Here is a 72,089-nt window from a genome sequence, read left to right on the forward strand (position 1 = left end):
GTGAGCAAATATGAGTAAGAATTTATTTCTTAAGCGTAACAAATAAGGATAAGGATAATAAAGATAAATTTTATTTGCTTATAAGATAAGAATATGTTTGTTTCCATTACTCTATAGAATAATTGATGGTGTCACATGACACTAACTTCAAAATAGATTGCATAGATTTCAAAAGACTAATTCCAACCGTTCAAACTAATTCATTTTATGAGTAATGCATTTACATGCAAATTTTTTATATTTTCGAGTTATTTTAGTATCAAATCAAGCGGTATTAATGTTGAAAAATAAATGTATTAAAATTAACTTAAAATCTCACACATTTGACCGCTTGACTTGATACCAAATAAATTCAAAATGTTATAAATTTTACATGTAAACACACAACTAATCGGTTTGAATGGTTTAGATTCACTGTTTGAAGTTGGTGTTATATAGACTGAAATAACACTGATGTTATACTAGCCAGACTCTACAAAAATATATGATACTTTTGTCTCATACATTTAACTATACATTATATTATTATTATTATTATTATTATTATTATTATTATTATTATTATTAGATTGAATTATACAAATATTTCATATAGTATTATTTGATTAGTTATTTATGACGAGATTGATTAATATAATAGTTTATATATTTAATAAGTAATTTACATTTTTTAAAATAATAAATTAATTAATCATTATAAGTTTTTTATATGTTATTTAATTATTATGTATGTTGGTTCTTTAAACAAAAAGAAGAAGGTCATTAATGTTAATACTTTACAACAAAAGTCTCTTCAATCTATACACCCATCAACTCGAAGCGTACCTCTTCTAGATTATCATATCGAGATAGATTACAGTATTTTGAGCCAAACGCCTCAAGTTTCTCAATTATGTGGATTTAAGCTCCTGAAGTGGAAATAATAAGATTTAAATTTCTAACAGACAAGAATCTCTCTTATAATATAAAATCTAAATTTTAAGTGTTTTCAGTATTCCAACGGTCGAATTTATAAGAAAAATGACATGCTGGCAAAGCGGTTAGGACCATAACTCCATGCATCCACATCTGCACGGTATCCAAAGCGTGATCCGCTCTGCCCGCATTCTCCAACGAGTGCGTATCCTCTGAGATATCTCAACTTTTGCGTGACCTACGTGTCCGGTTCCTATTCGGAGGTGATGTAGGGGGTCAGAATTATGTGTGTTTTGTGATTCGCGCAAACTTATTTAAACGGTTGGGATTTTTCATAAAGTCACGCAAAGTTTGAGATATCTCAGATGATACGAATTCATTCTCCAACTCACCAGCACACAAAAGTTAGGGCGCGTATAGATCCGGTACAACTCGGAAGAACACTCACACATCCTCCCCTGTTCTCTGCTTCTTCGATTCGTTTTAGAGTCATTTTTTTGTCTATTTTGTGTCGGATTTAACATGTTCTCAACCCGTATCAATCCATTCTCTATGTAGATGATCGAGATGCAATCAATTACTGAAAAAATGTCATTTTTATATATTTTAATTGGACAATGTATATGTGTTCAAAGTATAATATATATTTTTTGTTATATTTTAAATTAAAGAGAAATTTAGATATATACCCATCATAACTTCTTAAATTAGATATTTCCCCATCCAAACTTGAAAATTAGTTATTTCCCCACCTAAACCCATTGAATTTATTAATATGCCCATTTCTGAATTTTTGTACTTAAATTACAGATTAATAATAATTAAAAGTTAAACTGACGATTTTACCCTTTTAAAATTTTGTATCGTCAAGTCCTCCGTCTCTCCTCTCTGTTTCTCTTCTCTCCTCTCTCTCCTCTCCTCTCCTCTCCTAATTAATGACAAGCAAGCAACAAACCTTGCCTTGCTGAATATTCTTTATAGCATTTAGTATAGAAGAGAAATCCTTAATCGGGTTATCCAAGTCCATCTTGTTATCTTATTCAAAAACATGGGAGTGACAAATGTTTCCTGACCAATGCAATAGATGCTTGTATTGGTCAATTTTTATATTGTTCATTTTTTGGTTTCAGTGATGAAAAAATAGCAATAGACGCTTCCTTGGTTCGGCAATAATTGGCTGTGTTGCCTCTAAAGATTTGGCTTTTGCACAAACATAACTAAATGATAGTAATCTGAACTTCTCTGTCCAAAATTAATGGACCAAGACCTTTTAGCTGCAAATAAAAAATTTGCCATAGAAATATATTCAGTATGACGATTTTTGTAAGAGAATTGGTAACAACTCAAGTTTGGATTGAATGTGTTCTGGATTGAGGCCAGGGTTTGTCAATAATCACTGACAAGGGATTGAGTTTTGCTAAGAGATTGGAATTGAGTAACAAATTTTTCTAGCCACTGGTACCGATTAGTACCAGTGCTTTGTGTGCATTCTCATATGGATGTTTCATTTTCTGGTAAATCAAAGTATGTTTAGTCATTATTGAGTGTTGGATATTTTCTTGATTATCCTTCATATGTATGTTGAATGAATGTCTTCTTAATTTGGTGATTATTATTTGCTTTATTTTCAACCTTTTTAGGATGGGTTATTTTTTTGTTCTCTTTTGTTAATTGGCTCAATGAGGCCAGAACATATTCATGACTGGAGCCAGGGAGGCCGGAAAATATTCATCTCCTAAAAAAAGTACAAAAAATATATACATTGAAAATTATTTGTATCTTGCAAGAAAAAAAATAACCCCGGAATAATTCTTAAATAACTGTAATTCTGTAACCGTCAGTTACTCAGTTCTGATACCAGCACTATAACAGTAGTGTACCGGACAAACAAAAACACAGAGAATTGGAGTACCAGTAAGGTTTTCTGAACAAAAAAAAATACTTGGGATCTCAATTTTTTTGTTAAATGTAATTTTTCTGAAGACTGTTGCGAGGCTTTAATGAAAACATTTTATGCACAATGTGAAATGGTGCTTTATCTCTAGCTGATGAGCTTTGTTGATCTTCCTAGTAAATGGGGAGCATTGTAACAGATTCAAATTCTTGAGGAATTTGTTCGTTTTGGCAATGCATACCCTTTGAAATAAAAAGAAACGCCAAGAATTGATGGTGTTTGTTGTTTTGATCCTCCCACTGACGGGCCCAGTCAAAGACTGCAGACCTGATGACATCACGCTCGAAGAGAAACGGAGAGAAGAGGGCAAAAATAAAATTTTAGAAGGGGTAAAATAGTCATTTAACTTTTCATTATTATTGATATGTAATTTTTGTAGAAAATAATCAGAAATGGGCATATTAATAAAATCAATGAGTTTAGATGGGTAAATAACTAATTTTTAAGTTTGGATGGGGAAATATCTAATTAAAGAAGTTTTGATGGGCATATATCTAAATTTCTCTAAATTAAATTATATACATATTAATTTATTAAATAACTATCCGTTATTCTAAGATAATAATATAATATGGTAGGGATGAATGAATATTCCCTTCGATTCTCAATTCTAGACTTCTAGATCGGATAGAAAAAAGGCATAATCTACGATTCCCCTCATTTTCAAATGAATATTTAACTTCCATAACAAGCAAACATACAAATTAACCGATCTGTACATTTCCTTCTTCTCCCATTTTTTTTTTCACTAAAATAAAACGTGGTCAAAGGAATATCATGACCCACACTTGCGTTATATAAAAAAATAAAAGAGGGAGATTATTTAGATTATACTCAAAGTCTTGCAAAAGTTGAAGCTTCAAACAGATCATAGAGAGAAAGAGAGAGAACGTAGCAAACGCTAAGGTCTTGAAAGAGAGAAAGAAAGCATTTGGCAAACGCTGCTAATAAGGTTTTGAAAAAGAGAGAGAAGAAAGAGATGGAGGCCTCAGATTTTCTTCATGGAATATTAGAGGTGACGGTTTTTGAAGCGCAGCACCTCCATCATGCTCTCACTGGACATATATTTCAGGTTCTATATTCAATTTCTTTTAGTTTTCCTCACCAGCTTTGATTGTTTTGAAATTTAAAATTATTGATAAAGAACTAGGCGTAAGCTTAGACAAAGAGGAGAAAATCTAATGAAAAAATTGGATATTGTCATATTTTTTTTTTTTTTTTGTTGAGTAGGTGGTGAGCATGAATGTCTTCTAAGATATGTTGAAATATTAAATGAAACATATTAGGAAGAGAAGATCATCAGTAGCTTCCTGGAATTATACCCATTTTAATACTTGGCTGTGACTTTTTCACAAAAGCAACCTTAATTAATTTATTTATTTCACACGTTCTTAAGGATTCTATGTCTCCACGTTATGATAATAAAAGTGAATTAAATAAGAAGTAAATTGATCAAACTATGCAATGTACTGACATTTTGTCCATTTATTTATTTTTTTATGGTTGGCGGCGAAGTGCTGCCTACAAATTGATTGTGATTGATATATATAAAAAAGAGTTATTTACAAAAAAGTTCAGAAGGACTGTAGGAAGAATCCTACGTCAGTAGATAAAAAGTAAAACTAACTCGCCTCTATTGCCTTTAGGTTGTCCATTTATTTCACAGGCACATATCTCTCAATTTCAACAAATTTAAATAACCAATAAGGAAATTGTATATGTACAATCTTTGAAACTATTACATAAAAAAATATACACTATAAAGTCATAAACTGATTCTCCGAATTCAAATTGCGCAGCTTGTCGAGAAATTACAAGAAAAAATATGTTTGCACCACCTTCCGCACAGCAAGTTATATGCCACGGTGGATATCGGTGTGGCCCGTGTGGCCCGCACGAGAGAGATAGAGTTCAACCCACAGAACCCGGTATGGAATGAGTCATTTCGGGTGTACGTGGCGCATGCCTCTCCCAACATCACGCTCTCAGTAAAGAACCAGCTTCTGGTTGGTGCCGAGGTGCTTGGTTGTGCCACCATTGCTACTTCCCGGCTCTTGTCCGGTGAATCCATCAAGGAGCGATTTAGGTTTCACAGTAAGCATGGCCACAGGTATGTTTTGTGATTGTTCATTGTATACTGTCTTTTGCTGTCTGTACTCTGTACCAGTACCAACAATTTTTCTTTTCCTTTTTTTCATAAAAGTAGAAAAAACACAACTTACCAGAAAAGATGACCCATGGATTTATGACCCAATGACCAAACTAGGCCCAAGCTGGGTACGCCTTCTAATTTAACAAAATCCAAAAGTGACTATAAGGGCTTGAATAGAATCCAAATAAGAAAGAAGCAAATTTCAGAAACAGGCTAGGCCCATAAAACAAATCATGGTTTACTTTGAGATTACACAAACAGGATTTTTTTAAATATTACTTTTCAAAAGTTTTAAAAAATTGTCTGGCTAGCTTTCAGACATATGTATTCAGTAATTTTAACTAGTTCAAAAATTGAAAAAAAAATGCTCGTATTGAACTAACAAAGGTTGAATGGTGAATGTATATATACTTACCTAGTAATATAAACAAACAAAAGAAAAGAAAATTTATAAGGAACCCTATATGTATATGTGCAAAGAGGAGGGTTCTGATGCCTCATTTTTTTCATACCTCATCATACCTCATATTTTATATTTTTGTTTTCGAAGTTCAAATTGTCGATCCGAATCGTTCAACAAAATATTTATACTAAAATATGCATGGAGATGAAATTTTATATTTTTTGAAATTTTTTTGCTATTTTTTAAGATAGGTACAAAATCACTGTTTTTGAACCGTTCAAAAAACAATGATTTTCTATCCATCTTAAAAAATAGTAAAAAAATTTCAAAAATTATAAAATTTTATCCCTAACCATATTTTAGTATGGATATTATGTTGAACGGTTCGGATCGACAATTTAGACTTTGAATATGAAGAAAATGAAGATATAAAATATGAGGTATAAAAAAATTGAGGCATTGGAACCCTCCTCATGTGCAAAAACATGTAATCCAACAATTTAACATGCAACCATCAAAAAACAATTTAACATACATGAATGCATACTTGCACACTAGCTAAGCTATGGCTGATTTCATATCAACAGGGCAAGCATTCTTGCACAGTTGCGGTACTTTGCTGTGCGTGCCGATCCCTACTGGGATACCGGCATCCAGCTGCCGCACTTCAAAGGCGTCCGCCATTCCTACTTCCCGCAGCGCACCACATGCAATGTCACTCTCTATCAGAACTCCCATCTCTCCTCCCAATTCCATCCTGACATCCGTCTTACCGATGGCAGCCGCTACGTCCCGCCCAGGCTATGGGAGGATCTCTACGCCTCCATCAACGATGCCCGGCATTTTGTCTATGTCGCCGGGTGGTCCTTCAACACTCAGATAACCTTGGTAAATCACCAAAAGAAACTATTTTATTTTATGCTGGTTGTTTTGCTCAGGTTTGATATCTGTTTCTGGTTTGTTTACTGCTGACTACCTGTTCGATGAAATACCTCATGAGTGACAAAATGTGTCTATAATTAGTGTTTTGTTTCTAATTTTTATAAAATAAAAAGGGCATCGATTATCGGATCTCACCATAAAATTATTATGTGTATTGGCAGGTGCGTGATCCCGAGCGAATGATTCATGGAGCCGAAGGCGTCACAGTGGGAGAGCTCTTGAAAAGGAAGGCCGAGGAAGGGGTGAGAGTGCTGGTCATGGTGTGGCAGGATCTTACCTCAATTTCCTTCCTTGGAAATGCGGGGCTGATGAACACGCACGACGAAGAGACATTCAAGTTTTTCAAGGGGAGTAAGGTGAGGTGCTTTCTGTGCCCTAGGCACGCCGACATGTCTTTGACCGCTGTGCAACAGGTGGAGCTCACCACAGAGTTCACTCACCACCAAAAGGCGGTTACGCTTGACGTTGCTACGGCTGATGGGGCAGGTAGGCATGTTGTTAGCTTCATCGGTGGAATCGACATATGTGATGGAAGGTGAGTTTTATATAGATTTTAGGTAAAAGCAAGGTGTGAATTGAATAAAGTTAAGTCTGGATTCCTCTGCACAATTGGAAACAAACACATATATTTACACAACTTTGTAACATGTACAACAGGTATGATGATGAGAAGCACACTTTGTTCCATGAACTGGACACAACGTACCGGCACGATTTCATGCAGAACAACTTCTCCAACTCAAACATCAAACACGGAGGCCCACGGGAGCCGTGGCACGATACACACTCTCGTCTCGAGGGCCAAGCGGCATGGGACGTGCTCACCAACTTTGAACAGCGCTGGAAGAAGCAGGCTCCTCAGGATCTTCACAACAGTTTGTTTGATGTTACGCCTGAGAAGTTTCCGAATCCAAAGTGGCACAATGCACAACAATCGTGGAATGTGCAGGTTATCTCTCTCTCTCTCTACAAATGTAAGACTACTATTCATTAAATAATGTTTCAATTAACATATTTGCCTATATGTAGGTTTTTCGATCAATAGATGATGCATCAGTGGTCGATTTCCCTTCTAACCCAGATCAGGCATCAGAAATGGGGCTTGTGTGTGGGAAGGACGTGACAATTGATCAGAGCATTCATGCAGCATACATTGAGGCAATCCGACGGGCCCGGCGGTTCGTCTACATCGAAAACCAGTATTTTCTCGGGAGTTGTGCCGCTTGGAAGGAGGACCGGGACAGCGGGTGCCTCAACCTTGTACCGATTGAGATTGCCTTAAAAATTGCGAGTAAGATTAGGAAAGGCGAGAGATTCGCTGCATATATAGTCACACCAATGTGGCCCGAAGGGGAACCCGAGGGCGACACAGTTCAAGCCATACTCCAATGGAATAGGTACTACAATAACTTCAAATATAAAACTTAAATTTTAAAATAAAATTATTAGATATTATCTATATATTTTCTCTATACACATGTAAAAAATAATTATATTTTGATTTTGTTTTAATTAGTATCAAGAGCTTGCAAAAATATACCAATGTGGTAAATTTGAACGTTGATTTTTCAATTTATTGATTCATATAAAACCAAATTGAGAAGTGATATTTTTTTTTTGTGCGCATGTTAGTATGTACAAAAATTAATATAAATCATATTTGATAGCTTTATTTTGACATATAAATTTTAAAAAATTTATTATTAAAAAAATTAAAAAATGAAGGTACTATCGAGATAAAGATATAAAAAATGAAGGCATTTTAACCCTCCTCTTTTAAGTTATTGAAGTCACTTTCCATTTTCTAAATTGAAGCATGTGATCAACTAATTTGATAGGTTGACCATGGAGATGATGTATGGAATAGTAGCAAAGGCAATAGAGGAGGCCGGCCTGATAGGGAAGGCGCACCCGCGCGATTACTTGAACTTCTTTTGCCTCGGTAACAGGGAGGCTCTGGTGCACGGGGATTACGTGCCTCCGGAGAAGCCACAGGAGGGGACCGATTACTCGAGGGCACAGATTAACCGTCGGTTTATGATTTATGTTCATTCCAAGCTCATGATAGGTTAGTATCTTTCCAAAAAATTTACTAAATATATCATATGAATTTCCTTGCTATCTCATAAACCAGAGCGCACTTGATAAAGTTTGATGGTGAATCCTTTAATTTGATTTACAAATCAAGTAGCCTTTTGCCATTTATTATCAGCATTTGATTATGAAGTATAACAAAATGCAACCTTTTGCCATGTGCTGTTTGCCCTGTTTCATTTATTATTATCACTACAAGTCTACAACTATTACTATTACTGCTATTATTACAGTTATTATTAGTTTATTATTACTGTTACTCTTACCATTATTTTGTTCACATTAGTGTGTTAATAATTTCAAATGTATAGTTGACGACGAGTATGTAATAGTTGGATCAGCAAACTTAAACCAGAGATCACTTGCTGGTGACCGAGACACCGAGATTGCACACGGGTCATACCAACCGTCACACCTAAATGGGCCAGACGGTCACGCCCGTGGTCAGGTTTACGCTTACCGCATGGCACTGTGGTATGAGCATTTCATTGGCCAATGCAAGCACCCGAGCAGCATTTTTCTCGAACCGGAGAGCTTGAAGTGCGTCAGGACAGTGCGAGAAGTTGCGGAGACACTATGGGAGATGTTTACTGGAGATTCCATCATTGATTTGCCGGGGCATTTGCTTCCTTTCCCGATAAAGGTCTCTGACAGTGGCGACCTGTCGGATCTACCGGACAATGGATTCTTTCCTGATACAAAGGCAAAGGTGAAAGGGAAGAGATCTCTGGTGTTACCTCCTCTACTTACCACTTAATGCTTGCAATTGTTGTAAATTTGTAATTACCTACTGATTTAAAAAAAAATTCTTTCTATTTTAGTATTAATTTTCTTGTGAAACTGTTCTCTATTTGGGTGCAGATTTGTTGACTTCTTTGTCAAAATTGCTTAGTCTTCAGTCTTTATTTTTTTTTTCCTGATGTATTCAGATGTAAATTATGTGGCAAAGCAACTCTGCTCCTAATAATTTTTTCATCTTTGTATAGTTTTAGCGTACATTTATATCTTCAAAATGTTATTGTTTATATTAGAAAGTTAAAATTACAGATGTGTTTTTGTGTTAAAGATACTCTATAGATAATGGATGTGTTTTATAATTTCAAATCCCTGCTGCTTTGATGTAAACATCCATGTACTGCAATGCAACACCCTGTTTCATATATATATATATATATATATATATATATTGATGAAAAAATTCACAAAAATAAATTTATTATATTGTTCTTGTTGTTTAATTTACTCTGTTCCATGTTCCAACATCTATCAGTTACAAGTTTTACAAGTTCTCCTCAAAATCCTAATAATTTACCTTCTATTACAAGATCCAAGCTTTAATCCAATAGCAAAGATAATACTCTTTGTATGAGCGATCGCATGTTCGAAACCCATAAAAGATAATCCTCTGTGGCCTCCAATCTTTACTAAAAGAAAGGTTTACCTTCTATTACACAATTTTGGCAAGTTGTGAATTTACTAATGCAAAAAAAAAATTGCAAGAGAAACAATTTTGTTTTTCTCCACCATGGAGCATTATCGTCACTATCCATTAATACTACCTGATACATTTTTTACTTCCAAAGATAAATCCCAATTCCTCACCAAAAAAATTTCATTTATACTACAAAATCTCCAAATAAAATCAGATCTGAAATATAAGCTCCTTAAATCTCTCCATGTGGGCTGCTTGTAGTGAGATGGCAACTGAAAGGCTTCCGTCTCCAGTCGGGCTCGGCAAAACAAAGGCCAAACCCTCATATGCAATTCCACCCGGGCCCATGAAAATCGGCCGGCCCCACCCAAAGTCTGCATCGTGTATCGGTAAACGTACCCAGCTCGTCAACCCGATGTTGGGGCATCTGAATGTGTGGGCCCCCCTTACGAGTGCCAACAGGTCCGGCTGCAACTCCAAGTAATCCAATGCTGATCTGTCATTTCATGTAACATCCAATGTATATATCAGTTTTAAGGATATAAAAATTGAATTTTATTTTAGTTTCCATTTTCTTTCTATAATGTAAATACTGCACATTGCTAACAAATTGATTATTTTTTTGAGTCACATTACCTGCAGTACTCGTCGTCCATTCTGGCGAGTGCATCTTGGATCTTCTCAGCACCTCCGGTAAGCACTTCTTCACACGAGGCAATGGGAGTGGCCGTGAAGATGACATTACCAAAATACCCCTCTGGAAGAGGTGGGCTAAGCCGAGCCCTACCATCAGTCGCAATGTACATCTTTGTCATTTGGTCCGGCGAGAGCCCACGTGCCAGACATGCACAACGCCAGACATGAGCGGCAAGTAGTGAATACGTGGACAAGCGTGGGGCCGAAGGAGGAAGTTTTTCTCTTAGTCCGCCGAGTTGTGACCGTGTGAGCCTAAAAATGTTTACAGCTGTTGGTGGTAGAGTTTTGGTTGCGGGTTCGGTAGATGGGGAGGTGGATGCCATTGATGGAGGCGGTTGGTACTCGACATGGGGAAAACAAGGGGAGGGGGGGTCACGTGCCCGAAGCAAAGTTCGGTCGATGAACGGTAGGACAGCAATGTTGGCGCCACGTGCCACATCAGACCAGGAGTTGATGAAATGTAGGCCCGAGAAGCCATCGGCCGCGTGATGTTGCATGCCGACGCCTAATGACACGCCTCCGCATTTAAAATGGGTCACCTGTAATACAACATTTTTTTGGCAATATTAATTTCTGTAACAGACTATATATAGTTCTGGAAAGATGCTTACAATTAATGGGCTCAAACATAGTTTTGTGATTGTAAAACAATAGATATATATATACCTAGCTTGGGACCTACTTAATTGACAATGTATTAATATTTGAATAATTAATGTACACAAAAAACAATAAAATAGGTGAATTTGTGAGTATTTGAAATTTAGAAGGGTAAATATAATATTATGAACTTTAGGGGCAAATATGTAATTTGAAATTTCCCATTTTGAAAAACCTTAATTGACATCTTAAAAATGAAGATGATTAACCCTTTGATTGAATAAGAATTTTTGCATAAAAGTACTATGATTGGTTTTGTCATTGAGTTGCCATTTCACCTACTGATTTAAAAAAAATGATCATCAAGTTAATTAATTGACAGAAAATGACTTATTTCATTATATTCCACAATATATTTATGTTCTTGAAAGAGACAATAACTTTTAAACTATCTCATTTTGAAAATCAGGGGACCTTTCTATATAAATACAGAGATTCAGCTGAGGAATTAATTTCATTTTTTAATTGGTAACTAAATAAAATCTGAAATATCTAACCAGATTTTTCTAAAATAATTTTCTAATGTCAAACCAAACATGACTTTGATGAGAAAAAAATATAATCCGACAATAGTTTACTTTGCATTTGACCCATTAATGACAAGAAAAGTCAATACAATGAATTAGTTGTTGTGACAATGCTATCTAGCTAACTTTGATGTGTCATTTCACCAAATCACGCCTATTTTTGTCGGTGAAACATAGTTTCAACTTTCAACCATATTTTTATTATGAGGAGGGTTCAAATGCCTCCATGTTTTTGTGCCTCCATCATGCCTTCATCTCTCTCTATCATTTTTAAAATTCAAACAGTCGATCCGAACCGCTTAATCTAATCTCTATACTAAAATATGTTTGGAGACCAAATTTTATATTTTTAGAAATTTTTTTACTATTTTTTTAGATATATACAAAATCAGTAAATCTAAACCATCTAAAAATAATATTTTTGTACCTATCTAAAAAAAATAGTAAAAAAATTCTTAAAAATATAAAATTTGGTCTCCAAACATATTTTAGTATGGAGGTTAGGTTGAGCGGTTCGGATCGACTGTTTGAACTTTAAAAATGATAGAGAGAAATGAAGGCATAATGGAGGCACAAAAACATGGAGGCATTTGAATCCTCCTCTTTTATTATATCAATTGTTTTGAAATATAGTACGATTGATAGCAGAGCAAATATTTTTATATAATAAAACGAAGTTGCTCACCGACTCAATCAAGTATTAAAGCAAGTTGGAAGTCTATGTTCTACCAAGTCAATCATGCAATCATATCTTTTCAAGTAAAAACAATATATATAATATAAACAATAGATCATAATTTAATGCCTAATGTCAATAAATAACAATCTTAATTAGTGCACAGAAACTGCATTTACATATTCAAATATTTCAATATGATATGAAACATGTCAATGCATATATATTTTTTGTTGTTGTATATAATTGGCAAACTTCTTTTTTTATTTCTTACATATAAAGTTTTTTTTTTCTCTCTTTTGTTTTTTCTTTACCGCTTGAACATATCTTCTTTTTAACCAAAATTTGATTATAATATACAAAAACATAAGAAACAACCAATGAATACTTATCCATTTAACCAATGAATATCTCCTATTTTTTGTTAGAACTGTCAAAATCTACATGGTTAATGATTTTAAGATATGTTTCCATTTATGGTTATAGTGCATTTAAATTCCATATTGTATCTTTCTTTCTTTTAACTCTCTTTATTATTGTGCATTAAATTGCGTCAATACAAAATTTTCCTGCAAAAGCCAGACTTTTGAAATATAGGAACTTATATATTAAACATATATAGGGTTAATCATATAAAATATAAAAAAATTCTACGGAGAATGGAATTAATTTTATAATATCACAATATTTTACTCTAAATTATATAAAAAAATACATATATACAAATACAATTTATTTATTTTTTGAAAAAATGGGGATCAGAGTCAAGGATAATTTAGACAATAAAAGGAAAAGATTTCTGGCCAATCTTAATATACCAAATTATACTCTCAAACTAACAAATTTTACATATTCCTATATACCATAAAAACCTCAAAAAAATTAAAAAATAATAATTCATCAAATTATTGATACCTGGAGCACCAGCAGAGAAAAGCTCGAGATATCATCCGTATACTCAACAGCCGGAATGAGCCTCTTGAGCTCCATAGTTGGTGCGAAATCCCCGAAATCATCAACCGTCGTATCCGGCGCCTCGGCCTCGACAAACAACACCCCCTCAGCATTGCAGTTAATCTCAATCCTGCCATCCTCGTCACGTGCCAACCGACCCGCCATCGGGTAGAATGGCACCAAGGCCTTCGCGAGTGCCGACTTTAATTTCTCGGCATCGAAGAAATCGGTAGAGGTGAGGCCCGGACGGTAGAAATAGACGCTCGGTGTGTGAAAGCGCGGCACCACTAAATCAAGGTTTGAATTCCATAGCCGGTGCTGTGGGGTCGGGGACGATGGCGACACCATTGCCGATTGCCGTATAGTGATCTTCATGACTAAATCAAGGTTTGAAATTGAATTCTCTAACTGTTGAACTCAAGATCTGAGGAAGCTTCTTAGGGAACTAATAGGATATGGAAAAATTAGGAGGGTAGAAATGCAAAACTTGGTGGGAAGAAAAAGGGATAATGAAAATATGAAAATAGATAGAAAGCTCTTCTGGTGGAGAGCTGGCGAACTAACAAATGGGTTTGGCCTTTTATAGGTGAAGAAAGAGAGCGGTAGCCGGTGGGGTGGTGAGGAGTTGGTGGATAGAGACTTGATGCTTTTGCAATTATAAATAAATATTTAAAAAGAATATATTATACTTTAGGAGGATTTCAATACATTATTTCTTTCATACCTTGTCATATTTTATAGTGTATATTTTTGTTTTCAAAGTTCAAATTAATGATCTGAACGGTTCAATATGATTTTCATACTAAAATATGTTTGAAGATGAAATTTTATAATTTTTGTAATTTTTTTAATATTTTTTTAAGATAGGTACAAAATCACTGTATCTGGACCGTTAAAAAAAAGTGATTTTCTGCCTATCTAAAAAAAATAGTAAAAAAAAATTTCAAAAATAATAAAATTTCATCACTAAACATATTTTATTATGAAAATCATGTTGAACTGTTTGAATCGATAGTTTGAACTTTGAAAATAGAGAAATACAATATAAAGTATGATGAGATATTGGAACTCTCCTCATTAGACTCAGTGTATTTTGTTAGACACGTAGCATGAGATTGAGATTTGCAAGTGCATGTTCAAGATAGAATAAATTAATTAGAGATTAGTTCCATATAAATTAGTATTAATTAGTAGATAAATTAAGTTATGTAATTAAAAGATATTTTAATTTAAATTATGTAGCCTATAAATAAGTATTGTACATGAAATTGAATAATTCAAGTAGGATATGACCAAAATTTACAATTGTGACTCCCACAGATAATCATTTTAGTCCAATTTACAAAAAAAAAAAAAAAAAAAAAAAAAAAAAAAAAAAAAACAGAGAGAGAGTACATTTTCAACTTGAACATGAAGTCTAAATATGTGCCACCTATTATGGCATTGATATTAACGGCTAATTTTGTAATTAACTAGTCATGCACTTGCTTTCATTGCAATGCATTTTTTTTGTTTTATATCATCTTGTTGCAATGCTAGTTGCTTGTAGTTTTATTAGTTAATAATGTAAATATGATGATTATTGTCCAATTTAGAACAAATTTAGGAAATTAATAGTCTTGTTGCTTGACACTCCTCTTGACAGCAATTTGCATAGAACATGCATGCCATATACCAATTTTAATCCTCTCTCAATAATTAATTCTTTTTCTTTTAATTATTCAAGAACATGCATGCCATATACCAATTTTTAATTTAAATTAGTTTATTCAAGATCATGCCATCTTGGCACATGGTTTGCGTGTTGTGCCCTGATCAGATTTTTCACGAGACGTATCGTGTCGCATCAAATTTTTAAAAGTTAGTCACAACATGAGATACGTGAGTCACGACACGCATGCCGTGTCGTTCTGTGTTGTAACTGTACCATTATGTGATGTAACGGGCTCCGTTGTACTATTTTTCCCACTCTACTTCTAGAAAGTCTTTGCATCTCTTTAGAAAAAAAAATTAATCTAGTGATAAAGACAATATAATTAAGAAAACTTTTGTGTAGATATTAACTTATTAGGTGACTTAACCTCTACTTTACTAAAAAAAAAAAAAACCCATCCTTTTCTTTATTTATACCAAAAGTAAGTGTAATAATATTTAATCCAATAATTTTTAAATATTTTGTAGAAGAGTTCCTAAAACAAATTATATTTTTCTTGTAGGGCAGTAGTAGAAAGGTTATTTTCGTTATTTATAAAAATCACCTCATTTGATAAACTTATCACAAGCAATATTACTCCATTTAACAATCTAAGGTGGAGTAATAATTACTCCATGTAACATGTTATCACAAGCAATATTACTCCATTTAACATGATATCTAGCTTTTATCTTTTTGTCTCTACTCTCCCCATTTTTGTGGGGAAATAAATCTGCTGCGATCCTACAGGATCGTACTGTTCATATATTTGAAATCCGTGCATAAAAAATTATTTCTTTTTAAAATTCTTACCTTGTAATAAATAAAATGTTGAAATTGGAATCGCAGCAGATTTGCTTACCTTTTGTGGTGAGTTGGTATCTACTTTGCTTTGCAATTAATCTATAGATTGGCACCTTTATTGTGTTCCTCGTTTTCCCCTTTTCAATTTTTAATTTTTTAATTTTTTTTTTTTGTTTGGATTGGTTGAGTTGTAAGATGAAAAATGTGACCATGTTCTGAGATGCCATTTTGCATTTTTTAAAGCAAATTGATTCATGGAGACAAGATATCAATCTGGGAAAGCTGAATGCCTACCATGTGCTGTCTAAAATATATTCAAAATAAAGAAGTGGTATACAGACTGAAAGTGGGACCGGGTCAAATAAACGCGTTTCTCTTTTCCAGATACAACGGAAACCAGACTTATCCAGAAGTTAGAGAACTAGTTTACTTCGTCTCCAGTTCAAACATCACTGTACAGATTTCTCGTACTTTGTTCAGTGAGAGATACAGTGTTGGACTCACAGGTTTTATAGAAACTGGAGAGGAAAAGGTTCCCAGCTGTGTGCGGCGGCAAGTAGCGGTGTAGGTGAACTACACCTAACAAAATTAATATCTGTTCGGCGGAGCCTTTGAGAAAGGAAAAAGGAATAGAAATTAGATACCAAAAAAAAAAAAAAAAATAGAAATTAAAAGTTTTAAATTGAATTTTACTGTTTATGTGGGAAAAAAAAATTTGAATGAAATTTTTTTTTTCATATAAACAGTAACTTTAACTTTTTTGTCAAACAGGTTCTTAGGTCCTGTTCAGCTATATTACTGTTCTCATGGATAAAAAAAAATTCAGTTGAGTTGAACCAAATTTTTTTTTCTTCACGGAAACAGTACTTTTTAGTTCAATTTCTGTGCTCATGCTCATTTTTAATTGGAGGCCAAACAGGGCCTTATTGTGTTAACACAGGGAATATAAATAATTGTTCAATGTATAAATTGTTCATTTATTATATTTGTACATAATGAAATAAGATTAAGATAAAGATTATAAAAAATAAGACTAAGTTGAGAACCTCGGATACTACATTATTACCCTATATATGATTCTATTGATATAATAAGTATATTCTAGTGGAGTTTAGAATGAGAAAAATGATACAAGAAATCCGACTCTCTTATAGAATCAGGGGTGGAACTAGAAAATCTCGATAGGAGAGGTTAAAAATTAAAATGTGTAAATTGTAGTTAGTAGAAATTGAATTCAAATTTTCACAATAACAACATAAGTTCTTACCACTAAACTAAAAGTAGAGATGTGTTAATTTATGAGGGGATTGAATTATATAAAATATTTCAAAAAAATAAAATTTTATTAAATTTTTGTATATATAACTAAAATTTTAAAATTATAGGGGTGGCTTAGCCACCTTTTCAATAGCTTTAGATCCGTCCCTGTATAGAACAGTACAATTATGGCAAACGATATAGAATATATGTTGATTACATGTGATGTTCTGTGTTGCAATCATTCATGTATCGTGGATATTTTTTAAAAAAACTGTCTGATTTGTTACACGAAATATCTTATCATAACACATGATCACGCAAATAACATGTAATTCCGTTAGATCTTGATCAAATGATGAATTATAAAAAAATTAATCTAAATTATGAAAAAAATAGTTAAACTTGATCAGACGTGACAGAAGTGACAAATAACATTTCGACACGGCACGTTTGCACACGACGTGATTCACGTGGCGTGATCTCCGCATGTCGCTATCATTCATTGACATTTTGATCATGTCATAAAACAAAAAATCACAACATAACACAACACGACACGTTTTTTCCCACTTGGTGAAATTAATATTATTCTTTAAATTAAAAGTGGAAGATGTTTCGTATTTCCCGGATTTTTCATTTGCCACTTCTCCCGTGTCCACAAATATTTTTTTTTATTCGACCCGTGTCCACAAATAGCTCTGGTATTAACAGCTAAGAATTTATTTTTAATTTGAAGTCGTAATATGTTGGTGATTTAGAATTTTGTGGAAATAATTATGACCTTGTTATGATGAGATAAAAACAAATTGATAAATGATGGCAATGTGGAAAGTTGGAAGTGGTTTACAGCCTGAAAGTGGGACCGGGTCAAATAGACGCGTCCGAGTCTCTCTTTTCCTGATAAAGAGGAAATCAGACTTATCCAGAAGGAATTCGCATCCTCTCCGTCAACTCAAAAAGGAATATTTTGAGTTAGTGCATCTGGACCGTCCGATCAGCTTCAAAATTCGTATAAATTAGATCCACACTAATATTAAAGATCCTATGTTTTAGGGGAAAGTAGGATGAACTCTATTTACAATCGGATGGTTGATATGTATTAACTCAAAAAACCTAAAATGAGAGATCCCTTCTGATATTACATTGTAACCCCTGTGATTCTATAGGTATATGTATATTTGTTCTATACTTCTCTAGTGTAGAAATTATTCTTTAAATTCACAACTGGAAAATGTTTCTCATCTCCAGAAAATTTCATCTGCCACTTCTTATTTAACAGCTTATTTGTTATTTTACCACTTTTTATTTAGTAGCTTATTTGTTATTTGTGAAATGTAGCTCATACATCTCTGTTGTTAAAGAACTATTTTGTGTGTTAAGGTATGTGGTACGTGAATAATTCACATATAATTCATTTTTTTGATGTTTCCGAATCGAACACCGAATAAAATGCAAACAAACGTATTACATGTTTTATTCACGAATTAAATGCGAATTCTTTTTTTGGGATTTTTTTTTTGCTTCATTGTGGTACCGAATCATTTCTGAATTATACCCAAATTATTATCCAATTATGAATTTTTTTACCTCACCTCAACGAATCCGAATAATTCATATATCACTATGGTTATATGTACTGAGGTGATTTATCCACCATGTATCTTCTTCTTTAAAGCATTTATTCCTAAACAAGTTGGGTAGGCTAGAAATGAAACCCAACCGGAATTAGCAACACAAGGACTTCTCAGGAGGTCACCTATCCTAGTACTATTCCTGCTCAATTCGTGAGGATTTCATTTCTATAAAGAGACTGTTTTTTTACTGCTAGCTCGCCAAGCCTATCACGAACTCTCCTCATTTTTTTCTGGCTTGAAACAGACTGTGTAGAAACTACATATGCGGAGTTTTCTCTACCATATAGAGTATAACATAATCTATAGTGATTAAACATTGTGCACATTACTAAGTAATTACGGCATAGTGGATATTACAATACTTGTTCAACAATTTTACATAATCATTTGATGGAGATTCATGATTGCATACAATCATCAATTCCACTATTTGTATTTTTTTATTGAAAAGTTACACTTGCCTTTGGATTCACTTAATATCAGAAATTGACATAATTTTGGTATCAAGAAAGAAAATCACACAAATGCTTCTGATGTGCAATTTTTGGTGCTCTTTGTCACTTTATAGAGGTCAAATTCAGATTCAGATATACTACAAAAGAGTTTGTTGAAATTGTATGAAACAAAACAACTTTGAGGTCCTCTTTTCAAGAAATTCTAGATAAAAAGATTCCTTTTCTCTTCTTCCAAAAATGGCAATTCAATTTGGTTTTGTAGTGAGTTGCTGATATAATGATATATATATATAGAGAGAGAGATGGGCTATGGTGCATTGCAATGCATAGGCCATGGTGTGCATTGGACCATAAATCACCGATTCATAGTTCAAATGACCGATCCAAACCGTTCATCTTGTTCTCCATATTAATATGTGCTTGGAGACCAAATTTTACATTTTTTGGAATTTTTTTACTATTTATTAAGCCACTTTGAAAATCGCTGATCCAACGGTGGCTTCTGATTTTACTGTTCCAAACAGTCACCGTTGGATCAGCAATTTTCAAAGTGGCTTAATAAATAGTAAAAAAATTCAAAAAAAATGTAAAATTTGGTCTCCAAGCACATATTAATATGGAGAACAAGATGAACGGTTTGGATCGGTCATTTGAACTTTGAATCAGTAATTTATGGTCCAAAGCACACCATGGCCTATGCATTGCAATGCACCATAGCCCATCTCTCTCTCTCTCTCTCTATATATATATATATTTCCATGCTCAAATAAGAGATTTTTTTTTTATTTAAATTGTTAAATAAGAGTAATCTATGGTGACTTAAAATGGAGTAAGTGTTAAGTTATGACTAAGTTAAATTATATTTTTAAATGTATTAACTTATTTCTCTCGTTGAATTCGTTGTTTGAAAGAAAAATTCATTTCACAGTTGTCATTTTCTCAATCAATTTTTTTTAATAGCAGCTCCATCTCAGCAATTAAAATAAAATTTTAAATAACTGTCAACCATTGTTTAGGAATTAAAGTCTCTCTTAATTTCTAAACATTCACATTTTTAAAATTAACTGTGAGCAATAAATTAAATAAGCAAAAAATTGAGCGAATGGTTTCATCAGCGCAACGATTAAAAAATGTTTCTCTTAGTTACAATTTAAGTAACAAGCTCCAATCAAATAATAATAGTTTAAACACCTGAATTTAGAGCAAGTATTTTAATCCCCCTTAAAGACTAGTAATCTGACTTTAATTTTTGGTGGGGCCTACCTGCCACTGACTCGCTACATAGTTTATGTTTGTCTGAAAAATCACAGAAAATCTAAGTTCCTCTGGAAGGCGGTTGGTGGGATAGTGACCTTCTTTTCACTTTTTAGATTGCTCTGTAAACAATCAAATGTTGACATGGGTGACAGAGATTGGTTCAGATTTTTACTGGTTTTTACCTACCGTTGATTCACCTAAATGATATGTTAGATCTTCTATGACCATGTCTTCTGTTATTTCATGTTACTATTACATTTAGTTCTTAATTAAAGGAAGAACCATTTTGAAAGATGCGTTGATTCTCGTCTTGAAAGCGGTAAAAAAATAATGAAAAATAAATATATTAAAATTAATCTATAAATATTTTTTATATTTGATTTTATACTATTAATATTAATATGAAAGTTACATATCACTTGGTGAAGTAAATCAATTTTAATCAGTGTTGTAAAAAACAGCTGTTTAGGCTGATTAATTGGCTGATTAGTTGTTGGCGGTGACCAAACTATCATGAATTTTTTCAACTAATCGGCTAATTATTTTCGATTATATTTGATTATTTTCAATGATTTATAATTAATCGCTTAATGGTACCATGTCCGTCCGACGAGCGCATACCGTTATTTACAAGAATGATTTCAATCAAACAATGCAATGAAATTTTTTAAATCCGGCCATATAAAATCAACATTAATGTTTACCTAAACACTGAAAACATCATTAAGTTGTAATCTGATTGTCATCACATATGTGTCAAGAATTGTCAAGAGCTCAAGTCAATAACATCTCAGGAATTTGACAACTGAAAATTGTTAATGAAAGACTTTGCTAACAATCAACATTGAATTGAATTGAATTGGTATAAAATTGGGGACCCAGCACAAAATCTCAAGGAATTTATGACATTTTTAATACCTTTTTTAATCAGTGAACCAGTTGAGAAAATTTTTGACATGAAAATTTTAATTTTAATTTTTTTTGTATTAAATCTCTAATTTATATTGTGACCGGATGGGAGCTGACTTTTTTTTTTGTGATCGAATTGCTTGTCCATAGATTTGCAAAATAAAATTCTGATTTTTTTTTTTTATATTAGAACTAGGTTTTGCTCATATCTAGCTTTTCAAAGGGAATATTAGCAAATAGAGTAACATGTTATATCTAGCTTTTCAAAGGGAATATTAGCTATTATTGAATTTTAAAAGTAATCGTATCCCTTGGCCCAAAAATAAAATAAGTGAGCCTATGGTAATAATATGCATGTTACACTGCTCATATCTTTGTTTTTAAAGTTCAAACAATTAATCGGAACCATTATACAAGATTTTTAAGTTAAAATATATTTGCATATACGTTTGATTTGAAAATTCTAGACCATCTAAAAATAATGATTTTCTACCGATCTAAATTTTGTTACGGTGTAGGCTTTTGGATGTCCATGATAGATTAGATGGCGGTTTATTTCAACTTTTGTAGAAAGCTTGACAAGATTAAAAAAGAAAAACCAAAGGTTTAAATTGCGTTTTTTGCGTCATAGTAGAATGGTTAAAAAAACAACGCTATATCCATATAGCGCAGAATATAGCTACTATAGCACGGAATAGCGCGCTATAGCACCAATAGTGTCATAGCTTTTATGGTCTAAAAAACGCTATAGCGCTACTATAGCATGCTATTTAGAGAACTTTAATTCTGAAAAATACAACAAAACAAAATGCTTAATCTTAGCATAAAGGTAACAACAACAAGAACAAGACCAAATGCTAGGAAAGCTCGGCTTACTTTTGTTATTAGAATCTAACATAGACTTCTATTTTTTGAAAAAAAAAAAATTCAATTTTTATAAACTATAGGATGACATATCGACCTATTGTAAAATCAAAGATGCACATGATTTGAAAGAGAAGAAAATAATCAAAAGAGAATATCACCTACCAAATATGTCTATCATGTGTTGAGGTGAAAATGAATCGGCCAATCATTTATTCTCAACATTGTATGATGAATTAATTGGTATTAATTTAACATGTAAATATCTATTCAATTCCTAATATGCGACAATGTGCAAACGAAAGGAAAAAAATCATTTTAATTCTTCAATCAATATATAAATAAGGATACAATTTTTATTAATGATGTTCCCAAACATTGTCCCTGTTAATTTTTTACAATCTATTCATGACTAACAAATTAAAAAAAAAAAAGAATGTCATAACATGCAGGGGCGGACCCATATACATCCGGGAGGGGGCAGCTCCCCCCCTAGATTTCAAGTTTTAATGAAGATATGAATGTTCCGATCAACTTTGCTCCTCTTTGAATTTTTTTTTGTCCGCAGCTGAATGTTTGATTTGTAATTCAGGTTAAATTTAGATTTAAAATTCAAAAAAAATTATTGAATTATGATCGGTAATTAGAATTATAGGTTAAAAAAAATCAAAAATTACAAGTTAGAGTATTGATATAAGTTAAAGCATTTTTTTTTTTTATCGAGTATCTAATTAGTTGACGGATTTAAACCTAATTAGTTATTTAATTAAATTCAATTCGATATTTTTTTTGTTCTGATGAAAATCCTGAGTCCGCCCCTGAATTAACAGGACATATAAAAAATGTTAATTTGTTCCTGTTAACTATTATTTTTTATTATTTTTAATTGGTACATATAAATGACATACCATGACAGGTACAATGGCCTAAATTAATTAAGTCTCTAGAAATTTATACCCATTCAACCAATCAATTGACCGAGTTCAGATAATATCCTGATTTAATTAGTTCCAAGATTTTATGGTTGGTATTTGGTATTATCATTTGACTGTGTTGCACGGGTGGAGAATATGTTTGATTGTGGAGTAATAAAAAATTAGTTACCATTTTAATATTTAAAAATTCGGACCAGGTCATTTGCCGGATCTAGGAGTGGAAACGGATCGGATAGTGGTAAAATCATATTCGTATTCATTTTTATTTTTCGGATACGGATATTTTACAGATATGTACGAATACGGATCGGATATCGGATATCTATAAATATATGCATAAATATTTTCAAGAGAAAGCCGAATAAAAAATAAAGCGGTGCTTTAAGCGTTGGCCAGGAACAAATCGAATTAGAGAGGCGAAACAAAAAGGAAGAAAGCAAACCTCTCATGCTAACTTCATTATATCGTGTTGAGTATCGAACTGAAGTAACAGATTAGTCGTAGATGTCTTCTCCTCTTTGGTGATGGAATGGTGGGTGGTCTCTTGTCTGTATACAGTAGGTATACCTTTCGTTTTTAGTTTAATGGTTGTGTGTTGTTTTGTGCTACTAGTTTTGTGTCTCTTTCTCTGTCTTTCTTCTTCTCTTTCTGTTCAGAGGTGATTGTTTTGAACTAGTTGATTTAGTTCACAGTCTGGTTTGATTCAGTATCTTCTCAGCTGATGGGTGACTGTCATGATTCGGTCGATTCAGTTCCCAATTTGCTTTGAATTCAGTGTTTTCTCGGCTATGATATGCGTAGAGAGAAAATCATCACCAAACTTCTATTACTCCAATAAAACAAGAATAATCAAATATGTGTCTACATAATGCATATATTCCTGTGCATTTTTAGTTTTAATTAGTTGTATCTTTTCACAGACACTCGTTTTCTAATCTTATGTAACAACTATTTTATAATATAAATGCTAATTTTCTACGTGTTTTTCATGAAAAAAAATCCAATATGGATCAAACTTTAAGGGCCTGTTCGAATGTCACGGGATTACACGGGATGGGATTTGACGGGGATGGGAATCCACTTTTTCAAAAGTGGGAACCCATAATGGCGGGTAAGCATAGAATCGATTATGGGAATGTGTTAAAATGAGTGTTCGGTTGTACTGTGGGTTTAGTTGTAGAAAATCTTATTTTTCTTTCTAAAATGATTGATATTATACAATTATTTTTATTAATAATTATTAATTATGAAATAAATAAATTAAATAATAACATAATATTATTATTATTTATTATTATAAAATATAAATATTTTTATAATATAAAAATAAGAAAATGGGTACAAATAAAAATAAAATAATACTTATAAACAAATAAAAAATAAGATATTAATAATTTTTAAATAATACATTTTTTTTGACAAGTCTGAGAAAAATCTAAAAGTTTAAACTATTAGCTAAATTCAATTTGATATTAATAATTATTATAAATAACTTTCAAATTAATAATTATTATAAATAACTTAATTATGTCAACAATCAACTAAATTTATTGTCTTCACATTAGCTGCACCAAATGGGGAGAAAAAACGGAACTTTGACTGAATTTTATTTTTCCTATGCATACATTGCTCATATAGTGGAAACCGAATCGTCTGCCCCCCGGGGTGCAGGAAATTTCTGCCCCCAGAGTCACTGCGGGGTGGGACCGGTTACTGTTTAGGGTTTAACTATTGTTACTGTTTTTAAATGAGGCCCCAGCCGCAGAGACTCTGGGGACAGGAATTTCCTGCCCCCCGGGGAGAGGACGATTCGGTCTCCATATAGTGCTATTAGAAGGATAATGGAAACTTGTTTGAGATTTTAAACGAGATAAAACCAAGCTGCCGAACAGCAACGGAGACAAATATCCATATTTTGTTTTTTCCCCACAGTATCCTAATAAGCAACCGAACACGGCCTAATAATTACCCGGTCACAGGCTCACAGCAATTGGTACAGATTTATTTATGATTCTGACAGGTGGGGTCCACCTGACCAAGTCGGTGTCAGTAAACGACTTAATAGCACGAGAATTTGCTGCCAAGCTGACTGGACTAGCTACAGAATTTGTAGTCCCACTGAATTTTTTTTTTTCAAGAACTTCAAATTACGCATTCTTCCCCATGAAATTCATAATATCATAGCTGCCCTTATAAATTTTAAAAACTCTCAAATTTATATAGTTAATTGTCGTTTTCTATTAAAACTCATTAAAAATATATGAATGAGGAGGGTTCAAATGTCTCCATTTTTTGTGCCTCCATCATGCCTTCATTTTTTAAAACTTTAATAACTCAAGATTTAAAACTTAAAAGTCAAAATAAAACCGTTAGATGTGATCTATGTTATTTTCTCTATGTGCTCATAAAAAATTATCACATTTCAATTTTGTTTTTATGTGAATCAATAAGTTCAAAAATCAACGTCTAGAAATCATCCAAATTAGTGTATTTTTTACAAGCTCTTGATGACAATCAAAATAAATTTGAAATGTCATAATTTTTTACATGTGCATAGATAAAATGATTTAGATCATATCCAACGGTTTTATTTTGATTTTTAAGTTTTAAATTTTGAATTATTAAAGTTTTAAAAAATGGAGGCATGGTGGAGGCACAAAAAATGGAGGCATTTGAACCCATCTATTTTAACTTTTATTAAAAAAAGACAAAACTATGCAGTTTTTTAAGAAAAAATTTCAGCCTTTTAAAAAAAAAAAAACTTAATAGTGACTACCAATAAAATATTAATAGAGTTGATTACAACCACATGTTCTAGCTTATTACACAAATTATGTTAAACAGCTCTTGCTCAGATTTGTTGTGTTCCACTACAACACCTGATACATGATGTTTCCTTTTCTTACAAACCTCAGCCACAACCTTGCATCGTCCTCTATTCTACTTGCTATTATCAGAGCTAGAAAATAGTTTATACTTTTACTTGTAACACACACAAGCATATGTTTAAATATCAACTGCGTATGCATTATAAGTAGAGAAATAAACCTTTAATCTTAGAAAACTGACTAATTAGAGGGTTGAATATTTTATCTTAAACAAACTACAAAATTTTATTTAGATAAATCAAGAACTTTTAAAATAAAAAATGAGTTTAATAGAAATGTAGGTAAATTTGTGAGTTATTTTTTATTTTTATATATATATATATATATTTCAAAGGGTCATTTATGATATTATGAATTTTAGAGGAAAGAATGACCAATTTTGAGATTTTTGAGGGATATACATGAAATTCTCCTTGCATTTATTAAGTATATAATTTGTCATTGATTTTGGTTACTTTCTCATACCGCTGTCGCTATTTTGTCCCATGCATTATCATTCATATTTCCAATCCTGTTTTCCTGGAAAAATAATATGAAAATTGTACAAGTTGTCAAACTTGTCTGGCAAATGGCCAAATTAAATGCACAAATTAAAGATTGATATCTAAAGTTGGTTACAATTATGCCACAAAGGTTTCTAGAAGTAAGAGCTGTTTGCCATTATTTGTCTTTTTTATGAGAAATTTTACCGATTTTTTTATATATATCCAAAACTTAAATCAAATTACAAAAAATAACCGAAGCACCGTTGAAATTCGATTTTTACCCAATCCGGTTATCCAATAACCGGATTTTATAGAAATGTCCGGTTAATCACTCCCCGGACTCAAAATGCACAAATCCGGTTAATGGTTAACCGGATTTGTGCATTTTGCCTTTTTTTTTTTTTTTTTTTTTTTTTTTTTTTTGAAAACAGAAATTTTTTTATTTTTTGTATTAAAATATTAGAAATATTGAATATATTTCTTTGAAAACAGATATAATACAATATAATTTGATTTATTAGAAAGACTGCAACAAATAACCCGGATCAATATTTTTCAGATCGGATTTTTCGCGGCTGTAAGAAAAATTAATATATTTCTTTATGTGTTATTGGAAAAAAATAAAAATAATTAGATTCCGAGTTATTGATCCCGGTTCAAAAGTCACTTCTAGGTAATCCAGAAAATATTGTGACCTTTCTAGTACATTTAATTTATAAAAAGTTGTATCTATTTTGAGAATTCTTTTTGAAAAACAATAATTAAATAAATTAAAGTTTTTTATTTTTTTCAAAAATAGATACAACTTTTTATTAATTAAATGTACTAGAAAGGTCACAATATTTTCTGAATTACTTAGAAGTGACTTTTGAACCGGGATCAATAACTCAGAATCTAATTATTTTTATTTTTTTCCAATAACACATAAAGAAATATATTAATTTTTCTTACAGCCGTGAAAAATCTGATCTGAAAAATATTGATCCGGGTTATTTGTTGCAGTCTTTCTAATAAATCAAATTATATTGTATTATATCTGTTTTCAAAGAAATATATTCAATATTTCTAATATTTTAATACAAAAAATAAAAAAAATAAAAAATTTCTGTTTTCAAAAAAAAAAAAAAAAAAAAAAAAAAAAGGCAAAATGCACAAATCCGGTTAACCATTAACCGGATTTGTGCATTTTGAGTCCGGGGAGTGGTTAACCGGACATTTCTATAAAATCCGGTTATTGGATAACCGGATTGGGTAAAAATCGAATTTCAACGGTGCTTCGGTTATTTTTTGTAATTTGATTTAAGTTTTGGATATATATAAAAAAATCGGGAAATTTTATGTATACTTTTTTAAATACTTCAAACTTACTTATTTACCTTTTAATATTTATAATATATAATATAATATAATATTTATTTTTCTAAAATATAAAAACTCATAAAATTTTCCAGTTTGTTAATTTTTTCTATTAAAACTCAATTAAATTTATAGAGTATCTATTTTATCATTTATTAAAGGAATAAAAAAATGTAATTTGTTTAAGGAAAACATTAGTTTTCTAATTAGTCAGTTTTGAAGAACATGATTTATTTATTTACGTGTGACGCATACAGAGCTCCATTTTTGCCTAAAATACAATTATGGTATCTTTGTATGTAAATTCGTGTTGTGCTGTGACTAGTCACGTTGTGATTTGAATTACTTGTTTCACGTGTCGTGCCGTGAGCAAAATGATTAGTGCAGTCACAAGAAAATGGTCACAACGTGATCGGTCATGTTAGTCACGTTTGATTATATTAGTCCTGTTTTGTCAAGTGTGGTAATGACATTTGGTTATGTTTAACTTTTTTTTTGAAATTAAAATTAGCTTATTGAGAATTTTTGAAAAATGTCAAAAATGTGGAAAAGTTTGTAAAATAAAGAAATAATTAATGTTGAGAAGAAAGTTTATGTTACAAAAAAATATTGCTCGGATTTTGAATTGTTGATTAGGAAAAATTAGAAAGAAAATCCTAAAAATGTTAAAAATTTGGGAAATTATTTAAAGTGAAGGAAAAAAAAGAGATAATTTTTTTTTTATTATACTTTACGTCAATGCATGATTCACACCTCCTTGTCTTATTAAATGCACACTTCACAAATCACGTGGCCTTATTTTTTATCATACACCAGGGTAAAAAAAAGTGTGGATTAAATGAATTAATTTATTTTGTGGGACATATATATATCGATAGATATACCTAAATATATAGCCAATTAAATTAAATTATTAGGACATGTTTTGATTTAATGCATGGTATACTTGCATATGAAAAGATCATATCTGGTTAAGATTTATTTTAATTTAGTGCAAGGTACACTTGCCTATATATTTATGAGAAGATCATGTATGCATGATCACCTGTAATTGTCAAGAATAATTGTATCCTTATCAATTTAGAAATTAATTTGGACACTATTATCCGCATAAATGTACTGAATATTAAATATTGCTTTTAAATCATTCAATTATATGTCTATCAGGATTTTGTGGTTGATATAACTGTATATAATTTAACACAGCATATATATCAATTTCTTTTTATATTTGTTATTAATTTGGGTCATATTTGGTAGGGATGAAATGTTTTCAGGAGTAATTTTTCCTTCCAGTATATATCCTTTTGTAAAATCTTTTTCAAGTACAGGGTTAAAAGCAATGTTGTAAAATGCGCCTGCATATGCAAGCTTATGCAGTGATCTTCCGCATATAAATTCTCATACAGTTTTGAATATACGGATACATATACGTACGGTCCATGCGGACTTGAAAAAAACCTAAAAATTATTTTGCATTAGAGGAGATTAGAATCTATAACCTTTATAATATGATAAAGAGCACAAACTACACTATACTAAATAGTATTTAGATATAAATTAATTTTATTTTATCTATATTTCTTTAACAAAATAGTAAAACTGCATATGTACTTCTGCATACAAATTTGCATATGCGATTGCATATACTGCATATGTGGTACGCAGTGGCCTTCCGCATACATGAACAAAACCACATTTTATAACACTTATTAAAAGGGAGAATATTGTGATTTTTTTTTCAGTAAACAGATAAAATTTGTAGGGCTGAAATCGTACTTTGTCTATAGATTGAGAATAAAGCTTTAAATAATGCCTTTAAATATGAATAATTGTATGTATGTTGGTGTCCCATAAAGGACCACAACATATAATGAATGGTATAGAATTATTTTTTAGCATGGACCATAGTTATTCAATTTGTACGGTTGCACCTAATTTCATGGTATTTAATTTGGCTTTTAAATTGTATGGTTGGCGTATAACAGTAATCTTTAAACACACTCCATACATATAAATATTTTTTTTTTCTCTCTCTACTTTTCTTATATTGTTTGCAATGGAATATAGGTACACCATCTTTATCAACTACTGCCAGAAACAAATATAAATGTATAGATCATAATAAATTGTACCTGGTGTATATTTGGTACTGATAAGGAACTGAAATTTGAAAATAACTAATTATTCATGTTTTCTTCTCCATTTTGGAACTTCTTATTTCTTCTTCTTCTTCAAAGCCTTAATTTATTCTCAAATAAGTTGAGGTACGCTAGAAATAAAACTCAACTGGAATCAGCAACACATGACTTTCTAGGAGATCATCCATTCTAGTACTATCTCTGTCCCAATTTGTGAGGGTTTTATTTTAATAAAAAAACTGTTTTTTTACTGCTGGCTTATCAAGCCTATCACGAACCCTTCTCCTTAGACAGGTTGGTAGAAACTACAGAGACGTAGTTATTAAATTTTGTAACTTACTGTTAATAAATTTTCTTCATACCAGTGGGTATGTACTTTCCCTGACCTCTAAATAAGGGCACATTGTGCTTTCTGCGTTTTTTGTTTTGTTTTTATATTATTTTTATTTTTATTTTTTTACGTTGGTACTGATGGAGAACCTGCACCACAAATATTCAGAAGCTATTTACGGTACCTACCTACCACAAAAATCTGATTTCATTTCTCCAACTAGCATTTAATTTAGAATTTTCAATATTTTTAGCACAATCTGGTCATATCTAGAGTTGGAAACATAACACGGTAGAGTAAATTCTGACACGAAACGGCATGGTTATAGCACATGTGTCAGTTATGTGTTGTGATTTTACGTGTTCCGTGCTGTGATCATCTTTTGTAAATGTGGCACAGCATGTTACGCAAAAAATCTAATATTGACATGACACGACAGTACGACACGTGGTTACGCGAATCATGTGTAATTAGGACTGTTAAATTTTGATTTAAATGATTAATATTTAATAAATTAACCTAAATTATGAATAAAATAGTTAAACGTGATTAGTGACGTCACTAGTCAGTCCAAATGTTGACGTTTAGACACAACACATTAGGACAGGACATGACGTACTCATGGGGCATAACCATTCACGTACCGTAACCATATCTAGATATTTTGATCACGACACAGCATGTAAAAAATTGACTTGACTACGACACATAATTAAAATCACAGCGTGTTACTGACAACACGTTCTTCCTACTTTTGTCACATCTTGAGGAGGCAAAGGAAGTACTATCAATTGTAAGTTCTATAAGAATGTAATTTGTAATGTGTGGACTTAAATTGAAGTTAAATTTACTTATTTAATTAGAAAAGTAACTAACAAACATATCATAGGTAATGCACTAACCCTACTATGATCTTAAACTCATCCAGTTATTTAAATCTGATTTGCTATTTTTTAACCCCTCCTTGATGAGAATCCTAGATTTGATAACAGACTAACGACCTTCAAAGCTGTTCGAATTTAATGCACAAAACATATAAGAAATAATAAAAACAAAAAAAACTATCTATAATGGTAACTTTCTATTTTAAATAATATTTTATAATGTTTTTTTATGTAGCACCCAAATAGAGAACAGTTTCACAAGAAAAATATACTAGAAAAGAGACAAAACAAATTAAATCAGTAGGTAATTACATCAATTACATGCCTTAAGTGGTAAGCAGAGGAGGTAACACTAGAGATTTCTTGCCTTCCACCTTTCCCTTTGTATCAGGAAAGAATCCATTGTCTGGTAAATCCGACAACTCGCCACTGTCGGAGACCTTTATCGGGAAAGGAAGCAAATGCCCAGGCAAATCAATGATGGAATCTCCTGTAAACATCTCCCATAGTGTCTCCGCAACTTCTCGCACTGTCCTGACGCACTCCAAGCTCTCTGGTTCGAGAAAAACATCACTCGGGTACTTGTAATGGCTCATGAAATGCTCGTACCACAGTGCCATGCGGTATGCGTAAACCTGACCACGGGCGTGACCGTCTGGCCCATTTAGGTGTGATGGTTGGTATGACCCGTGTGCAATCTCGGTGTCTCGGTCACCAGCAAGTGATCTCTGGTTTAAGTTTGCTGATCCAACTATCACATACTCGTCGTCAACTGTGCATTTGAAATTATTAAGTCACTAACGTTAACAGAATAATAGTAATACTAACAGTATAATGACAGTGATAATAATAGTGCATGCCGCTTTAATATTCGTGCGGATCAAGCACACACGAATCATGAAGCAAATCGGACGGTTCTGAATAGGTATCAAACCGATTTGGTATAGATGCCCATTGGACCTGCCCCATTTCGTAATAGTAATAACAGTGATAATAAATGAAACAGCACTTGGAAAAAGGTTGCATTTTATTGACTTTTTAATCAAATGCTGAAAAAAACTATCATGAGATGATGTGTCACCAATAAATCAATTGTAACTCAAGGCTACTTGATTTTTAAAGCAAATTAAAGGATCCACCATTGAAATTCTTCAAATGCACTCAGCTTCATGACATAGCAAGGAAATACATGATATATGTAGTACTATTTTCTTTTCAAAAGATACTGACCTATCATGAGCTTGGCATGAACATAAATCAGAAACCGTCGGTTAATCTGTGCCCTCGAGTAATCGGTCCCCTCCTCTGGCTTCTCCGGAGGCACATAATCCCCATGCGTCAGAGCTTCCCTGTTACCGATGCAAAAGAAGTTCAGGTAATCGTGCGGGTGCGTCTTCCCTATCAGACCGGCCTCCTCTATTGCCTTTGCTACTATTCCATACATCATCTCCATGGTTAACCTATCAAATTAGATAGCCACATGGTTTACTGGCTTGATAGTAAAGTGACTTCAATAATTTAGAAAAGAGGGTTGAAATGCCTCCATTTTTTAATTTTCTAATAACGAAAAGTCTAATATTTGTATGTCAAAATAAGATCATCAGACGTGATTTTATATGAATTTATAAGTTGAAAAATCAACGTTCAAAATGTATCCACATTGGTGTATATTTGCAAGCTCTTGATACTAATTAAAACAAAATCAAAATGTCAAGATCTTTTACGTGTGCATAGAGAAAACGTAATAGATTATATATACACTAACGGTTTTATTCTGATATTTAAGTTTTAAATTTTAAGTTATTGTAGTTCTAAAAATAGAGGCACAGAAAATGAAGGGATTAAAAACAATTAAGATGTACCTATTCCATCTGAGTATGGCTTGAACTGTGTCGCCCTCAGGTTCCCCTTCAGGCCACATTGGCGTGACTATATAAGCAGCAAATCTCTCGCCTTTCTTAATCTTACTGGCGATTTTTAAGGCAATCTCAATCGGTACGAGGTTGAGGCACCCGCTGTCCCGGTCCTCCTTCCAAGCTGCACAACTCCCGAGGAAATACTGGTTTTCGATGTAGACAAACCGCTGGGCCCGTCTGATTGGCTCAATGTACGCCGCGTGTATGCTCTGGTCAATCGTTACATCCTTCCCACTCACAAGCCCCACTTCTGATGCCTGATTCGGTTCCGAGGGGAAACCGACCACTGATGCGTCATCTATTGATCGAAAGACCTACATATAGAAAGAAATGTTAATAGATGATATCTTAATACAACAAATAATAGTACGTCTTACACTTGTAGAGAGAGAAAGAGAGAGAGGACCTGAACATTCCATGACTGTTGTGCATCGTGCCATGTGGGATTCGGAAACTTCTCAGGCGTAACATCAAACAAGCTGTTCTGCAGATCCCGAGGAGCCTGCTTCTTCCAGCGTTGTTCAAAGTTGGTGAGCACGTCCCATGCCGCTTGGCCCTCGAGACGGGAGTGAGCATCGTGCCACGGCTCACGTGGGCCTCCGTGTTGGAGGTTTGCATGCGAAAAGTTGTTCTGCATGAAATCGTGCTGGTACGTTGTGTCCAGATCATGGAACAAAGTGTGCTTCTCATCATCATACCTGTTGCACATGTTACAAAATTGTGTCATGCTACGTTTGTTTCCTTTCTTAAACTGTGCAGGGTTACACAAATTATCCATTTTTTTAAAGAATGGCCAAAGCATGAGTCAATACAAATTGATTGAAATTTGAAAATGACTTCATTTGACCTCAAATTTTCATACAAACTCACCTTCCACCGCATATGTCGATTCCACCGATGAAGCTAACAACATGCCTACCTGCCCCATCAGCCGTAGCAACATCAAGCGTAACCGTCTTTTGGTGGTGAGTGAACTCAGTGGTGAGCTCCACCTGTTGCACAGCTGTCAGAGACAAGTCGGCGTGCCTGGGGCACAGAAAGCACCTCACCTTACTCCCCTCGAAAAACTTGAAGGTTTCTTCGTCGTGGGTCTTCATCAGCCCCGCATTTCCCAGGAAGGAAATTGAGGTGAGATCCTGCCACACCATGACTATCACTGTCACCCCTTCCTCAGCCTTCCTTTTCAAGAGCTCTCCCACTGTAACGCCTTCGGCTCCAGGAATCATTCGCTCGGGATCACGCACCTGTCAATACACATAAAAATTTGATGGTAAGATCCGATACCCAATGCCCTTTTTTTTTTATAAAAATTATAAATAAAACACTAATAAACACCTAGAATGCCATTTTAAGTTAGATACTGACAAATGACACACTATTTCACTCTGGCATTTCATCGAACAGTTAGTCAGCAGTAAACTAACCAGAATAAAATATCCAACCTGGGCAAAAACCGTAAGCATATAAAAATGAAGAGTTTTTCTTTTTTTTATAGTGACTTACCAAGGTGATCTGAGTGTTGACAGACCACCCGGCAACATAGACAAAATGCCGGGCATCATTGATGGAGGTGTAGAGATCCTCCCATAGCCTGGGCGTGGTGTAACGGCTGCCGTCTGTAAGACGGATGTCGGGCTGAAATTCGTTAGAGAGGTGGGAGTTCTGGTAAAGAGTGACATTGCACGAGGTGCGCTGTGGAAAGTAGCAATGGCGTACCCCTGTGAATTCCGGCAGTCGGATACCGGCATCCCAGCATGGATCCGCACGCACAGGGAAGTACTGCAGCTGTGCCAGAATGCTTGCTCTGTAGATATGAAATCAGCCATAGCTAGTGTTGTAAGTATGTATGCATGTATGGTAAATTGTTGGTTTACATGTTTTTGGACATATACATACAGGGCTCCATTTATAATTCTTTTATAATTATTTTCCATCTTAGGAATATTTTTCTTTCCTATCTCAGGTTTTTAAATGTTTATTATGACTATTTCGACTACTAAATAATTGATAAGTATATATACAATCAGCATTCAACCAGAACAAATAATGTGAAATAATGTAAAATTACTAAATACATACGTGTGCAAACTAGACATAATTTTGAAACTAAAATTGTAATATTTAAGAAAACGAAATACAAAAAAAAATAGAGGGTTCAAATGCACCCAAATTTTTGTGCACCCAAATGCACCCTATCTTTCAAATCATTTTTCTCCGTTTTCAAAGTCCGAATAGTCAATCCGAACTGTTAGATGCGATCTATATATTAAGATGTGATTGGAAACCAAATTTTACATTTTTTGGAATTTTTTTACTATTTATTAAGCCACTTTGAAAATCGATGATTTTACATTTTCTGGACCATTGGATCAGCGATTTTTCAAAGTGGCTTAATAAATAGTAAAAAAATTCCAAAAAATATAAAATTTGGTCTCCAAGTACATCTTAATATATAGATCGTATCTAACGGTTCGGATTAACTATTCGGATTTTGAAAACGGAGAAAAAGAATAGGGTGCATTTGGGTGCACAAAAATTTGGGTGCATTTGAACCCTCCTCAAAAATATATATATATATTTCGGTCCAAGAAGGGCTGTTTTTGTATTATCAAAATAAACAATTATTTTATTTTAGTCATTTTGGGATTTTGTAAAATTATAAGGCCCAACCCTCTTGGGCCTAGTTTGGTCTTTGGGTCAAAAATCAATAATTTTTGTCAGGGAATTCATATCACCTAAGAAAACCCAATATTTCTATTTAGATCCGGACCGTCCGATCAGAATCCGTACAAATATTAAAGAGGCTTGTACATTGTACTCGAATGGAATGGACCTGAGTTCTGATCTGACGGTTTAGATTTAAACAGAAATATTTTGTTACCTTAGAGGATTAGAATTAAAATTATTATTCCTTCTCTAATGAGTGTTTTTTCTTTTTTTCTCTTCTTAAAAAAATAAAAATTGGTTGTTGTTACTTGGTACTGGTACCAACAGCAAAAGACAGTATACAACAAACAATCACAAAACATACTTAGGCAACTTCTGGCCATGCTCATTGTGCAGCTCGAATTGCTCCTTGATGGTTTCACCGGACAAGAGCCGGGCCGTAGCAATGGTGGCACGGCCAAGCACCTCGGCACTGACTGGAAGCTGGTTCTTTATTGAGAGCGTGAGATCGGGAGATGAATGCGCCACGTACACCCGAAACGATTCATTCCATACTGGGTTTTGCGGGTGGAACTCTATCTCCCTCGTGCGGGCCACGCGGGCCCCACCGATATCCAGTGTAGCATATAACTTGCTGTGCGCCAGCGGCAAATGTAGTGTTTCCTCTATTTTCTCAACAATCTGCGGAATTTGAATTCAGTGAATGAATTTATGACTTTATGGGTGTAGCATGAATCAGGCTGTCTCAGAAAATAGTGCAATTTTTATGTAAACTTCCCTTTGTAGGTAATTTAAATTTTTTGAAATTGAGTTATACAAAATGTCATACATCTCATAATTTGATCCATTTACTTTTCCTTTTTTGTTCTCTCTTTCCCCTTCTTTAATTAACTTTTCATTTTTTTAATCATTAGGTGGAGACACAGAATCCTTAAAGGTGGACGGTGGAACAAGTAAATTTTAATTATTTAAGGTTGCTTTTGTGAAAGGGGGGATTTCACGTATACCCCTCAAAAACTTCAAAATTACATATTTGCCTCTCTAAATTTCAAAATTAAGTATTTTCCCCTCTAAACTTCAAAAATTCACAAATTTACCCAATTTATTTTCTTTTATATTAAAACTCATTCGAAATTTAAAAAAAATACTTATTATACCCTCTTATTAAAAATATAAAATGCCAATTTGACTCAAATTTGAATCTAAAGAGTACTCCACAATTCGAACTTCTTTAAGATCTGTGCACATTAGATAGCACAAATCTTGAAGCGAACACACATTGTGAAGCAATGTGCACATATCTTAATGCGATGTGCTCATATCATAATTGTTTTAAGATCTGTGCACACTAGATTAGCACGAATCTTGAAGCGAACACGCACGGAAGTTGAAGTGATGCGCACAGATCTTAATGTGATACACGTGGATCGGACGGTAGAGGAACCCTTCAAATTCAAATTTGAGTCTCATGGGGAGTTTTATGCTTTTAATAAAGGGAAAAATGTGTATTTTATAAATTTAGGATGAGTTTTAATACAAAAGACAAAAAAATGGATAAATTTGTGAGTTTTTGAAGTTTAGAGGGATACGTAATTTCAAAGTTTAGAGGAGGAAATACGTAATTTTGATGTTTTTGAGGGGTATACGTGAAATTCCCCCTTTGTGAAAAGGACACCACCACTTACAATGGGTATAATTCCTGGAAGCTACTGTCCACTGGTCTTCTTTTATCCAAAGTGTTTCATTTAATATTTCAACAAATCTTAGAAGGCATTCATACTCACCAACTATTCAACGAAAATTAAAAAAATATGACCATCCCAATTTTTCCTTAGATTTTCTCCTCTTAGTCTAAACCTGATGCCTTGTTCTTTATTACGATAAAATAAAATAAAAAATGGCATGTCTTCAAATGGAATGATTTTTTAAATTCAAACAATCAAATTGGTGAGAAAAAACTAAAGGAAATTGAACATAATTTACATAGATTTATGAGAAGAAATTGAATATAGAACCTGAAATATATTTCCAGTGAGAGCATGATGTAGATGATGTGCTTCAAAAACCGTCACCTCTAATATTCCATGGAGAAAATCTGAAGCCTCCATCTCTTTCTCTTTCCCTCTCTCGTTCTCCCTCTTTGTTGAAACCCTTAGCAGCTATTGTTTGCTAAGTGAGAGCTTTATCTCTTTCTCTCTCTCTTGGAAGCTTCACTTTTTGCAAGACTTTGATTCTAATCTAGCTAATCTCTCTTTTATTTTATGCATTTATAGCTTGAATAAACCTGTGAAACCACCTCCCCAACACTCCCCACCCCCAGGTGGGTCCTGATTCCTTTGACCACGTTTTAACACTGGGTGAATCGTACGTAGATTATGCTTTAATTTCTATGGGCATGTTCGACTACTTTGAACAGAGGAATTGAGCAGAATTATAGCTCTATTCTTGCCGAACAGAAGTGAAATGAGCTGGATTAGAAGACTTGGAATAGAGCACCCACCTTTTTTTTTTTAATTTTAGGGGAGAGTTGGAATTGAGAATTAAGTTGGAATTGAGAAGAGAAAGGACTACTTTTATCCTCATTTTGCTGACGTGGCATCCCATTCTAATTTGATACTCTTCACTTAATTCTATCCCACACTTCTTCCTGCACACTTCGGACCTGTTCGTTTATCATGAAATTGTGCGCGATGAAATTTGATAGGTTCGGAAACCCACTTTTTTATTTGCTTGAATCTATACTCATAAGTATCCACGAAAATAATTATGGGAATATACTATATGAGTGTTCGGTTGTACCGTTAGAATATTTATGAGAAATTTTATTTTCTTTCTAAAATACTTAATATCAATAAAATAATTATTAATTAAATTAAATAAAAATCAATACACAATAACATAACAATACTTATCAATTAAAATTAAAATTAAATTAACAAATTGATAAATGCTGTCATTATATATCCCGTCAATCAATTAAAATTAGATTAAAAAATAGATATGCTGAAAAAAAAAATTGTTATAATTTGTAAAAAAATAAAAAATAAAAAAATATATTGATGTCCGGTACAGTAGGGTTCTATTAGTCCCACTTGGACAGGGGTGAGTAAATTGCTCATAACTCGTGAGCCGCTCATAACTCGTTCATTAAATGCTCACTTAAACTCGCTCATTTATCAACTCACTTAAACTCGCTCATTTAATAAATGAGCGAGCATGAGCATGCCTCAACTCGCTCATTTAGGATTTGCCACATCTAATCCCTGTCACATTAAATCCTAAATAAATTTCTGCCACATCAGCCTTGTCTCATTAAATCCTGTGTAATATTCATAGTTTCATCATATATTCAAATTTCTTCCACATCTTTTGAACGACACATTAAAACTTGTTCTAAAATAAAAATGACATTAGGTAGAAATCAAGATCTTTTTAAATTCGAACATGATAGTACTATACCTGATGTGAGTATCACTGTTGAAGTATTGATGATACTGTTGATTTTTATAATATGATTATACTAAATGAGCGAACTTGCTTATTAAAACATGTTTGAAGTTGAACTAGTTATACATCCCTTCAATTATTTTTAGTTGTTTTGGATAAAGTAGTAGAGGAGAGAGAGAGAGTCTCCAATAGAAGCTCTTCACTTGGCAGCTTCTCATAAGAGAGAGGAGAGAGAGAAATTGGAAAATAATAAATTCAGTCTGACTTGGGGTTTCATTTGGTTCAAAAAATACATTGGAGTCTACCCTAGGAAATTCCTAGTGACCAAACTGTCCACTGAACACCCAATTGGAATATATTCCAAACCTCATCAAATTTCCATCTAGAACCTGCACGTCGAACAGGCCCTTCTAGAGAAAGAAAAACAATGTACCTTCATTTTTTTCTGACCAAATTTTTGACAATTTGTTTGGGATTTTGAGAAATCAATACTACAAAATTGATAAATACGAATTTGTCTTTAAAATGAGATCCATCTTACAGTTGTTTCAAAGAGAATTCATTCATCCCTATTTTATTCTACTATTCTTCTTATTATTATTATTGAATAGAGCAAATTAATATTTAGATAAATTAATTTAAAATATAAACAAAAATATATATCTTACTTGAAAGTTGAAACACATCATATACATTTGTCGAATCAAAATATATGAAAACGAACAAGCCAAGTCAGAACCGACCAGACAAAGAATTACTCCAAAACGAATCAAAGTACCAAAACATGGGAGGACGTGGGAGCGTTCTTCTGAGTTGTACCAGATCTATAGCCACCTACTTTTGTGTGCTGGCGGGTTGGAGAACGTGGGCCAATTTGCATTCTATGAGATATCTCTCAAGTCCTATTCGGCACGCAGGATTTTAATCTATGAGCATATATATCACACTCTAGTTTTACTCTTAAAGAAATATATATATAGAGAGATTTTTCTTTGCTCACTATATATTGTGGGACTAATTATTGATTCAGATCCGAACCTATTTTTTTTTTTTTTAGGTGTCACTTATTAACACTTAGATCTCATGTGTAATGGGTCCCCCATTTCTAAAGCAATTAATGGTGTACATCAACCAAGACTAGTCAATGAAATTGATACACATGTTAGGTAGATTATGCAACTTCTTTTATTTTATTTTAGACCACCAATTACAGTAAATCAAGAGATAAGTGACGTTGACAATAAATTTATTTGATAATTGACAAATTGGTTAGGTAATTATTAAATTATTATTTTTATAATTTAAATACGCTGTGTATTATATTTTAGACCACCAATTATTAATTATTATTTTTGAATTATTTTGTTTGTACCATTTTAGTAATATTTTTTATTAGAAATGGTTCATCTTCTTAATATTATTATTTAATCAATTTTATTTAATTTCATTAATATAATTTAAAAAAAAAATATGTTTATCAAATGTTACAATTTACAACCCATTAAAATATTAAATTTACAGTATATTATTGGTCTAAATAAATAGATGACGGCATGACATTTTTTCATTGTAATTTTATATTTAATTACTTTTTTATATTAAGCTAACTTTAACATAATTGGTTAAAATCAATACAGAACATAACGCTATACTATTCACAAAAAATAATTAAATAAAAAATCATTTATAACTAAACTAAACTAAACTAAAACAATCAAATAAATATACATATTTTAAAATAAATAAAGATTTCCCAGAATTAATCCCATGATACAAACAAACACTAATTTTCTCATATTCCCATAATTAATCCCGTGAATCTCGTACCAGTGGGTTCCCACTTCTTCAAAAGTGAATTCTTATTCCATAATCCCGTGACATCTGAACACGCCCTTATTTTCCGTGACTTCTTGGAAAATTTAAACCGTTCATATACGTTTGGCACTCCACCGTTCAAATACGACTGCACGAATATCAAAGAAAATAATACTGCCCCTCCGCTAGCCACGTCGGTCATGCAAAACATGAGATATCTTAGAGGATATGCACCCAACGTGGGCTGAGTGCGTGTCCTCTGAGATATCTCAACTTTTGTGTGACCGACGTATCTAGTGCCTATTCGGGGGTGATGTGGAGAGTCAGTATTATGTGTGCTTTGAGATTCTTGTATAACATATTTAAACGGTTGGGATTTTCCATAAAGTCACGCAAAGTTTGAGATATGCAGGGGTTATGTTCCTAACCACCTCATGAGCGGTTTTTTGCAGTGTTGTAAAAAAATGGTCTTAAGAGCCGATTAAACGACCGTTTAATCGTTAACGGTGGCTAAACCGTTACAAATATACTTAACGGATGTCTGTTCGCGGATGAAAATGATTAATCGGCTATTTTACCGTTTAATTATCCGTTTAATTATTCCCGTTTATTTTTGTTTATTCCAGTGAATATTTATTTGCACATTGATTTTTTTTTCTATGATAGTGTGAGATAATAAGTTTTATAAGTCATGTATTGTAGTTTTGTTTGTGGTTGGACATACATCCAATATTTTTATATATATATTTTTTTTTACTTACTTTGAAATTGATTAATTCTTTTGTTATTTATATACTTCATATTTTTCTTACTTACTGATGTAATTTTTTCAATTAGTACAACATGTTTATTTATGAAACTAAGTTGTTATCATAAACTAAATTTAGTGATTTTATGTTGAAATGTTTTATTTCTTTCAAATAATATACTATTAGTATTTGAAAAAGTTTAAAATCTTGAATTTATTTCTTCATTAAATAAATGTGTTTATTACACATGTAAAATGTTTATACGTTAAGAAAAAAAATAAGCATAGTGTCATGTTATAACAATAAAATTAAGTTAAATTAAATTTATTTGATAAGTTTAATGAGTTAAATAAATTATTTTTAATAAATTATGATATATATACATAAATTTAATAAAAATATTAAATTGTCCGCGTAATTCCAATTAATCGGTCGCATACCGATTAATCGCTTGGCGGTACCTGTCCGTCCGACAACCGCATACCATTATTTACAACACTGATTTTTTTTGTCAATTTATTATTTGTCCTATAAATTGAACCGTCCGAATCCTAGAAACATGTAATATTTTAATATATATTTTATAGAGATGGGCTATGGTGCATTGCAATGCATGGGTACCATTGTGCATTGGACTATAAATCACCGATTCAAAGTCCAAATGACCGATCCAAACCGTTCAACTTGTTCCTCATATTAATATGTGCTTGGAGACCAAATTTTACATTTTTTAGAATTTTTTTACTATTTATTAAGCCACTTTGAAAATCGCTGATCCGGTGGTCCAGAAATTTTTACTGTTTTTACTGTTCACCCAGATTTTCAGATTTTCAAAGTGGCTTAATAAATAGTAAAAAAAATTCAAAAAAATATAAAATTTGGTCTCCAAGCACATATTAATATGGAGAATAAGATGAATGGTTTGGATCGGTCATTTGAACTTTGAACCAGTAATTTATGGTCCAATGCACAAGGGTGCCCATGCATTGCAATGCACCATAGCCCATCTCATATTTTATATATTATTATAGACCTGATAATGAGACGGATCAAATCCAAAACTTGGCCCGGCTCTATCAATCTTCATTAAATATCCAACTCAGACTTGGATCAAATATGAAGGAAAAAGTCCGGCTCGACTCGGTCCAATTGATCCTCTCAGCTCGTCCCGAATTCGGATTGACCCAAAACAATTATTAAATAACTTAAATTATTTTTATTCAAAAAATAAATACAACTTTTTAAAAATTAAATATACTAGAAGGATCACAATATTTTCTGTATTTACCTAGAAGTGGCTTTTGAACTGAGATCAATAACTCACAATTCAAGTATCTTTTTTTTTTTCCAATAACACACAAACCGACAATTGTCATGTCAGTCAATGTATCCACTTTTAAAGAGAAAATTAAAGTTTAACTAAAAAGAAAATGAAAAGATACTTGAGCCATCTGCTCGTTGATCTCCAGATCCACGTTCCTCCTATTTGTGCTCCATGTCGACCTCATCATTTCCTGGAACCCACGTAAAAGTGCAGTATGGTTGTAGCTCGTAAATCGGTTTCAACGGTTTAATGGAATCTTAAGACATGATCTCCAAATTTCTTCCTCCAAAAAAGAAATGTCATAATTGTATATGTGTTTTATTGGGAGATAAGATTCAGCATCCAGATAAGTGAATTAATTCGACTCAAAGAAAAGGAATGATTTTTCATATATTTCTTCGATCAAAACAGTCTCGATTAGAATAAAGGATGTTTGAAGAACACAAAAACCAAAAACCCAATAAGCAACGATTTCCCTAAATTAGGAATAGCAAAGACAAAATGTCTAATAAAAATTAGGAAGATAGGATTTATTTTTTCCATATAGAACAGAGTACAATGATGGTGAAGCCAAAAGAAAATGCATGGAACAACAAATCTCAGAATTTACATAAATTTCTCCAAGGTTGATGGCTGTTACACAACTCCTCACGAAAAAGCTTCTCGAACTTTAGCATTGTGGGTGAATCGAGTGACACAAGGACCGATAAACCAGCATCCTTTCCCGGTTCGTTGATAATATAAACAGCCCTGTTGCCATTTGCCTCGGCCCATGTTATCAGCTGTGGTGTACCCCATCCGAAATCTATATCGTAAACTGGCATTCCAGAAATGCTAGCAATGCGCAGATCGGTCTTTGGCAGTTCTAATACTGGGTTTAATCCATTGTCTTTGTTCACCTCCGCGTAGTCAATGAAGGATCTAATGAACTCATCCGTAATCCCATCAATTGCATCTGTCACAGTATTAGCTACAATTTGAATTGGACTGGATGTAACCTTGGATACTGGCAAAGTTGCAGACCTTCTGATGACAGCGTTACCAAAGAACCTCTTGGGTAGTGTTGGGTGCACACGATCACGTATGTCTGCGGTAAACATGAGTCGTGTCTCAATGCCGGGAGGAAGTTCTTGGGCAATGCAGTAGCACTTCCAAACAAGTGCAGCAACAACACAGAAGGTGGAAACTCTCCCTTCTTTGCACCGAGATTTTAGGGAGCTAATTTGTTCGCTTGAGAGCTTAAACTTGGTGGAAACACGAGAGGTATAAGGGGTCGATGTATGCTTCAATTGGTCCTTGCCATACTCGGGGTGATCAAAGGTGATAGACGGTGGTGAACGGGCGCGAAGTGGAGTATTGTCAAAGGAGGGAAGGATGACGCTGTTAAGATCACCTCTTGCAATGCTAGCCCATGTCTGAAGAAAGTGAAAAAGACTCCGACCATCAACTAAGACATGATTAGTCGCAGTTCCTAGCACCACGCCGCCACATTTGAGATATGTTACCTGCACACAGTAGCACCGACATTTCGATTAATGGCAAGATGACAATCATTAATTAGACGTAAAAATTGGATGGGTTGGGTCAGGTTCCAGTTAAATCATTTGGATCAGATTCAAGCTAGACTTTTGGAAGTTTGATTAGATGCTAGGAAGTATCATATACAAATCTAAGCCTTGGCAGTACTAAATGGCATGAAGGCGGTTGCTGCGCTTGGCATTTCAGATTGCATTTTCTACACCGACTTGAAGAGCTTGGAGGGTGTTGATGTCGTCAACAGTACCTCCGCTGAGTACTGATTGAAGGGCACATGGAGAAATCATGGAAATCTGGAATGAGATTGTAATTGCCCACAAACTTGCAAATTTAGGTAGGATTAACAAGATAGATTATAAGGGTTTCTCATTTCCTATGTCCACTAATGTATCATGTAATATGTTTTCAAGATAGAATAGTGTTTGCAGAGGTTAATTGTGAAAAAAAGAAACTAGTGTGTCAGGGAAAATGAGCTCTTAGGGATACTGGTAAGCTCTTAAAGGAGCAGCTTAAATTAACAGTAATATACAACAGTTAATATCAGTGCATGGCATACCAATACAAACTCTTCATTCTTTAAGGGCCTGTTCGGCAGTCTCCATTCCCACAGGATTTGGTTGGGATTTGTACTAATTCCTATTTAAATTTCCAAAGCTGTTCGGCTGTACAAGATTTTTTTTATTATTCCCATTTTATTTCCTACACTAATTCCTATATCAGTGTAAATTTGTAGGAACAAAAAACGGAGCTTGGAGTGCATTTTTTTCTTCCCATTCCTTCTCTCTCTTGACAGGGCCCACACTACAACTTTTAAAATTGTTTTTTTTTCTCTCTCACCCACGTGAACAACTTTTCTTTCTCTTTCTGATTTTGTCATCTAACAAGTTCTCACTATGATCTATATATAAGGTCCTCCCCTTTGTCTCTTTTCTATTGTGGGATTAATAATGGTTCGATCCGGACAGACGTATTTAATCACATATTTGAATCTGCCCCCACATGTTAGTTGCTATATTGAATATCCTAGCACATATTTTCAAAGTTAGTTGCCACTTATATTTCTAAATGTTTATAAATAAATATATTATAATTAATAAGTAATGTTTTTATATATTTTTTTAATTACATATTTATAAAAATTTTTTACAACACATCTTAAATATTTTGTCTATAAATGTATATAAAAAATTATTATTTTTTATAAATTTTTATTAAATGTTTATGTTTTCTTAATTGTTTTATTTATTTGTTTATAAATATTTCTTATTTTATTTATTCCATTTCATTAAATACTTCGTATTTAATTAATATATATATATATATATTATAAAATAATAATCGATAATTAAATGTTTGTTTGTTTTCTAATTTTTGTAATTATATATTTTAAATGCTTGTTTGTTTGTTTATAAATGTTTATTTTTTGTAAATGTTTTTAATTGTTGTTTTCTTATTTTTTAATTTATTTATAAAATTTTCTTATTTTATTTGTACCATTCTAGTAATATTTTTTATTAGAAATGGTTCATCCTTTTAATATTATTATTTAATCAATTTATTTAATTTCATTAGTATAATTTAAAAAATCAATACAGAACATAATGCTATACTATTCAAAAATAGAAATTAAATAAAAAATCATTTATAACTAAACTAAACTAAAACAATTAAATAAATATACATATTTTAAAATAAATAAAGATTTTTCACAATTAATCCCATGATACAAACGAACACTCATTTTCTCATATTTCCATAATTAATCCCGTGTATTCCGTACCCGTGGGTTCCCACTTTTTCAAAAGTGAATTCCTATTCCCATTCTCATTCCCATTCCGTAATCCCGTGACATCCGAACACGCCCTAATATGGTTGTCTATCTGGCATGGGAAATCTGAGAGAAGAACTCGCTACATGCATTGCTACATATCATTCACATGGGAGGATCACAAACACTGGCTCCCTCCACGTCACTACGGGCTTTAAAAAAAAATATATATAATAATTTATTGGGCCCAGATATAAATTGGTCAAGGTTCACCATGAACCAATCCAAATTTGAAATTTTCTGTCATTAAAAATCTACGCACCGTGTCTATTCAAACAAATTGTTGGAGATTCATCCTCCCAAACACAATCTCCTTCTTCCCAAATCGACAATGGCGATCTCAAATTGACGCTAAAAAAAGCAGAATTGGCTCCAACTAGAAGAGAATCGGCCAAAATCGTAAGAATTGGACTGATTCGGAAAAGAAATTCAGTTGAATCGGTACTTATGGTCTTTCACAATCTTTGTTTTTACATTATAGATATAAGAGTGAGATTGAACTAAATTTAGTAAAATATATGCTTGTATATATATATATAACAAATAGAAATTTTTTAAACCTGGAGCATTAACATAACAGTTGTCGATGGAGCACTCGGAACAAACATCCTTCTCAGCTCAGGCGAAGGCTCAAAATTGATGTCATCAGAACAACGCTCCGACCGGGCCACAACAAAGAGTGCACCTTTATCATTGCAATCAACCACTTTGCGACTGCCTTCGTCGATCAAAACCCGGCCAGCGAGGGGGTAAAACAGCACTAGTGTTCTGGCCAAAGCACCCTTCAAGACTTCAGTTGAGAAGAAGTTCCTGGCTTCATAATTCCTATAGTGAAATACAAAGCATGAGTATAAATATGGAGCAACTTGGTCCAAGTTTGATAACCTGTGCTTCCTTATAGGGGCTTCTTCAGATGGAACCACAAAGGTGGACTCGATTATCTCTACCATTTTTCTTCCTCTCTGCTTCTCTAATACCTTGTTTGGATGGAGAGTAGAGGAAGGAAATCCAAAGAAAAGAAAAATGGGGAATTTCACGTATATCCCTCAAAAACTTCAAAATTATGTGTTCCCCCTCTAAATTTTAAAATTACATATTTTCCAATTTAAACTTTAAAAACTCACATATTTACTCATTTTATTATTTTTTATATTAAAACATATTCTAAATTTATAAAATATCTATTTTATCATTTTATTAAAAAAACATAAAACACCCATTTGACTCCAATTTGAGTCTGAAGGTTCCTCTACCGTCCGAATTGATTTAAGATTCGTGTGCGCTAGATCAACACAAATTTTGGAGCGAACACACAAGCATATTGAAGCAACGTGCACAAATCTTAATGCGATGCATGCAGATCAAAATTGCTTTGAGATTCGTGCAATCTAAATTAGCACAAATCTTGAAGCGAACATGTAATCGGTTTGTGCGAACATGTAATCCCACAGCTTCAATTAAATCTGATTCATTTTAATATATTATATTGATATAAAAGAAAAAAAAAGTAATTAAGTGTGTGATCGGTTTTGAACGGTGTAACTCCTATATTCATAATCCACTTAAATTCCAACAACTTGCACTTTGTTTCATTTACAAGGGATACTAATTTCTACCAGACTTCTAGTATATTTTTTTCAGATATTTATTGATTGTCAAATCCCAATGGAGTCATAAATGCCGTCACCATAAATGCCAGCAATGCCTACGGTTAGCTTTCAATTAATACACTACTGTTTACACACCCATGCTATCAATTAAAAGTAGGTACACAATTAATGTCACTATTTTTTCAACTTAATTTGGTTCCAAAGTGACACTATTCGGATCAGTACGTTATCAAATATGCACCTATCAAGCCATATCAAGCCATATCAAACATTTAAGTCTTTTGTAGTGTCAGCAATATGTATCATGTCATCGAGTTAAATGTTTCATCTGGAGAATGGTTATGTTTTTCATGTCCATATTACTATGGTCCAAAGTTAGTATAAGAGATCTCGTATCAGCAAATGGACCAAGCTCTTTGGATCGTTTTATGGACAATATAGATATTAAATATACATATGGTCCATTGTGCACCCGGAGCTACCAAAAGCAATTATGGAGAGATGGGGCTACGGAGCTACTTGTAGCAATTAATGAATAATTTAGAGCTGCCTCCACTTTTCCTGCTCCTCTCCATTTCAGTAATCATTGGACCCATCCATTTCAACAGTTTTTAGCAATTTCTGTGTATATGCTTTTGAATTAATGTTTCATGCTTTCTACTTTTTTATGTTTCTTTATCTTCCTTTATTTTTCTTGTATATATTTAGTTCTTTTTTCAAATCAAAAGGATTGTATTTACTATTTTTTTTTCTATTATTTTAGTACAAAATATGCTTCTGCCAAAAAAATCCGAGTTACCAATCCGATTCACCCGATTCATCCGATTACGATTTCATAGTCAAGTGATTGAGTCTGATTCCGATTCCGATTTCATAGTCGATTCCGCAACCATGCAAAAGTTCAAAAGGCTCTTTTATGAGGATTTGTGCATGCTTTAACTATCTTCAAAGTTAATATATTGGCGCCCTCTGCTGAACTAGTCAAAATTATGGAGAACTTTATGTAATTATTGAGATTTATTATGGCGCCATGCATTTTCTTTTTTAATTATTATGTGTGAGTTTTATTCATTGTTTGGGGTTTCCTGTCCTTTTTGTTTTGAATGGTTGGGATTTAGATTGCCAATAAATTTTTATATTTGAGATCTTCTTAATAAACTCCATCAGATTTGAGATTTGTTTGTCCAAACATTAAAGAGTCTAATAATTAATGATTAATACAGAGTATTCTTTGAATATCAATAGTCTGCTAGTATTTTTTGGACTTTCTAGAAGGAGCCTTGATTAGCACTTCCTTTTCTTGCCGACAGCCATAATTATTATTTTTTTTTGTGGAAAAAGGATGCTACATTGCTACATATGGAATGGAACACAGGTATAGTAATATTGTCATGATCATGAGGAAAAATGGAATGGAACTGCGACGAATAAAATTAATTAGGAAACTAGAACTTTTTAAATCTCTTTTTTTTTCTCAATCAATAGAATTGTTAGCGGCGGTAAGCCTACTAAACTTCGAAAAAAAAAAAAAAATTGTTAACCCTGTTGGCCTGTTATATATAAATGTTTAATTAATCATCGTTAATCCAGAAAAGCCCAATATTACAGCTTCCAGCCCAAATTAATTAGATCACCTGAATATTAATGCTAGTACACCTCGGAGCCTTAATCTCAGTGTACAATATTTTCTTGAAGCATTGCATGTAAGGGCGAATTTTAGTGTATTTCAAAAGATGCTCAGTCAGCTCTGTGGTTTTAATTTTTTTAATTATATATGTTGTAACATAATTGAATTTCTTTTTTCTTTTAAAGTTTTTATTTAGTTCAACCCTTTTTATATAATACTTAGTGTTGAAGTTATTTTTAATCTAGTTGTTAAAGTTTTTTTTTGATGGTTGACGGCCAGCCGTCGATGAATATATATTAGAACAAATTTAAAAAGTTTTATTTACAAATGTATCAACCCTCTAATTTCTGTGAAATTAAAAAGCTAACTAGCATCTATTATTGCTGCCAAGAGGGAGCAATAGGCTCCACATGGTGACCAAAAAGAAATATCAAGTGTTGCATCATAAATAAAAAATACCACTGTTTTGCGTTTATTGGAGAAGTAATGTCTGTTCCTCTCTCTTCACATGCATGACACCTAATTTGTGATTGTGGAAGATTTGAGTTAAAATTTTAACTACCACATTATATATTTTAAATTTTATGTTTCAATCCTCTCTATCTATTTTTTCTAGTTCTACCTTTAATTACATGCTATATATCGTGCTCCAGTTCACTATCTAAATTTTCTAGTGCATTTAAATATGAAATGATTAATTACACCAATTACTGCATGGAAATTTCTGAAGAGAATAGCTGAGTAACTTTTAATAATGTGGATAACGACAACAATTTAATATATGCGGATAGCAAAGTCACGTCCTTTTTGGCTGCACGAGAACGGATTCATTGTACGTTACTGGTCACATGTGAAAACAAAGTGCAAGTTGTTGGAAAAGATATGCGAATAGCAAAGTGACATTGCTAAGAAACAAGATTCACTGGTCCCATGTGAAAAAAATGATAAATTGATAACCCATCAGATGGGAGCACTGACACGAAGTCTTGTCGTGTAGTCCTTGTAGCAATAATAATAAGAAAAAAAATGATAAATTGATAACCCATCAGATGGGAGGACTGAAACGAAGTCTTGTCGTGTAGTTCTTGTAGCAATAATAATAAGAAAAAAAATGATAAATTGATAACCCATCAGATGGGAGGACTGAAACGAAGTCTTGTCGTGTAGTCCTTGTAGCAATAATAATAACCAACTGTTTGTTAAGATTATGTTCAGTTTCAGCATAACTTGAGGATCAAGTCGAATTCTCTAAAAAATCTATATCTACTTAAAAGAAGAAAAGAAGAAATTAAAGGATATCAATCATATCTAGTAAAATAGGTAATAAATAGTATTTGATTATTTGTTATTAATTCTAAAAATTGGTTTTCATATTTAGCATGATATACAAAATATTTCTGAATTGATAAATAAGCATGTAAGAGTTGTGTAATTCAATCCAGAAAGAAAAAAAAATAAAAAATAAGAGAGAGAAGGGAGATTCATGGGAGTCTTATGTTCTTGAGTTGTTTTATTATAATTTTTTGACAGTTCTATTATTATTTTTGACACTGTTCTTATGTGGGCCCCACTGGTGAATTTTTGCAAGACCTTCATAACCATTTGAATACAATTATAAAGAGTATAATAGGAATTGGGATTATTGTATAGTATATTATTATGTTTTTAGATTATTGTAGACTATAAATGTATTAATATTATAGCTAGATGAATGTACGTACATTCTAAAAGTATCTTAAGATAGGTATACACAAGACTCCAGGAGTATGTTTGTAAGATACATATTAACAAAGCAAAAGATTTGTAACTCATTACACCTTGTTTGGATGGAGAGTAGATGAAGGGAGGGAATGGAAAGAAATTTTTTTTTCATTGGATCGTGTTTAGTTTATAAAATTATGTCGGAGGTGAAAGGTTTAACCGCATATCATTACAATCAATAGAATCGGCTTCCCTTCCAATTTGGAGTGTAACAGATGGAAATAAATTTTGTTGCAAATATTTAAAAAAAAAATAATACAAATGTCCAACTCTACATCTTACTATTATAATTCTCATACAAATTTTTTGTCACAAACTTACAACAGCCATTCAATTCTCATTAACATTTTAAATTTTAATTGACCAAACAAGATATAAGACGGAAAAAAATTAAATTTATTTTCTTTCATTAATCATCAAAATACAAAAAAAGGTTTGATATATTAATTTTCCTTTCTATTCCATTCCCTTCTATTTTTCACCTCCCTTCTTTCCTCTGCTCTCCATCCAAACAAGGTGTTAGTAAAAAAAAAGTGTACCGTGTAACTCCTATATCCACAATCCACGTAAAAGTTCCAACAACTTGCACTTTGTTTCATTTATGAGGGATACTAATTTCTACCAGCACTCCCCACCAACTCTCCGTCTTTTATTTATTTTTCTAATAATAAAACGTTACATTTATTCTCTTGCAGAGAGTATGCTTATTAATAAAAAAAAACGTCCAGCTAGCTAACCTAAGCCTTTTCTCGCACAATATATTATATTTCCTTTTCTCTTTATTATTTCTTATATTTCATACAAATTTATATCTATACAAACCAAGCCGACATTTAAAAAAATATACTCAATTAGCAAAATATTTTAATAATAATAACCAGGTTTTCGATAGAATTTTAAAAGTACCCAAACCGTGGATTTTTTCCACGGTTACAACTTTTTTTTTCTTTTGCAAAACATAAATTTTTTTTATTTTTTGTATTGAAATATTAGAAATGTTGAATATATTTCTTTGAAAATAGATGTAATATAATATAATTTGATTTATTAGAAAGACTGCAACAAATAACCCGGATCAACTTTTTTCAGGCCGGATTTTTCGTAGTTGTAAGAAGAATTAATATATTTATTTATGTGTTATTGGAAAATAATAAAAATGCTTGAATTCGGAGTTATTGATCCCGGCTCAAAAGTCACTTCTAGGTAATACAAAAAGTATTGTCATCCTTCTAGTACATTTAATTTCTAAAAGTTGTATCTATTTTTGAAAAAAAAAAACTTTAAGTTATTAAAAAAAATTCTCAAAATAGAACGTACATTAATATATCTGGACCGTTTGATTGAGATACACACTAATATTAAAGGGAACCGTGTGTCATAGGCGTGGGCCGGATTGGCTATGATCGTGATCAGACGACTGAGATCCATTAAACTCAAAAGAGCATCTTTTGTGTTATGTATAACATGTGGTGCGGACTCGAGGCAATTCAGATCCAGCGACTCAATATTTGGGTTTTAAATCGGGACCGTTTGATTCTAATCCGTGATAATATATCTGAAGTAGGACGTACACATTCCGATAGATGAATTCGAATCAAGAAGTAATCTCGAGCGACAGATTCGAATCGGATGGTGCCGATCCAAAACCCAAAGACTGGGTTGCTTTATAGAGATCCAGACCCGACCGAGGGGGGAGGGGTGTGGAGGATAAGAAGAAATATTATTTGCATTTTTTTTCTAACGGAGAGGGGTTAACAAACATTAGAATCAATTAGTTTGATCTTATTAACATTTCAATCAAACGGTCCAGAAAAACTTCGGACAACATTTAGTTCAATGGCACATGCTCCGTAGCGTGGAGGACAAGTTATGATTTTTCAAGTTTTGAAATACAGCTATATACTAATTTAATAAAAAAATTTTGATAAAAAGCTTAGAGCCCGTTTCATTTAAGAAACCAGTAATTCATTACAACTAAAAGCAACAAACAAAAACAAACCGAAACTATAGAAGTTCATCATCAATTCCTTACATGCCAACACATGATCAAAAGGAAACTGAATAGATAAAATGCAAGAAATTAGACACTAAATAATGTAGATAAAACACTCTAACTATTCAATAAATATTACTAAACATTACTTGGAAATTTTACTGGTTTGATGGTGCTCAAAATGTGTCCAATCTCTGGTTTTAAATTTTCCTATAGAAAATGTTTGGAATAAAGTCAGTTTATAATATATTAAGTTTTGTAATGAAACTGGAGGGTATCCCCACTTTGATTAAAAGGAAAAAAAAAAACTCAACTCAGCTTATCATTTCCTTTCCTTGACATCAAGGAGAAGAAACAGAACATGTAGAAATTTTTTTTTTTAAGTGAGGAGAGATGCGGTGGGTTATATTATGTTCAATAATCAGATGTAAACTTGTTATTCTTTAATTTTTCAATTATGGAACAAAACACCCTACATTTTTTTCTTCATGTTATTCCTTCATTATTTAATATAATTTTATTTTATTTTCCATGGTTGTTCAATCTTAGATCTTCCTAGGCTTGATGCTGTTGTAGGCATTAGTTTGGCATTATTTTTTTTTCCCTTGATAATATAGGATTTAATTGGAATAAATAGAAGAATAAGATAAGTGACTGCGGAAAGTCTCCAAAAGAAGCTCTACTTTATTTATGTATTCAGCACCAAATATTATATATATATATATATTACATGGTTTACTATGTATATAAATTGCTAACTTATTTTGTTGGACCTACGACAAAAATTATGTTTGAACTTTAATATTCTCTATCTTAGACCCCAATACATACTATACATACTAATATCTTTCTTCATATAACAGAAACAAATTATAAAACATAAAGTAATCAAAACATTAATTGCATTAAACAAAGTACCAATCCGAGACGATACAAATAAAAGATAAAAACAAAACATAAAACAAAAACGAAAATTCAACCAGCATATATAGCAAGTAATGCAACATTTATTATAAATTGACTCTTACTTTCATCAGCTCGAGTTTTCTGATTTTCACCACTTATCACAAAAAGGTAAATTCAAAATAATTGTGTTGCGTGTTGGCAAAACAACAGCTCTTCGTAGAACACCTTCTTGAATTTTTGCATGGTTGTGGAATCAAGCGCAGGAACAACTTTTATACCACCATCCTTTGTTGTATCATTCATTATGTAGATAACTCTATTTTCTGCACTTCGTTCCCATGACAACAGTTGTGGTGCACCCCATCCGAAATCTACATCACTTAGTTGCATACCAAGAAGGGTTCGAATACGAAGATCCGATTCTGGAACTTTTTTCACTCTGATTTTCTTGTTGCAATTAACCTCCACGTAATCAATTAAAGATCTGATGTACTCATCAGTGAGTTCATCAACAGCAGCTTTCACGGTGGCTGCCACATTGCCAATTGGATTCGACGTAATCTTTGACACTTCGGATGCCGCAGAGATCCGTACAACTGCATTACCAAAATATGCTTTGAGCGGGGGATTAAGGCGGTTGCGTCCATCAGCAGTAAAATAGATACGTGATTTACTGTCTGGAGCGAGTCCTTTGGCAATGCAATAGCATTTCCAGGCAAGTGCAGAAACCGCAGAGAAGGTCGAAACACTGGTGCCATTTCCGCCCTTGCTACATTGATTTTTGAGATCCCTAATTTGTTCCTTTGAGACCCTCAACAAACTTAAAACAACGGAATTCGGATCATCTCTTTCAATTTGTGGATCAGTTGTGTACTCCGGGTAATCGTAGCTGATTTTTGGTGGAGACCGAGCTCGAATCGGAGTGTTGTCAAAGGAGAGCGGGACGATGCTCTTCAGGTCTTCTCGTGCAATTCCACTCCAAGTTTGGTACATATGAGAAGCACTCCGACCATCGATTATAATGTGATTATTGGAGCTACCTAGAACGACACTACCACATTTTAGATATGTTACCTGCCGAGCAAGAAGCGTGTGGTTAGATATATAAGAACATTCATGCTTGTCAAAATTATTGGAAAAAGATAACAACTCATATGTGAATGTCTGGTTATAACAACAGGAAAGAAAAAGGCATATCATATCAAATGACTATCAACCTGCAACATTTGTATGAGGGACGACGATGACTCCTCTTTAGGAATAAAAAGCTCGCTCAGCTCGGGCGACATCGGCTCGAATTCGATGCTATCTGCGGTGCGGTCCAACCGGGCCACCTTGAACAAAATTCCCTTAGCGTTGCAATCTATTCGGTCGCGGCCATCTTGCCCGACCACGTGCTGGCCAGCGAGAGGGTAGAGTAGCACCAGTGCTTTGGCCAGAGCAGACTTCAAGACCTCAGCACACATGAAGTCTTTCACACCTTCAATGTTTTTGTACAGATATAAGCTGCAGACGGGGTTGCGGACCGAAACGAGGTCGAGATTCGACAGAATGAGCGTCTCTCTTGGGGTTTCTTCGGATGGAACCACAAAGGTCGACTCTAATATTTCCACCATGATTACCTTGGACAACTTCCTCTCCTTACTCCCTTTGGCCTTTGGATGGAATTATGAGATATATTCCGTCCTTAGTTATTAGCCCCTCTTTGATTAGTTGATATATATATTAATATATTATGAGATTGATTTGTTTTGATTGGGTGTGGGACCTCCGGATCCCCATTTATGGGCTGTGGTCGCAACATAATTTGGTCCCAAAAGGTTGGTATGAGAAGATAATGAATGAATTTTAATCATACGGTGTCCAATCTCTGGTTTTAAATTTTAATATAGAAAATGTTTGGAATAAAGTCAGTTTATAATATATTAAGTTTTGTAATGAAACTGGTGGATATCCCCACTTTGATTAAAAGGATAAAAAAAAAAACTCAGCTTATAATCCTGCAATTAATGCTTGCACCGGTATGCAAAAAAAAAAAAAAAATGGAACAGATCTAGAGAGAAGTAAAACAATGGAAATTCTGATGATTTTGTCTATAATAATGCCTGGTTGACAACGATTGTGATAAGAATCTCTTGTCAGAAAAATCTAGATTGATTCATCCGTTTTCAAGTGGGAAATAAATCTGCTGCACTTAATCCTCCATGAATAAATAATAATCCTACAATCCCTCCTTTACCGAATCCAACCGTTGATTTTTTTTGGAGAATGAATCTCAAAGCAACTTTTTTCAAACCTTTTATGTGCACACATCTTGAAATAATTCGACGACTGGATTCAGAAAAAAAGAGATTGTAGGATTACTATTCACTCATGGAGAATTTGTAGCAGATTTATTGTCTCCAAATCTTATTGTATCATTAGAAATTTTAGTTAATTAGATATTATTGAGTTGGTATTATGTATGTTATTAAATAATTATCTCATTATTATAATATTATTAAATGAGATATAGTAATTAAATGTGTCTTTTGTAGTAGTAACACCATCGGTTAAAATTATGTACCTGCATAGCCAATATTCAAATTATTTACCACAGCTGCTAATAAAAAATACACCATCGGTTCAGTAAGGATACCAGTTAGTGTTGATCAATCTGACACCAATGGATCATGTACACAACAGATGGTAAACGTAACACCTTCAGTGCCAACGTCTATTTAACCAAACTAATTTTGAAGAGTCGCTCAATACTAACTGTTCGTAAATTTTAACCGATGGAAATAGAGGGAAGATCAACGCCATCGGTTGTTTATACCGAAAAGACGGTAAAAAGTTCAAAGTAATTACAACGCTGCCACTCGTTACATACACCATTTGTGCGGAAACACATCTGATGGTAAAGGAGATGATAAATGTGTTTTTTGTAGTAGTGTTCCTTATTAATTTGAATGGTGGTTTCATTTTTTTAAAAAGAATTGCTATATATATAGAGAGAGGTTGGCTATTCTACTTCCATAAGCATATGAGAGCATATGCTTATAACTCGTTTTTGCGTTTTCAATATCAAAATGGTTGATCTGAAGCGCTCAACATTTTCTCCATATTAATATATGTTTGGAGACCAAAATTTACATTTTTTTGAAATTTTTTACTATTATTTTCAGAATTTTTCAAAACAGGGTTTTTCATAATTTTTTATTAATTTTTTTTTTTTATGATTGTTTTGAAAAATTCTTAAAAAATAGTACAAAATTTCCACTCCAAACACATATGCTTATGTAAGTAGAATAGCCAACCTCTCTCTCTATATATAGAGGAAGGCTATGCTACTTTGCGAATTAAACAAGCTGTTTTAATTCGCGCTCATATCTCTAGTTTCGAAGTCCAAATAGCCAATCCAAATCATTAGATGTTTAATCTATATTAAAATGTGCTTGAAGACAAAATTTTACATTTTTTGGAATTTTTTTACTATTTATTAAGATGGTTTGAAAATCATTATTTTTATTAAAATTCTGCACCATTAAAAAACAACGATTTTCAAACCATCTTAATAAATAGTAAAAAAATTCTAAAAAAATGTAAAATTTGGTCTCCAAGCACATTTTAATATAGATTAAACATCTAGCTGTTTGGATCGGTTATTTGGACTTTGAAACTAGAGATATGAGCGTAAATTAAAACAGCCCGTTTAATTCGCGAAATAGCGTAGCCTTACTCTATATAGATATATATATATATATATATATATATAGATATATATATATATATATATAGAGGAGGGATCGGATGACACCGTGCATTTTCAAAGTCCCAACAATCGATCCAAACCGTTCAACTTGATGGATATGTTAAAATGTGCTTGCAGATCAAATTTTACATTTTTCTGAATTTTTTTACTATTTATTAAGATGGGTAAAAAAATTCAACGGTCTGAATATAGCGATTTTGTTAAATACTTAATAAATAGTAAAAAAATTCCAAAAAATATAAAATTTGATCTGCAAGCACATTTTAACATATTCATTATGTTGAACGGTTTGGATAGACTATTTGAACTTTGAAAACTTTGAAAATGCACGATGTTATTCGATGTGACCAAAAAAGAGTGTCATCCGATCCCTCCTCATATATATATATATATATATATATATATATATATATATATATATATATATATATATCTCATATATATATATAGAGTTAGGCTGGGGTGCTATGGATAACATAGTGGCCTCTATGCTACGGCTCAATATTCGAGTTTTCAAAATCCAAACGGTCGATCCGAACCGTTCATCTTATTCTCCATATTAATATCTGCTTGGAGACCAAATTTTACATTTTTCTGAATTTTTTTACTATTTATTAAGTATTTTACAAAATTGTTGATCCAACGGTGGCTGCACAAAACAGTAAAACCGTTGGATTAGCGATTTTCAAAGTGGCTTAATAAATAGTAAAAAAATTCAGAAAATTATAAAATTTGGTCTCCAAGCAGATATTAATATGGAGAATAAGATGAACGGTTCGGATCGACCATTTGGATTTTGAAAACTCGAATATTGAGCTGTAGCATAGAGGCCACTATGCTATCCATAGCACCCCAGCCTAACTCTCTCTATATATATATATGAGGAGGGTTCAAATGCCTCCATTTTTTGTGCTTCCATCATGCCTCCATTTTAAAAAAAAATTAATAACTCAAAATTTAAAATTTAAAAGTCAAAATAAAACTGTAGGATATGATCTACATCATTTTATCTATGCAGATGTAAAAATTTATGATATTGGAACTTTGTTTTGATTGTCATCAAGAGCTTGTAAAAACGTATTAATGCGGAGAATTTATAGACGTTGATTTTTCAACTTATATATAAAGTTATAAACAAAACTAAAATGTGATAATTTTTTACGTGCACATAAAGATAATAACATATATCACATCTAACAGTTTTGTTTTGACGTTTATGATTTAAATTTTGAGTTATTAACGTTTTAAAAATAGAGGCATAGTGAAGACACAAAAAATAGAGGCATTTGAACTCTCCTCTATATATATAAGTTTAGAATTTGTTTATTGTTTTATCGTATTTAATTTGTATTATTTTGGAAAAGTTATAGTTCGAACAATACAATATAATCTGATCGTGCATGGTTGGTAGGCAAGTATTCAGAAACATTAGACTATATATATAGCTATGTTGCACATAGATGAGGTAAATTTTTATTTTTATTTTTTTCAATGAAAATTTAAACATAAAATAATTTGTTCACTTGTAGTAAATTAATTAGATTATATGAAGGTTATGTGGCTCGTACGGTCATCACGTGGATAAATTTAATTCCTTGTGACCATGATCTTGGGTTACAACGACCTAGATATTCAATTAATACAAGGGACCGTATTAGCAAATTATACATCCAAGTTGCTTTTCAGAATTAAAAAATTTTTACCGGGACCAATGAAATAACTCAGAATTAAAGTAAAAATATGCAAGTTAGACACCGACTAGGTATCGATCTGCAGGTGATTAAAATGTGGGCCGGTGGAATGAATTAATTGACACCAGATCCAAGTGGTATTTGTATTAATATGCAAGTTTCATTCTTCCATAAATAATATTAAATTTATACAACAACCAACAACAATCAAGTATATAACAACAAGAATGAGACACTCTTCGCGAGCATAAAAAAGTGACTTTTTGCGACGGATTACTCTCATTGTTTAGTTTTTTCTTTTTGCGACGGTACTTTTTGCAACGGACGACCGTCGTAAATGCATTTTTTCCCTCTAAAAGAGTGTCCACTTAACTATGGTGTTCTTAAGTTCACCAAGCTTCTTAGTGAACTCAAGTCTAAAACCCATCAAATCGATTTCAAATAATGAATTCGAACCTTTGAAACCCGCCTACCTTACGAATAATGCGTCTACATGTAAAAAAATTTAGTTTTGAAATTAATTTTGCATAGAGTCAAAAAGTCAAAAAATATTCAAAAAAATGAATGCATTAAAATTAATTTATTAACATTCTAATTTTGACAGCTTGACTTTATACTCAATTAATTCGAATTTTAAAATTTTGACATGTTGACGCATCACTCATAAAGTGACGGATTTCAACGGTTTGAATTTATCATTTGAAATCAATTTGACAGATTTTAGACTTGAGTTTACCAAAAAAACTTGGTGAACTTAAGAACACCCTAGTTCTACCCGGCATCTTTCTCTCAGCCAAGCATCCCCCAACAACAGTACACAGTACACTTATTGTTGTTGGTTGTTGTATAAATTTAATATTATTTATGGAAGAATGAAACTTGCATATTAATACAAATACCACTTGGATCTGGTGTCAATTAATTCATTCCACCGGCCCACATTTTAATCACCTGCAGATCGATACCTAGTCGGTGTCTAACTTGCATATTTTTACTTTAATTCTGAGTTATTTCATTGGTCCCGGTATAATTTTTTTAATTCTGAAAAGCAACTTGGATGTATAATTTGCTAATACGGTCCCTTGTATTAATTGAATATCTTGGTCGTTGTAACCCAAGATCATGGTCACAAGGAATTAAATTTATCCACGTTCTACTCGAAAGATGCCATGTGCAGTTGTACTATTCACTAAACTCAGAGTACTTTTATTTTCCTTTTTTTTTTATTCTACTACAATAAAAATAAAGTGGACTAATTATGTTTGAAATAAAAACAGATCCGGTCCTAGAGAGATGGGGAGTGAGGTATTAAGGATAAGTAGGATTAGATAATTACAGTAATATTTTAGATGATTTAATGAGAATAAAAGAGTCTAGAGTTTATATTTAGTAAAAAAAATTATCAATGAAATTGCTAGTAGGCATTTAAAGCCTCAAATTTTAAAAAATATATTGTTGAAATAAAACTTTGTGTGGGTTTACCGTTGGAATAGGCCCTTGATATGCGTATTATATTTTATTAGTGAATTATTTGAGTGTAATTATTTATCTAAACATAAATTATTACAAATTAAATTTGTAGTAACTTTTTACCTTTTTTCTTTTAGTAGAAGCAATCTTCTCGCAACAGCAATCCGAGTTTCTAATAATCTGTTTTAGTCATATTCCTAGCAATTCAGCCAATTCCAATGCTATAGTTAAGTGATCAATTCTGATTCTGTCAGTGTTGCGAATTAATTTAAAATAATTTCTTGAAATTCCGAGCATGTTTGAATCATATGTAAAACAGTTTTCTATTACTCGTTATTTTATGCGTGGTTGAATTAATGGTTAGTTATTTTAAATTGGCTGAATTTAAAATCACATAACCATAGCATTGGAATTGGCTAAATTGTTAGGAATCGACTTAACCATTAGGGGTGTCAATGACACCCGTTTACCCGTTTACCCTACCCGTATCGTATTCGATAAGACGGGTATGGGTAAGGTTTTTATTTCGTTAGTTTATTGGGTATGGGTATGGGTAAAGATTTTTTTTCGTTAGATAAACGGGTATGGGTACGGGTAAAGGTTATTTCGTACCTGTTGGGTAATGGGTAATTATATGAAATATATTATATATAAATATATCAATATTATATCCAATTTATTTATTTTTCTTCTTTTCATATTGTTGTATGCCTGTATCAACGCTAGAGACATATATATCAACGAATTCATTTCCTTGTTTTCTTCCTTATTCATCGTTATTGCCTTTTTCTCAATTTTACAAATGAAAATATTCCATGTTTCAAAAAAAAATATATCCTCACCTTATTTTCTGGCAATAATGTATTGTTTGGTCTAAATAAGTAATCAATTAATGTCAGCTCAGGTGTTAGCGTCTGAATTTTGCATTACATGTCAGCTTTCTCAAGGTTATACTATAAATATATATATTTAATAATTGAATGAGATGAAATGAAATGTTAGAAGAAAGAATGTAACAAATGACAAAATTGACCATATGCTGTCCGATACATTATATTGGTATTTTCGTTATTCGCCCACTACCGTTTCGTTACCCGTTAATCACAACGGGTATGGGTAGGGTAGGGTAAGACAAATTCTTAACGGATATGGGTAGGGTATGGGTAAGATCAATTCTTAATGGGTATGGGGATGAAAATGGTTCCACTCTCCCCGTATCGTACCCATTGACACCCCTATTAACCATATCTGATTAAGTTATTGTTGTCCTCTCCAAAAGAAAAGTAAATGTTGTCCAATCAAAGGAGTTCCCTAGCCTCCCATGACGATTTTTTTTATAACCATTAATTAAAAAAAAAAAGATTTTTATGAAACCAAAATGATTAATTTTAAAAAAAAAAAATCATAAGAACTGAAATGACATTTTAGGTCTGAACTATTTTTTTCCAGATCGAAAAGACAATTCAGTCCGACGTATTTTCATAAGTTTTACAACATTTTCTTTGAAATTTGTGAAAATGGCTCGGACCGAAATGACAATTCGGTCCGAAAAAAAAATAATTTGGACCAAAATGGCATCTCACTACAGGGTGACAGTCCCCACAACTAGAAATGAAAAGATGCTGAGTTTGCACAGTTGGTGTCTGAGACTCTAGCAAGACATCATCTTCCGAATCATTTTCATCATCATCACAAATAGTCAACTAAATCATTTTTGTTATCACTTTGTGGGAAATTAAGTCGTGATCATGGGGATCATTTTGGAGGAAGAGGAGAGATAGCGCCAATACTTAAAACAAAATTCCTTTGGCTGGTAGGATTTGGAGTCCCACTTTAGAAATATATATATATAGATTGACTAATATGTTTTCGATAACATATGGGCTGAAGTGCTACCGGTCCAAATTTGAAATTTCAAAATTCAAAAAGTCGATCTGAACCGTTCATCTTGTTCTCCATATTAATATGTGCTTGGAGACCAAATTTTACATTTTTCTGAATTTTTTTTACTATTTATTAAGCCACTTTGAAAATCGCTGATCCAACGGTAGCACTGTTTTGTTAAGCCATCGTTGGATCAACGATTTTCAAAGTGAATTAATATATAGTAAAACAATTCAGAAAAATGTAAAATTTGGTCTCCAATCACATATTAATATGGAGAACAAGATGAACGGTTCAGATCGACTTTTTGAATTTTGAAATTTGAAATTTAGACCGGTAGCACTTCGGTCGAAGTGCTACCGAAAGCATATTAGTCAATCTCTGTCTCTCTCTTTCTCTCTCTCTCTCTCTATATATATATATATATATATTTATCCTTTTTCAGATTTGTTTGTCTTATTTGGAGTCTCATATTTGAAATTTTATTTTTTGAATTTTGTTCTAATTTGAAGTCCCACTTATTTTTTTAAATTTTGACATGAGTTGCGTGATGTGGGACTTCAAATTATGAGGTTGCCTTCTTATTTTTAGAATTCCACATTGACATTTCTTATTTTTAATAACGGAATAAAATAGCTAAAGGAATTGATTTTCCATTCCGTTGTTATATATATGAGGATATATATAAAATTGCTATTAAGGATATATATAAAATTGCTATTAATAACGGAATAATTCGGGGTAATACTGATATGTAAAATTGCCACGTTTTGTAATATTCCCTTATCAGAGGGGTAAATTTGTAAAATGTAGAACTTTTGAAACCCATTATTTTGCTAATTTAGTTGTTTATTGTTGGCGTTGTAATCGTAAAAACCAGTTGGTTTTTAATTTGTAGAAATTGATTTTCCATTCCGTTGTTATATATATGAGGATATATATATCTTCATTTTTATTGTTATTAGCTAATATTTTATGTTGCATTCTTATTTTTGTTTAAATTTTAATTATTTTTAAGTTGTTGGAGATGATAACTATTGTAAATGATAAAAAAAATATAGGAAAGAAAGGTTTTTAAGACTGCGTACAATAACATATATTTTATTCATAAAGAAAGTATGCTTCATCATATCATCTTTAGTGTGTTTGAATGAATCTCGGAATAGCTCGGAATAGCTGCTAATCCAACAATTTATAGGAATAACAGAATAACAGCTAACCCGGGCAATTCCTTTGTTGATAATAGCATTTTTTTTTAATCTAAATGTGCTGTGTTAAGAATAGATCGCCAAAAATAACAGCTATTCCTAAATTAGCGCTATTCCCGTGTCATCCAAACGTACCCCTAAAACAAGTGTTTCTCGAGCTCGGATCCAGTAAAGTAACTCAAATGTTGGGTTTTAGATTGAAATCGTCTGTTTTGAATCCATAACAATCCATTCGAAGTGGAGCTCACACATCTCAAGTAAGAAATTCAAATTTCAAAGCAATCTCGAAAGAAAGATTCGAATTAGACAGTCTCAATCCAAAATTCAAAAGTTCAAAAGTTGAGTTACTTTAGCGTGTTTCTCACCATTTATTAAAGTTTTAATTTCAGGATAAGGACCGACAATACCCAGAAATGTAGACAAAAGCCACGTGGTGGGGCCCATGTGAACTACTCTCACGTTCGTTGAAGAATATATAATTTGGATTGTTTGACAAAACATGCTAGTGGAAAATGGTTGGCAAAAAGCCAAAAACGGAAATATATCTACTCAACTTGTAATTCTTCGATTACAGTCATTAATCTTCGTTGAGATTTGCGCATGATGTATAATCACTTTTCCTATGTTGTTATTCTTCGATCACAGTCATTATGTTTTCTACAGCGTCGGCATACAGAGTCAAACGTCCTTATTATGGTAGGCTATGGAAGTTTAGAATACCTCCCAAGGTAAAGATCTTTATCTGGATTTTGTTACGAAACACGGGACATCCTCATGAAAAGAGGTTGTCAAGCAATTGAAGGGTGTGTTAATTCTGTGTGGGGAAGAGTGCATGGAGACAAGCGCCCACCTATTCTGGGATTGCATGTACTCATCGGCTTTGTGGTTGACAACAATGCGTGCAACTCGGGGGCCAGTAACCATTGCGGGCTGTGCATGATTTACATGTGGCTTTTTTGTACAAGGCGCAACAAAGAGTGTCGAATGTCTTTTTTTTTTTTTTTTTTTTTTGAGTAAAGCCCGTAGGCTCCAATTCTGCCCCCAAGCAGAATCGATCCCATGTCCCTCCCGTAGGGGGACTATGCCTTTACCAACTGCCCCATGCAGTGTCGGATGTCATCTGAGCAGCGACTCTGTAGTCGATTAGGTAAGAGAGGAACAAAAACAAAAATTTCTCTAAGGGTACGTATGGGTGACACAAATAGCGCTAATTCAAGAATAACTGCTATTTCTGACAAGCTATTCTCAACACAACACGTTTGAGTTAAAAAAAAATGTTATTCTCAACAAAGGAATAATTCGGATTAGCTGCTATTTTGCTATTCCTATGAAATATTGGATTAGAGGCTCTTCCGAATTCAGAAATAGCTGCTATTCCGAACTATTCCTTAAGAATATGCGAGAGAGAGTTAGCTATTTTTTATTCTATTTAACTAGAGCGTGAGTTCTATGTAAATAGTTTTTATTTATTTATTTTTTTTTTATGACCACGTTTGTGCTTAGTTGGATAATTTATCTGCTAGTATCAAGGACAAGAATGATAATTACGGGAGACCTTGCCAAAATACATTGCTGGCACTGGAGTGGTCTGACCTATGTCACCTCAATTGTTGCACTTAGAACATATATTTGTAATAAATAAATGGGTAACAAAATCAGGGCAGGAAGAATTAATCGCAAGAGACAGTACCTCGGTACCTCCGTTTTGGCGTTTCGTCGCTTGGCAACCGACGGAGCCAAGTAAGTAGTGTCGGACGAGGAGGAGAGGGCGGAAAGATGAGCAGCTAGGGAGGAGAGTGATTTGCGGCCTTTATTGGTGGTGGTGAAGTGCAGTAAGGAGTGACAGTGGGGGCACGCGGCGTTCAATCGAAGAGGTACGCGTCATCGAGCTGAGGAAGAGAGCGGTGGAGATATTGGATGGTTGGATGGACGCCAAGATACGCTGTGGGAAGAAATTTGGTAGCGATTACGTGAGATTACGTCACCAAAATTAATCTGGATGGTCCATTAAAGATCATACAGTAGGGAATGGGGGTGCTACTGTTCCTCTGTAGAGTAATTCCCCATTCTCCTTTTATGATTTATAATTAGTAGCTACTGGATCTGACAAGAATATGGCAGAAAACATTCAGTTAAGCCCCAATAGTTATCAAAATTTCTATAATTTTTTATTACTAAGAAGTGAAGATGCTATTCTTACAAACTAATTAAGTGGTGAAAATAAAAAGGAATGAATCTTTTAGTTAAGTGAAGAAAATAAAAAGAAATGAAACTTACTAGAAGAAGGATTACAAAATTATGAATTAGATTCTACAATTACTTATTCTACATGCTCGATGCACATCATATAAAGTAGTTATTTACTTTTATCTCTATGTACATATTTGATTAAATAAAACATATATATAAGTCTAACAAAGAATTACATCTCTAAAAAATAGACAAAAATCATAAAATCGGAAAAAAATATAACATAATAGAAGTTTAGTATTTTGATAGCACTAACTTGAATTGTTAACACATTTCATGTTATAAAGTAGCCTCACAGACATACATTTTAAATAATCTAACACAACAAAATTTCCTTAAGTAAAAAATTATGCAATAAGACAGGTTCATTCATACATAAAGTAACAAATAAAAACATAACAAAGAAAGAACAACCGATCATAGGACAACAAATAAATTATGATTTGTGTATGCAATGAGATCGTCAAATCACTAGGTTCACTAGCATATAAGTAATAATTATGTAATGATTAACCAAACAAATTAAGACTTGAAATGGGCAAAAACAATTGCCAAAGAAAGAACAAATAACACATTTGATTGATCTTATAATAGAAGCAATCATTTAAAGCATTGAAAGCAATAAGAAAGCTTTTCTTTGTCATACAAAAACCCTTAAAACCTGTGGTTGAGGGACTCCATGTTCTATATTTTTTGACATGTATAAGAGTCACTTTCTCAACCCAACCTTATCATCTAAAAGTTAAATGCTGTCATTTTCAGAAATGTAAGCGTTATATTCCGAAATTTTAAAACGTGATTAATTGCTAAAATGATCTTTACACTAAATAATTTTTTTTAATTAAATTAACCATCGTTCAGAAATCATCTAACTCATTAAAACGAATCTAAAATTTCAAAATATAAATGAATTAATGAAATTATAAAAGAATAATTGTAATCAGAACTTGAATTAAGCTCGTGAATAAATTAGAATGTCTAGTTCGTTTAATCGTTAATTGAAATCAGAAAATTCAGAAATATTTGATCGTTCGATTAAATCGCGCCAAATACAAATTTATAGTTGGTAACTGAAATATCAAATTAATCAATTGGACCATATTATGAGTCAAAAATAATTGAACAATAATTCTAATAATATGAAAATTAAAATCTTGAAACTTAAATGCAAATTATGAGGGAAAAAGATGCCAATTAATTTGACTCAAATCAAAAGAAACTTAATATCTAAAAGAGAATTGGGTTAGTAGATTTGATACATATAACTACACTAAACAAATTTTTATACTATGCCATGTCTTTGATTCCCGTCGGGTGGAATTCTCACCATATACACCGAAATTTTTAAAAATACCATTTTTTAGAAATTAATAAACCAAAACACCACTCTGGAGGGGAAATGTTAAAATTCGCATGGCCGCTGTCAGGGGAAGCGGGCGATTATTTGGGCCGCTTCTAGGCCCAGCAGGCTGGGCCGCTTTGGGGGCAAGCGGGCTGGCCGCTTTGGAGGGTAGCGGCCACACCGACAGCGGCCATGGTAATATAAATAGTGGCCGCTATCTCGTTTTTTTGATACGATTCATTTGAGAGCCATCCCTTCAAATCAGGTAATTTTCTTCTTCTTTCTAAATTTGAATTTTAGTTTAAAGTAGGAGTAGGAGTAAGATAAATATTTAGTATTTGTGATCATGTAATTATTTAGTAACCAAAATAATTATGGAATTGTACCAAAATTAATTATTGACCAAAAAAATTATGAAATGGTATGAAAATTGATTATTGACCAAAATAATTATTGAATTGTACCAAAATTGATTATTCACCAAAATAATTATCGTACTGTACCAAAATTGATTATTCACCAAAATAAATATGAAAATTAGTTATTGACCAAAATAATTAATACCTAAACTATAATTATTTTATGAAATTTAATTTCAAATCCTAATAAGACCAAAATATAATATACAACATGGCATCTATGAGATCTGGACCGTCTTCTAGTAGGGATGTACCTTCTTCCAATGGAGGTGCACCAGTTATACCCACTCCATATGAGATGTCACAGTATGCCGATGCGGCATTGATATCTGTGGTCCCCGGTATTCGGCACCGCACTGATCGGGTATCAGACTTTCTCTGGTACCCGAACGCAGAGCACCGTATCTTGGAGGCTGCCACTGGAGTAAGTTTTATATTATTAATAAAATTATAATTATAATTTTTTTTAATTTAGGGACTAGATACAGTTACAGTACGCCACAACAAGATGTGGCTTCAGTACCAAAAGGCCTATGCAGGGACGTTGCGTGCCATGGGATTGTACCAGCTATCCCAGATGGCCGAGGAGATTGTCGATCCGGGATTGTGCTCTGGGCTCATTGAGCGATGGCGTCCTAGACCCACTCATTTCATCTCCCCCACGTTGAGATGACAGTCACCCTACAAGATGCCAGCTGTCTATGGGGCATGACCATTGTCGGGGAGCCTGTGACGGGCGTCGAGTATGGAGATTTCAGATCCTTGTGCGAGGACCTGCTGGGGATACCGCACACTGCTTTGCAGAAAGAGAAGAAGAGAGGTGCAAAGACACATATCTCCCCAGGTATCATCAGCTTGGCAAAGCTGAGATTCGCCTTCAAGGAGTTTCCAGCTCCTAGTAGTCGTCCCGCTCAGGTATGTAAATTTTATCTTATTTACTTATACAAAATTTCAGTTTTCTTCTAAATAATATTTTAATTAAAATAAATAACAGGCCACCATTGATCAGCACTTGCGTGCATACATTTTGGAGATGATCACAGTCAAGTTGTTCCCTGATTCACACGTAGATCAGGTACGGTTGTGCTATCTCCCATTGCTGGCTGATTTGCCTAATGCGAGCAAGTACAATTGGGGGGCTACGACTCTTGCATGATTGTATAGGTGTGTGACTTGAAATTATTTTTTACAAATTTCAATATGAAAAATATCATCACTACACCGGTTGTTGACACTAACATTGTACAGGGGTCTTAATCAAGCATGTCTGAAGAAGAACAAGACATTTATTGGACCATGAATGTTGTTGCAGCATTGGTCCTGAGCGCATCTTATTGTTGGCCGTCCGAAAATCACTTGCAAGACAGATGTGCCAGATTGGGGCAGACCCGAGCAAGACACATGCCCTGCATATGCGCATATGTGGAGCTATCCGAAGACCTATACCGGGGCAGGTCATGGCGGGACTCTCGGCATCAATCACTGGAGACATGTTCTTCTGACTTTTAGGTTGTTGTTTGTTTTTGTACTTTTTTTTTACTCTAGTGTTGTCATATACTGTGATTTGTTATATCAGGATGCTTATCTTTCATGTTGTTATTTATCGTACTATTTTGCTTTTATCTTTCATCATTTTTCGTCACAGTAAATCTGAACGTAACGATTTGTAAAGCAAACAATAAAACAACAAAAAAATCACAAATAAATCAAAACAAACAATAATAGTGCGCCTAAATAAGTGTCTGCATGTTAATACAACAAACGAGTAATGCTTGCCTCTTTCTCAACCTGAAAATTTAATAACAAAAATGTATTGTTACTCCTCTTTCTCAACCTGAAAATTTAATAACAAAAATGTATGAGTTAACTACCTCGTGCATCTCGAGCAGCTCTGTTTTGTTGTTCTTGTGTATCCCGACGAGTCTGATGTCCTCTCCTTCTATTATGAAGTAAATCAAGCCACATCGGAATCCTATTAACTCGCCTTCGACCCAAGGTAATATTTTTGTCATTTGGAACAAGGATTGGGCCTTCATTTTCCGGCCAATCAGACTGATTGTCATACACATGCCATTCACCCAGCCATGTATTGATAAGTGTCTGCATGTGGTAGTAGTAATGTACAAACCTTCCAGGGTCAATGCCTCGGAGATGGCACACTGCCAGAACATGAGAACACGGTATTCTGTTTAATTGCAGCTTCTGGCATGTGCATGTAACCGTGTTCTCATCCATGATTACCACCGTGTATTTATAATTCGCTTTGGTAAACCGGCCAGAAGCGTCTTTAATGTATGCATTAACTTTCTCTTGTGTGGATGTTATCTCAAACTCATTCCAGTTGTCAAATCCACCGAGCGTCGTCATAAATTGTGACCTCTCGCACCGTTTGTTAATCAACTACGAAAAATAGAACAATTTAATAAAAATTACAAAAATAAAATAATTTAATGAAAATAAAATACCTCGTGCACACGGCATGAGAACTGTTGACCCTGGCTTGCTTCAAATTGCGCTTTTGCCCTCCTTTGAGCAAACCATTGCTGACATTTGTAAAACGTGTCCTCAATTATTGCTGCTACCGACAACCTACGAGAAGATCTAAAAACATTATTGAGCGACTCAGACCCGTTCGTCGTCATAATTCTCCAACGGAAACCCCCATCCAACGCCTGGAATATATTCCATGGTTTAGGACATTCGTTCTCATCTTGATCTAGATACTTACCCACACCGTCCAACCAATTCAGAGCCCGATCACATACATCTCCCATTGCTTGCATTCCTTGCTTATATCTCCTCATCTTTCTCTTCGCCACACATATCCTGAAGTACTTGATTGCTTGTTCATTGCAATGATTCTTTTTCATATTTTCTGCTATGTGAGTAGCACAAAGATGGTGAACGCACTCATCCTCATCTTCCTCATTCCATCTCAGATCATCCTATCGAAACACCTTTTTTATGCCCTTACCCCTATCAGTGATGACACACACAAACCTGGAGCGAATTACATTGCGCCTCAACCATTGCATGAACCATGCACAATCTTCAAAATTCTCTGTATCTACCAATGAAAAAGCCAACGGGAGGAGCTGATTTTCTGCATCGTACCCAGTTGCAATCAACATTTTACCTTTGTACCGGCCTGATAAGAAACAAGCATCAACAGTGATGACAGGTCTCAGGTGTTGGAAAGCCTCTATGCATGGTCCAAATGCCCAAGCCGCCCTATTAAAGTATCTGTAAGGTCCAGGCTCACCAGTTGGATATGAGGTAACATCAAACAATGTACCTGGATTTTTTTGCTTAATTGCCTCCAATAAGGGGACTATAAGCGCATATGACCCCTCCCAACTACCAAATTGGCGGGCAATTGCCAACTCCCTTTCACGCCACAATTTATTGTATGCTAGTACCTGACCGTTGTACGTTTGTGCACAAGCTATTCTGACAGCAGTGATACTCAAATCTACGTCATTTCTCATGTGCGCAGAGATGCAATCGGCAACCATAGCAGCGGTCAACTGTGCATGATCTATTCTTGTGGCATCCGCATGACAAACATGTTTTGTTGGGCACCTGGATACT

General features: G+C 33.1%; 6 protein-coding genes across 6 annotated transcripts in view; 1 reads left to right on the forward strand and 5 right to left on the reverse strand.

Annotated features, from left to right (window-relative positions):
• The first annotated feature begins 3,822 nt into the window (after positions 1–3,822).
• Positions 3,823–9,480, forward strand: LOC144545741 (phospholipase D alpha 1-like). The gene is made up of 8 exons (XM_078294289.1): positions 3,823–3,941; positions 4,669–4,979; positions 6,012–6,312; positions 6,528–6,901; positions 7,024–7,315; positions 7,396–7,763; positions 8,205–8,434; positions 8,772–9,480. The coding sequence occupies exons 1-8, from the start codon at positions 3,849–3,851 to the stop codon at positions 9,215–9,217; spliced, it is 2,415 nt and encodes an 804-aa protein (XP_078150415.1). The 5' UTR covers positions 3,823–3,848; the 3' UTR covers positions 9,218–9,480.
• Positions 9,481–9,642: 162 nt separating this feature from the next.
• On the reverse strand, positions 9,643–13,958 carry LOC144545745 (hydroxycinnamoyltransferase 1-like). Its single transcript, XM_078294293.1, has 4 exons — positions 13,367–13,958; positions 10,529–11,127; positions 9,902–10,388; positions 9,643–9,772 (listed from the first exon to the last, which is right to left on the reverse strand). The coding sequence occupies exons 1-3, from the start codon at positions 13,778–13,780 to the stop codon at positions 10,103–10,105; spliced, it is 1,299 nt and encodes a 432-aa protein (XP_078150419.1). The 5' UTR covers positions 13,781–13,958; the 3' UTR covers positions 9,643–9,772; positions 9,902–10,102.
• A 17,637-nt stretch (positions 13,959–31,595) lies between these two features.
• On the reverse strand, positions 31,596–38,144 carry LOC144545717 (phospholipase D alpha 1-like). The gene is made up of 8 exons (XM_078294264.1): positions 37,900–38,144; positions 36,249–36,565; positions 34,721–35,021; positions 34,088–34,461; positions 33,624–33,915; positions 33,164–33,531; positions 32,532–32,761; positions 31,596–32,073 (listed from the first exon to the last, which is right to left on the reverse strand). The coding sequence occupies exons 1-8, from the start codon at positions 37,990–37,992 to the stop codon at positions 31,628–31,630; spliced, it is 2,421 nt and encodes an 806-aa protein (XP_078150390.1). The 5' UTR covers positions 37,993–38,144; the 3' UTR covers positions 31,596–31,627.
• A 5,575-nt stretch (positions 38,145–43,719) lies between these two features.
• Positions 43,720–47,562, reverse strand: LOC144545718 (hydroxycinnamoyltransferase 4-like). The gene is made up of 2 exons (XM_078294265.1): positions 47,144–47,562; positions 43,720–44,724 (listed from the first exon to the last, which is right to left on the reverse strand). Exons 1-2 carry the CDS (start codon positions 47,531–47,533, stop codon positions 43,819–43,821), a joined length of 1,296 nt encoding a protein of 431 aa, XP_078150391.1. The 5' UTR covers positions 47,534–47,562; the 3' UTR covers positions 43,720–43,818.
• A 7,003-nt stretch (positions 47,563–54,565) lies between these two features.
• On the reverse strand, positions 54,566–56,167 carry LOC144545742 (hydroxycinnamoyltransferase 4-like). The gene is made up of 2 exons (XM_078294290.1): positions 55,698–56,167; positions 54,566–55,554 (listed from the first exon to the last, which is right to left on the reverse strand). Exons 1-2 carry the CDS (start codon positions 56,094–56,096, stop codon positions 54,655–54,657), a joined length of 1,299 nt encoding a protein of 432 aa, XP_078150416.1. The 5' UTR covers positions 56,097–56,167; the 3' UTR covers positions 54,566–54,654.
• Positions 56,168–70,127: 13,960 nt separating this feature from the next.
• The window catches only part of LOC144545503 (uncharacterized), a 2,256-nt gene continuing 294 nt past the window's right edge, over positions 70,128–72,089 (reverse strand). The window contains exons 2-6 of the mRNA XM_078294070.1: positions 71,473–72,089; positions 70,964–71,373; positions 70,627–70,898; positions 70,262–70,286; positions 70,128–70,148 (exon numbers count right to left, since the gene is read on the reverse strand). The exon at positions 71,473–72,089 is cut by the window's right edge and continues 90 nt beyond it. Coding sequence (XP_078150196.1) covers positions 70,128–70,148; positions 70,262–70,286; positions 70,627–70,898; positions 70,964–71,373; positions 71,473–72,089 — 1,345 coding nt within the window. The remainder of the gene's footprint in view (positions 70,149–70,261; positions 70,287–70,626; positions 70,899–70,963; positions 71,374–71,472) is intronic.

The sequence above is a fragment of the Carex rostrata genome, chromosome 28, assembly GCF_964058835.1.
Source record: "Carex rostrata chromosome 28, lpCarRost1.2, whole genome shotgun sequence".
NCBI lineage: Eukaryota > Viridiplantae > Streptophyta > Magnoliopsida > Poales > Cyperaceae > Carex > Carex rostrata.

Excerpts from the sequence above, each read along its gene's own strand:
- LOC144545741 (XM_078294289.1), top strand. The coding sequence starts at position 3,849 with ATGGAGGCCTCAGATTTTCTTCATGGAATATTAGAGGTGACGGTTTTT. Across the intron at positions 6,313-6,527 it reads TCAACACTCAGATAACCTTG|GTGCGTGATCCCGAGCGAAT; the intron begins GTAAATCACCAA and ends GTGTATTGGCAG. Across the intron at positions 6,902-7,023 it reads ATCGACATATGTGATGGAAG|GTATGATGATGAGAAGCACA; the intron begins GTGAGTTTTATA and ends CATGTACAACAG.
- LOC144545745 (XM_078294293.1), bottom strand. The coding sequence starts at position 13,780 with ATGAAGATCACTATACGGCAATCGGCAATGGTGTCGCCATCGTCCCCG. Across the intron at positions 11,128-13,366 it reads TTTCTCTGCTGGTGCTCCAG|GTGACCCATTTTAAATGCGG; the intron begins GTATCAATAATT and ends GTTGTATTACAG. Across the intron at positions 10,389-10,528 it reads ATGGACGACGAGTACTGCAG|ATCAGCATTGGATTACTTGG; the intron begins GTAATGTGACTC and ends ATGAAATGACAG.
- LOC144545717 (XM_078294264.1), bottom strand. The coding sequence starts at position 37,992 with ATGGAGGCTTCAGATTTTCTCCATGGAATATTAGAGGTGACGGTTTTT. Across the intron at positions 36,566-37,899 it reads TCACTGGAAATATATTTCAG|ATTGTTGAGAAAATAGAGGA; the intron begins GTTCTATATTCA and ends CAAATTCCGCAG. Across the intron at positions 32,074-32,531 it reads TCATGCCAAGCTCATGATAG|TTGACGACGAGTATGTGATA; the intron begins GTCAGTATCTTT and ends TCAAATGCACAG.
- LOC144545718 (XM_078294265.1), bottom strand. The coding sequence starts at position 47,533 with ATGGTAGAGATAATCGAGTCCACCTTTGTGGTTCCATCTGAAGAAGCC. Across the intron at positions 44,725-47,143 it reads CTGTTATGTTAATGCTCCAG|GTAACATATCTCAAATGTGG; the intron begins GTTTAAAAAATT and ends TACTGTGTGCAG.
- LOC144545742 (XM_078294290.1), bottom strand. The coding sequence starts at position 56,096 with ATGGTGGAAATATTAGAGTCGACCTTTGTGGTTCCATCCGAAGAAACC. Across the intron at positions 55,555-55,697 it reads CCCTCATACAAATGTTGCAG|GTAACATATCTAAAATGTGG; the intron begins GTTGATAGTCAT and ends CTTGCTCGGCAG.